This window comes from Pectinophora gossypiella, chromosome 6, assembly GCF_024362695.1.
Source record: "Pectinophora gossypiella chromosome 6, ilPecGoss1.1, whole genome shotgun sequence".
In the NCBI taxonomy this organism is placed as follows: Eukaryota; Metazoa; Arthropoda; class Insecta; order Lepidoptera; family Gelechiidae; genus Pectinophora; species Pectinophora gossypiella.
The window spans coordinates 7,579,366-7,651,454 of record NC_065409.1 but is presented as its reverse complement, the minus strand read 5'-3'; the positions used below and the strand labels follow the sequence as shown (position 1 = coordinate 7,651,454).

Sequence of the window (72,089 nt, the reverse complement as noted above, 5' to 3'; positions counted from 1 at the left end):
AACTAAACAAACGGACCATTACTGAGTTACATTGCGATAACCAGGGATTATCATCTCTGTCCTTATCACTCGTACGCGCAGTTATGGCGTCAGTTAATCAACGACAGCTGTCGTTGTGTTTCGTGGTAGGTACAGGAAAGCAGTCGGTACCGCAGCTGTCAACATTTGGACCGCCATTTTATGAACAAGTTCATTTCTGTTTGGATTGCGTTCGAAGTGATACATATTTTTTCGTCCCCGTATTTACCTACTTAGATTTTTGTTCTTATTATTCCGTTTCTGTTACTTTTATTTTTGCTTTTTGCTAGTATTGTGAGTAGTTGTTGATTTAAACACAGTATTGACAACATGATTGATAATACGATAGATAGTTTTATCATAAACACAGCTGACTCGGACTCTTCCGACGAATCATCTTTGTCTAGTACAGACGACAGCGATTAAAATTCGAACTCTATGATAATTTATTCAAATATAAATGTTTTGAACCTCTGAAACTTTGTTTACATTCTATATCTCGTCTGGTTGCCTTTAACACGTCAGTAATCTAATCATTATTTTTATTTAATTTTATTTTAAGTTATATCTGTCATTATTATTTTTTTATTCTATCTGTCATTATAATAATATTATAAAACAAAGCTCCCACGCCATTCGCTCGTCTGTTTGTTGGCGGCTAACTCAAAAGAAAAAAAATAATAATGACAGATATAACTTAAAATAAAGTTAGATGTGTTTACAGGAATTAGCACCAATGTCATGACTTACAAGAAGTGTTATATATTTTTTTCTTTGAGCTTCTATATTTGCAACTTTTTACCACGCACTTCGCATGTTGCCAGTTCGGCGCCTAATCGCGCACCGCGGAGAAATACTGTCACTCACGTCGCTATATTAACAGTAACTTTGCGTCCCACTTTTTGAGCGCTGATGTTCAATCTATGTCCGAAAAAAATCAAGACTAGTGGGAGCTTTCATCGAAAAAGCTGCCTAAGGCTGCCCCCACATTGGGCGTTGGCCGAGCGTACGCGTTTCCTGAGCGTGCTGCCGGCGTCTCGGCGCGGCGCGGACGTCGCGTCAGCGCACCGTCTGCGGGGCGCGGGCTTCGCGTTGTCCAGCGCCGCACAAGCGCTGCGTGAACGCCGCGCAGACGCCGCGCTTACGTCGCGTTCCACGGGCGTTCGGCCGCCCGTGCCCCCCGCACACATTCCCCCCCGCGCCCGCTAGCATCTCAGTCAGTCAGTCAGTCGCCCGTGGAACGCGACGTAAGCGCGGCGTCTGCGCGGCGTTCACGCAGCGCTTGTGCGGCGCTGGACAACGCGAAGCCCGCGCCCCACAGACGGCGCGCTGACGCGACGCCCGCGCCGCGCCGACGCCGGCAGCACGCTCAGGAAACGCGTACGCTCGGCCAACGCCCAATGTGGGGGCAGCCTAATGGTTTTGAGATATAACAAAATAATGTATTGTGGAATTTTATAAGTACCTACCTATGTCTATCTTTTAGGAATAACTTATCATACACATTTTATTTAATATTTATAAAATGGCTACGTTAATACGTTAGTTACCTACCTACTTTAATGAATGTTATAATTGCCCTTTTCTTCCTTTATGTTAGGTATGTTACCTCCAACAACTTTGCTTTACATTCACCTTTTGGGGCCTTTGGCGACTCAATCATAACCCTGACACTAGGGTTGATTAGGCTGGTATTCCACCCACGACAAGAAAATAAGATTCACGACATTATTTATTAATACATACTATTTTTCTTTTTAGGTTCATCAGGTACTTTTAAAGTACTGACACCGAAAAAGGTGTACAAAAATAATCGGCTTCGCGACTGCGAACTTGAAGAGCTCGTGGAGCCGCCAGCAGTAGCATACCAGTGTAACACGCCGAAGAGAAGACGGTTGTCAATTACTGAAGACACGTCAAAATGCAAAGTATTAAAAAAGAAATTAGTATTGTATCTAACAAAAACAAAATGTAATACCTTTTGAATTAAAGAAGTAGTTTAATTGAATATTTATTGTATTTTCATTCTAGTCATTAAAAAAAATCCAACTTCATTAAATTTGTTAATTTTAATAATCAAGTAGGTATCTTAATTATCATAAACTAATACTATTTGTATATAAATTGTAATGAACAATTAATTATTTATAGTTACTTTAAATGATACCACCTATCTATGTAATGGAAAGGGGATAGTAAAATAAAAAAGACACATTTCTATTGTTTAGTTATTTATTCAAAACCATACAAAAACTCAGTTGAATCAGAAAGGCTGGATCAGTGTTTTTCCCAGGAAAACCTAGGTAACTATTTGGTACTCAACTAAAACTCATTTAAACAGGCACATTATTACCAGATTCACATTCGGCTGTTTGCACATCATCACATACTTGGGCCACATTATCTTTCCACTTATTTTATATTATCTTGACTCAACCAGGGTACTCGCTACATTATGTTACCTACAAATGAAAATATAATAGTTATTAAAAGAGCACATTAATTTTGATCGACAATGATATTCAAAACAAAACATTTCTACCACCCATCAGGTATTATAGGCATTAGTTTATCTATGTATCACAGATAATATAATAACATAACATAAGCAAGATCTTGCATCCCATTGAGGTAGTCAAAGTAACATTCATCACAAGATGAACTAAGCACACGCACCTCACAAGCTTTCTGTTAGGCTAACGATAGGCCGTATTGCTACCTATAATGGTCGAGCCAACTGTGCTAGATGTGAACTGTTTAAAATAAATTAATGCAAGTCCGGTACCAGGGTTTGAACTGGTGTTCATCGTTTGAGATGCAAACAAGTGTACCATTATGACCTATTTTATATTAGAGTAATAGTGACTATATAATAATAGTAGGTATATTGCAATGTATATACACCTTGTGTGTCAAAACTCTGCTCTGCCCGCCCTGAGAAGGAGACTTAAGGAGAGTAAGTGTGAGTTAATACTCTCTTATACCAATGAGTAGATTGGTGGAATGGAGTAGTAATAGTAGGTTCTATTGTTTACATTTAGACACATGGATGACCTATTACGCATGTAATCCGATGAGTTTGAAATTTATCTACTTTATTGAACATTTAGATATTCGGGCTCAAAGAAATGGGTTAATGGGATAATAATTTAAGCATACATACCTGGCATAGTGCGATTCTCATTTATGCAGAACAGAAGTCAAGATTAAGTTTTCACTATAATACCTACAACTCCAAAGAAAATATTTTTCTTTGAAAAGTAGTGTGGCTTTTTTTATCATATTCATCACTTGGTCATGGTCAGAAAATTGTTGATATGTGGTTCTAATAGCCTTTGCATGTCATTCTTCACAATGGTTATCATCGTCTTTAGAGATCTGAAATAAGTTACAGGCTTAAATTCACAACACGCTCACTGCCTAACTAGACTTATTTATCTTTTTTCAACAAACAGTATATTATGATTTGTACCATAGATAGGTGACAGCTACACAAAAAGTATCTACTACATACATACTTATACTCACGCCTGTAATCCCGATTAGGCTGGGCAGAGCCACGAGTAAGCAGAGACCAATTTGGAAGCACTTTATACAAAGTCCTCAGGTGCTTAACCGGTGGTCCAATGTAATGATTCATCATGCTAGAAAAGACTTGTCTTTTATAAAGGTTCTCCTCAGTCGGTTTTACGAAACGCCCGGGATGATAAGGGACGATTGCGTTCTAGGTAGGACCTTAGCTATGTTTTTAATTATCTTCCAGTTTTAGTAACTAATTAGATACTTACAGGAGTTGGAGATATATTTTTGCCAATCTTCTTCTTATCGTGTGGGTTGTGAGGTGACGTACCAACCTCATCAACCCTGGTGTCAGGGTTACTATTGAGCCGCCAAAGGTTACTACTTACTGATGTAAGTAAGTAGTCGTTACATGAGTCATATTTTTGCCAATACAACATGAAGACCACCAAACATCAGAAATAATCGTATGTCAACTAACAACTGTCACCTTGACAATGTCACAGATCATTGTCACAGATTATAATACTAACATGTCAACGTTGAGAAAAAAAAATCCGTTTGCGCCATCTATTATCTTAATTTTACTCTAACTCTAAGTAATATATTGTGCTTGCAATAACTTGCACTCAGTAAGCTGAAATTTCACTAGATGTCGCTCGATTATTTACGCTTGAGCGCTAGGGCGTTTTAGCGGCATCTAGTGGTCATTTATTAGAACTAAAAATAGCCCGAAGAATTGCCCGAGTTAGAACGGCACAGTTTCGTTGTATGACGTGAGGCATCTGTACGTTAGTATTATATGATCTGTGATTACGACGAAATAATCGTAATACAACGGATGGATCTCTCCAGTTGTCAATCTGACATTAAATTTGTTTGTTTTTGGTTTGTCTAAGTACGTAGACAAGGATCATCTTACATACAGCCTTGTTTTAGGTTCATACTTTGACAAAGGCAAACATTTTTTATTAAATAAGCGTGGTTATTTGGTATTTTTATAGATACAATTTATCTAAGGCTATAGAATGTAATTTGTTACGTTTTGATGTAGGTTTATCTTACTTTTTAATAAAAATATAATAAAAAATAAAATCGATCGATCTAAACTAAAATCGATATTAATCGGTTCGTGTATAGATGCTTTATTTTGCCTGCCATCTGGTGACGAGTAAGAGTATTAGTTTGACATTTTATTAGATAGACTTCGCATAGAGTCTCATATCGACGGACAAATTATTAGTTCCGGTGTTCACCGCTAGAGTGCGTTGATATGTATTATTTAATTGTTTTGTTTTTGATATCGTATTATTATTATTTTTTCTTTTTTATATAATAAGTTAGATTAAAATTAGATAGGGATTTTAAATGTTTTATTTGCTTGTTATTGTATGTTTAGTTTATTAACGTAAACGTGTTGATGACCGCGGTTGTGATACGCGGGTAATTTAAATAGGGTTATTGTTGACCAAGGTAGGTAATTTAGCTAGGGTTAGTGTTGATCAAGGTCAATAATCGGAAGGGTCAATGGTCGGGGTCATTGATCGGTTTATTGGTCAAGGTCATTCATACTGGGTCATTGACACGGGGTCATTGATCGGTTTTATTGGTCAAGGTCATTGATACCGGGTCAAGGGCATGGGGTCATTGATCGAGGTTATTGATCGGGGTCATTGATCGGTTTTATTGGTCAAGGTCATTGATACCGGGTCATTAGTTGAGGTCATTGATAGAGGTCAAGGATAAGTGGTCGTTGACCGGATTATAGGTTAGGTTATTGACTTGACCTACTTCCATTAGTTCCAATGTTCTCTCATAGATGGCGCTAGTAGTTTTTGAAATCTATCTTTATGTTTAGATTTAATTGAATTTGATAGATTTAATTTAAATAATTTTAAATAGTTTACTTTTGTTTTGTTTATTACTCAATTATTGAGTAATTATTTATTTATTTTTGTTTTGTTATATATTTTTTTTTTTATTGTTATTATGGGAATTGTTATAAGAGATATTTATTAAATTTATTATTATATTCAGTAAAGGTTTAATTATTAAAATAATTAGTATATTATTAATTATTATGGTTATTTAATAATATTATTGATGTATAATTATGATATTTTTGTTTTTATATATAGTAATATTTTGACATCACGCTCGGGTTCTCAAAGGAGTAGGCAGTAGTATATAATATTATTTATTTTTATTTTATATCTTATATTTAGGGAAGTAATTAGGAAACATTTTAGTATACCTGTCTATTTATATGAGTGTATTTGTATATCATTTATTTTCAAATTTTGCTATTATTTCAGCATTTATTTATTTTAGTCTTAAGGGGAGTTCGGTGGTCTTTCCTGGGGGGAATCTGATAAATTGTCATTGTGTATAAGATTTAATAAAGACTTAATAAGATCTTCTTTCGGAAGTCTTACTATAGTAATATAAAAGTTAGCTTTATTTATTTCTCTAAAGCTAGGTTATTGTGGTGTTTCTTTTATTTTTTATAAATTATCACTACGATAAACTACGTAATAATTTAGGGGGCGATTGTAACAGAACGCACCACAATAATCGTCGCGGATGGAGTCATCTAGTTTATTTTCAATAAACTTTAATGTACATCAATAATGTGTTCAAATATTTGTCTAAAAGTTAGTACTTAACAGTAACTAAAAGGTTTAGCTATGGGGTGAAATATTTTTTCGACATTTATTTATTATTTTCGTCTTTTTTGAATTTATATTTTTATTATTATAATATTCTTTTGTTTTTAGACTTTAGACAGGGAAAAACCATAATTGGAACTTTGAGTAACATGTAGGCTTTGTTTCACTTTTAGGTTTCATAATTTCATAGATCTACAAACAAATGGAATTTAGTGGTCTCTGCTTGCCCTGGTGGGAGGTGGGCGTGAGTTTGTGTATGTATGTATCTACAAACCTATATGGAAGTGATAATGATATTCTAGTGATTATACCATTATGTATGTCTGTGTACAGCAGTGGGACGTATATAGGCTGTTTATGTTTATGTATACCATTATGTAAATACTTATTTCTTAATTCGAATCTAGTGTTTCTATAAGGCAACTTTTTTTATTATTTTTATAAATTTAACGCCATCTATTAGGGAATAGATTTGGATAAGTGCGTCTACTCGTACATAGATGGAGTGGGAAAAGGACTGACATTTGTGAAAAGCAGGACTTCAATTCTAGGCAGCTTGATAGCTAGAAGTCATTGTAGTACCATAGCTTGCCAATAGATGGAGCTGTACGATATCAATAAAAAATAATCAACCAGGGTATTATTAATGAAACATACTATTTTTCTCCAAAACTGCTTTATTTACTATTGATGTTCATAATTAACAATGTACCTTTGATGTGAGAAACAGTAGCGTGCTTGTAGGCTTAAATCTTTCATCTTGCTAAATCTGTCCGTCATTCACATTTGTTTTCCCATAATTTTCTTGAATATCTGCAACAGATACCAGGTTTGGAGTAAATACCTGTTCCTCCTGGATCTTTGGACGATTCTGAAAGTAATTCATAACTGAAATTAGGGGTAAATTTTATGTAAGAGCATAATCACTATCTAGTACCTACTAAGACGATGACTTGCATTTACTTATTGTTTCTACAGGTATTATTTATGACTCACAGGACTCTAATAAACTAATAAAGACACGTAAGTACAATAGGAGTAGGATTCAATCTTATTCTCAAAACAATATGAAGGGAGATCAAATCTCATCATGAAAGCCAGTTTTAACCGAAACCGTTTTGCTAATAACTTTTTATTTTATGTATCAATCCAGAAATTATTGGATGATTTCATGTCTGGTTGGTATGTAATTTACTAGTTATTATATTACTCATCAATAAAACAAGGTTGTTAGTGACTGAGCATGTGTAGGAATCTAAGGAATATTTGAAAAATTTCATCTGTTAATATCTCATTAAATCCTAAACAGATTCAAATAATTCTTGTAGTCCTGATAAGAACTATCTCTCCACACATGGAGTTAAGTAATAAAATTTTGCTTGATTGCTGTTTGATAGTTGAAATTATCATAAGAAAAATTGGAACAAATGGTTGAAACAGTGACTTTTTGCACTACGAATTTCTCTATAAAATACTTAACGAATACAAAAGGTATTTATTAATTTCTTACCTGGTGAGTGAATATTTTATAGGATACATTATAAACATCGTCAAGAAGTCTTCAATCTTACTAATTATTGTAGCTAAAACCCGTACGTTGCATCTTATTTTGTCTTCCTTCCATTATGATTCCCACTATTCTGTAGTCATATTAAACACAATCTGAAAGGTTTAATAATTATATTTAACACAAAAAGTACACTAATTGTCCAAACAATACAAACCACACTACTTGATTCAACTGTTTTGTTTAACTGTGAGAACGAATGAAGGATATGTTCAGTTTACGTCACAGGAATACATAGATTATAAAAAGGTATACGAAATTTTAGAGTTTGTTAATTAGGATTCGAGATAGGGATGTTATTTTGAAAGAATATGTACGAATTTATGGAATAAAATTATTTAAAATACAAAAATAGACATTAGGATAGTTTGAATTTTCGCGGGAGTAGCAAGCACCAAAAGGGTGTCTATGTAAAAATATATGAAGGAAGGGTTTTGAGCTGGTATATTTTACAAAATTGAAAATAATAACTATATTACGTAGTATTTCTTGTTGAAATTGATTTATAAAGCATACGAAGTTCGTACCTATCGTTTAAAATATTATTCTAATTTTTTAGAACTGTAATTCGCGAAAATTGAAAAAATCATGGAAAAAAAAGTAAAACTAAAATAATGCCAAGTGTGAATCGCATTATTTTGAGGGGTTCCGTGCCTACAATTGAAAGAACATTTAGTGAACAAAAACATAAACGTGAGTTGATCGTGAATTTTATATTGCTAGTATGTTGTCGTTGTTAAAGACAAGTCAAAACATGCATTGGTGGATCGGGTTTGTAGAGTGGGGGATCTTTTTAAATGTTTGATTTATTGTGTTTCTTTGAATTTGTAGTTGTGATGGCAATGGAGATGCATTGTTTTTGAAAGTTTCAGCTACCTAATTGTCACAGTTTAAGAGTTATAGAGGAATTTAGGTATTTTCATGGTTTTTGTCTCCAAAAACGGAACCGTTTTTGGATTGTTGACAAGGTGTTGTATTGTACGCGTTTTAGACCCTAAAATAGAACAATCCAGAAGTCACGCCACTTTTCGCGTACACAGAGAAACAGCCAATAAGGTTGAGGAGCTTGGTTTGTGTAGATTATGTAAATTACAGATGTGTGCGAGAAACGTCAGGCAAATGGTCGAGCGAGTGTTTGGCTTTTTAGAAATTCTACAAAATTGGATATATTTTTTATCTAAAATTCTGCAGTTCTGATTTGATAAATTAAATAGAATTTGATTAAATAAATAACATCATTAGTATTATAGTCTACTTAAGAATAAAAATAAAATTAAATGAATATTTTTATGTCAATAGGAAGTATGAGATTTTCAATAAATACCTCGATTGTCAATGTCGGGTAAATGTCATTTGGATGTTTTTGAGGCGCTAGTGGTAGCAATATCGCGATTGCCTGAGAGATGGGACGGAGCATAACGGGTATAAAAGGGGTTTTGCACGATTTTTTGGGGGGACTTCGTTGGGGACTTCGCTCGGAGCAAGAACAGCAGGAGGTGCTGCCGGTTTTAGAAAATTCAAGTCGGACTAGAGTTTCTGTAAGTCGGTAGGGATCCGTTCTGCTGGATTACCAGCTGTCGCGACTTTTGAGAGCTCCGTAGCTCAGGATTACAGTGCGCGATTATTATTTTGTCAAAAAAATGTAAATTTGCTCTTTAATCAGCTATTCGAACCTTCCGTGGTGTAGCTGGTCGTCTACCACGCTAGAATAGGGATTAGAATTAGCTTCCGTGCGTAGATTACGTGAAATATTTAGGGTTTTGTCCGACAAAAGTCCGCGGAGTGCGCTGTAGGGACCTTGTTAGGTTTAAAATAGGAAGTGTGGTGTACTAATTACCTTTTCTTTCAGGCATCGTTGGAAACAGGTCTGAGATCATCAGATCTCAGACGACAGGTACAATTTTACGCTAAAGATAGGGCCCGATAGGAGTAGGATGTGTCAAAAGTGGGTAGGGAAGCTTGCGAACGTAGGGACCATGTGCTGCTTGTGATTGTTTACCTTTGTTTGTGTTTTGTTATTATTTATGTTATTATATGTATTTTTTGTATGTTTATCTATTTAACTTTTTGACTGACACTTTACTGACGCGTAGGGAATGACTGCTTGCGATATATTTTGACTGGATTTTATTGTCTTATTGGTTATGTTTGGGCTGTGTGTCAATGTTTACAATGAAAATTGTACATATTGCCGCATAGACTGAACAAAAATGTTCTTCTTGTAGTTCTGTGTGTTGCGATTCACATTTCGAGGTAATATAATTATTACCTGGAGATAGGGAGATCAGTATGCAGAATGAGGTATCCTTGTTTTAGAGGTAACCTCATGGATTTAGATTTTTACCTTATATTGTGAACCTAGACTGTTGGTCCAGGTTGGATTGTAATCTTGCTGTGTTTTATTGTAGTTAGAATTCCCCTGAGGATTCTATTCGAAAACCAATCTGAAGTTACACAGGGTGAACCTTTATGGTTTACGGCCTGCTACCTCACTGTGTCAATGTAGAATAATTGTAGGAACAGTTGTTGTTACCACTGTAACATGGTTCTGGATTGTTCTATAGTGGTGCTTTGGGAGATACAGCTATCTACAGGAGTGGGGCAGTGAGATATTATTATCCATGACCTTCTTTCTGATATTGGGACAGGATGACCATCCGCCAATATGAGATGAAGCTAGATAATCAGTATCGAGCCAGCGCTGCGACTTGGATAGTCAGGTTGGATTGCCTCCTCCTGATGAGCGGTTGTGCGTGGCGATGCTTTCGAGTATGAAGACTCTAGCCGATGCCATATAATTAGTATTGTATGGTATGGGTCAACTTTGTCCTCTTGTGTTATAATGTAAATTTATTATGACCCACTCTGGACCTATCAGCTCATTGTGGCTTATTAAGCCATGTAAATAATACAATTAATTACTAATTTAAATTGAATTATAAAAGTCTGGATACCATGAGATGAAGGTAATGGTATTGGTAATGGCTTTTGAATAAACTTATATACTCTGAATCTGTGTTGTTATTTCACCTATGTGACTTAACATGACTTCTTATATACTTACTTACTTGTATTGTCCGGGCCTGCCTGGCTTGATTACACTGATATACAAACCAATTCAACACAATTTATTTGTGTTATTTTACTATTCTTTTACCTGATAACACCTTAATGTCACTGCTGCTAGTTTGTGACATACCTAACTTTACAACCTATACCTTGTCCAGAGGTTTACCTGGCCTGATTTCACTATGCAATTTGTTTGCTTACTAACATGCAATATTATTGCTATAATGCATTTATGCATAACAATTACATCCAGTTTGACTGCATATATTCTTGTGATTCATGGTTGGTGTCATATTCATGACCATCCATCTCACAATCATACTTATTCCTATGGCTGGTGTTATTGCAATGCCGCTGAAGCCATAGTAGGGACGTTAGGGACATTTTTGCTTAGTATACTCGGGGTCAATCCAGTTCGGTAGTCTCTGCTTCTGTTGATCCTCTTGCACTGTGGTGTATTGGGGGGAGGACAGTGATGAGTAGCTGCGTATTGCCTTCGGTTGCTAAGTCGCTCATTCGTTTTGTTAGGGACCTTTTGCTTAGTATATTTGGGGTCAATCCAGTTCGGTAGTCACTGCTTCTGTTGATCCTCTTGCACTGTGGTGTATTGGGGGGAGGACAGTGATGAGTAGCTGCATATTGGCTTCCGGTTGCTAAGTCGCTCACATACTTACCTTTTTGCGCCATGGCTATGGTGCTAACTATGCATCACAATGAGTTGTGTTGTTAGATTGGATGTAAATCTGTCTAACTTAAATAATTTTATTACATATGTGAAATTGGTGTTGGGAAGCTCTTCCCTTTACCTACCAACTATTTACCTAATGCTCCTGATATGTCACATATTTTATGTGCTTATCATTCCATAAAAAAAACCTATATGTTTCTTTCGGAGAGGGGCCTAAATCAGGGTAGGGCCTCATTCGCCGGTGAGCGTGGTCGGGGCTCGAAACGGCACCCTATACTATTACATTGTTGTTATGGGATTCAAATCCTTTTCCTGTGTTCCTAGATCTTTTACAATAATAAAACTTAATTCCTAATCATATTTTAAATAACTAACTTATTTCTTACCTTTTTGTAAGTCTCATTTGTTTAATTTGTTTAATTATAAGCTTTAATCAGTGTCATTAAGTTTAGGTTCGCTTGGCGTTGATTTGACTGTTTTTAAACTATAAATACTTATAATATCTCACATTCCATTGCCCTATTACTTAGATATTTACTTGACTTTCTCATATACCATAGTGACATAATTATAACCTATTTGTATTGTTATTAAGTATATATGTAGTATATTAAGTTAGTATTATTCTTTATTTACATGCCCTCAATAACATGCATTCATATCTGACTCAGCTACCTTCATATAAAAGAATTTGAGTTACTACAAAACACAACATAAGGTCCTACCTTTATACTAGACGATCACAACAATAATAATGGCCATTTTAATCACTTAATTTGACTATAACCCAGGGTCGAATCCTGGTCTTTAGTCGTGGAGTTGAGTGTGTGGGATTTATTTATATAGTATTTATGTAAGGGGGGGTGCGTTACACTATCCAGCACAGAAGGATAAAGGACCTTCTTCTATCGTGTGGTTTGTAAGGTCGACCTACCTCAGAAGCTATTTCACGGTTATTATTGAGTCGTTTTTGGCAAGAGCGGGGCTTTCTAGTTTCTATACGTAGAACTATTGCTTTTCTTTTTTCCTCCCTGTCCAGCAGAGAAGAATAAAGGATCTTCTATCATGTGGGTTGTAGGGTTGATGATGAACCTCAGACCCTGTCACGGTTATAATTAAGTCGTCACGTGCAACAGCAGAAGAAAGGATTAAGTAGTGTTTTTATATTCAAATGCGTGCGAGGCGAGCATGTGATATTGAGACTCAATAGTCTCAACAACGGCCTGCGTGATCCAGTGGCTGAGCGTTAGGCTCACGATCCGGAGGTCCCGGGATCGAATCACGGTGGGGAAATATCACAAAAATTACTTTGTCATCCCTAGTTTGGTCAGGACATTACAGGCTGATCACCTGATTGTTCAAAAGTAAGATGATCCGTGCTTCGGAGGGCACGTTAAGCTGTTGGTCCTGGTTACTACTTACTGATGTAAGTAAGTAGATGTTACATGAGTCATATAAGGGGTCTTTGGCGGCTGAATAGTAACCCAACACGAGAGAAGAAGAAGAATAGTCTGAACAAGATTTTAAAATTGAATAGAGGATATTATACAGGGTGTTAGTGACATCGTAACGAATACTGAGAGGGATGATTCAGACCATGATTCTGAGTTAATATCTAGTGGAATTTTCCGTCGCAAAATTCATGAAATTTTGAGTTTTGTTTTTAATTATTTTCAATTCCATATTGTGCTTTTAGCTGCATAGAACCCAAATTTCAATAAAAAAAACAATAATGACAAATTATCGAAAATTTTCGATGTAATGGAGACAACAGCTGCTCGAACGGGTCAACGGCCACACGCACCGAGCCGAGCGCCCCGCTCCGCGCGCCCCGCGCCGCACGCCGGCGGCGGCGGCGCGGCGGCGGCGCGGCCTACAAAGTAGGCACTACGAACCGATCCTATTTCTTTCTCTGTCTATCGTAAATTATAAATTTATTTTATTCTTATTCTTAAATGGACGGATAATCAACAGGCATAACATTTATGGAATACACGTCAATTTTAAGCAGAAATCTAAAACAACCGACAGAATTAAGTTGACAGCACACGTCAAACGGTTTGCATACCAGCGAGATACCTTTTTGATTCGACCGGGTTATTCATTCATTTACTCATAGAAATCGGGGCCATTATCTACCTAAAACAGTTGAAACAGTAAATAATTGTATTCTTTGTTGTCATTAGAATAACTAACAACCAACTAACACAACCACCACAGATTAGGTAATTAGTTACCTACTATGTCAACCATCCACCAACTTAGTATGTAAGTACCTACGCAAAACCTCGCTACACAAAAATCGAGCGAGATCGCGTCTAGAATTGGGCGGACACTCCGCCAGAGTGTTGCCTATCGATATTCTATCGATACCTAGTTAAAAAAAAACCAATAGTAGGTACCTATCGATAGATCTTTTAGATCAATACCCATTATTGTTACAAAGCAAGACCTATCGGTACTATCGCTAGTATCGATCTAAATGTACTATCACTACTTTCGATAGTTTAGACAATTTTCAAGTTCAACAATTGATAATCTACCTATCGATAGTTCGGCAACTCCGCCGCGTAGGCAATGTCGGCATGTTCAAAGAAAAAAATTGTCCGAGAGGAGTGATCTTATTTTTCTTGTTACATGTTGGTACCGAGGTACTAAGTACATACTAAGTTATTCGTGTTTTAAATCTCATTGTTAAATCATCAGTAAAGAACTAATTAAACCTATCCTGTTCTGTGTACAATATTCATGTAACGGCTACGTGCTTACATAAGTACCTAGTAGACGGGAGCAACGACTTAACGTACCTTCCGAAGCACGGATCATTTTACTTTCGGACAATCAGGTGATCAGCCTGTAACGTCCCAATCAAAGGCCTTATAAACAGATTTTTGTGATATGTCCCCACCGGAATACGAACCCGGACCCTCCGCATCCTATCGCTCAACCACTGGACCACATAGGCCAAGAAGGTTCTAAGACATAATTAAAGGATCCTGGGACGCAAGACCTCCGAGTTAGGGCTTGTTTGATCTGTCTTGATGGATACTCGGACGTGAATAGCCTCACGGATCAAGGGCAACGCGCGCCAATAAAGTAGGCATTACGAACAGATACTTTGAGTTGATAGGTATCAAGTGAAGTTTCCTGTCGCAAAATTCATAAAAAAAGTAGATTTTTTCAGTCCCATATTGTGTTTTAAGCTGCATAGAACGCACATTTAAAATAAACAAATAAAAATTACTAATTATTAAATTTTATCAATGTCATCAATAATAGATGATTAAACGAACTTCATAAGTGAAGTTCTATCATTATTATATGAGTATGCTTCATTCGAAGATATAAAGTAACAATGTAGTCCTTTCAACCTACAAGGCAATTTCGCACGTGTAAAAAATAAAAATACAATCGATCACTTCCATCGATTTCTTTAAAACCACAAAAAAAGCGCATCGATATCTCTTGTCTGAGGTCGCTGTCACATTCTCCGCTAAACGTCATTCTTTAGAGATCCGGCAAAACTTTTAAAAAGGTTGTGGGTGGGTGGGTCTTTATATCTTCGAATGAAGCATACTCATATAATAATGATAGAACTTCACTTATGAAGTTCGTTTAATCATCTATTATATTTCGATGCTTCATTCTTCAGATATAAAGTAACAATGTAGATGTTTAGAGCAAAAAGTTTTGCCCTGATACAATTATTATTTTGGGGTTTTGCTAAAATGAAACTTCATTTATAGAAAATCAACAAAAAACTATATTAATTTGTTTATGTACTTAACTAATCTTTGTTTAAGTTACTAGTAGAATCATTCGAAAGAACTGATCTAGCAAAACTACCTTCTTCCCATATAGGGCGCTGATAAAATCGAGCAAACGTTTCCGAAGTTTTTGTCCAGCCTGCTGTCTTGCGAATGAGGTCCAAGGAAATCCCTGCTGAGCTAGCAGCGGACGTGGACGCGTGTCTCGTGCTATGTGCACTAAATTCCGACACGCTCACGCCACTTGCAGCTAAAACCTGCTTGATCCATCTGCTGATGGATTGAGCAGAGGCGGTTCTATGGGGTTTTTTGAATGTAAGCAAAAGATTGTTGCAATTCATGGGCCTACGATCTTTTGTTAACTGTAAATAGTCTTCCAAAGTAGTGGCTGGACAAATACTCTTATTTTCATTATAATAAGGAAGGAATAAAACAGGTTGATTACGACCCGGGGCTGAGGTCTTAATGATGTCTGAGATAATAATCTTGACTCCGTTTGGGCTTATACAAACATTATCCAATTTTATAAGTGATAGCGTTTGCACTCTATGGGCAGTGCACAACGCCAATAGGATAACCAACTTTTTAGTAATTTTTTCCAAAGACAGACTTCTATTCGGATACCAATTTGAAATAAAGTTTAAAGCAATTTGAGGGTCCCATGTTTTATTGTATTTGGGAATAGGCGGCTTTAATTTATAAACGCCTTTTAAAAGTCGATTAATTTTAGCGTTGGTACCAATATCCCCTCCTAAGAGGAGGGAGAGTGCTGAACGATGTGTGTTCAATGAGCCAAATGCTAAACCTCTATTAAATTGCTCTGTAAGAAACAATAGTACATGAGATACCTCAGCATCATAGAAGTCAAGATTATTATCTTTACAAAATTCCCACCACGATTTATAAGTAACGTTGTACTGAACTAAGGTATTCTTAGCTAAAGAAGCAATCATTAGGTTCAAAGCAGCCTCTGGGGTTCCCCTCCTAGTGAACGCGTACCGGAGAGCCTCGCTGCAGCCAGGGTATTCCCGTGTAGCTGCTGACGACTCCTGTAGGTAGATTGAAAGAGTGTTTTAATGGGGTCTAGAAAAATTATCTCTGATGATATTATGCTCATTAGGAGAGGAAACCAAGGCTGCGAAGGCCAATAAGGAAATATCAGAATCCCTGACGCCTGATCATTCTGGACCTTCTGAAGGCATTTCAAAATTAGTGGAAATGGTGGAAAAGCATAGAAGAACCACCGTTTCCAGTTAATAGTAAAGGCATCAACCGTGAGTGCGTCCGGATCCTGTTTCCAGGAGACGTAAGTATCACACTTGGCGTTGGTGCGGGAAGCGAAAAGGTCTATCTCCGGACTTCCTAAGTTTTTAACAATATCTTGGTAAGCCTGACTTGACAGTGACCACTCTATATCGGGATTTATTTTTCGAGACTCTTCATCCGCTTCTTTATTATCTTTTGTGTTGATGTAGGAAGCAACTAACCAAATTTGCCGCTCCTCGCACCATTGCCAGATGTTTCGAGCTAAATCATTAAGATGGGGAAATTGAATTCCGCCCATCCTGTTGACATAGCTAATGGCCGTTGTATTGTCCGATCGCAACAATATAGTACACTTTGATCTCTCACGAGCAAAACATTTGAGACCTAAAAATATTGCTAAAAGCTCTAGGTAATTAATGTGAAAATTCTTCTCATTTTCAGTCCAACCACCATTTACACGCTTATGATTACTATAAGCGCCCCAACCAGTCCTGGAAGCATCTGTGAAAATTTCTAGGTCGAAATTAAGGGTGCCTATAGATTTTTTTGCGACCTGGATATTACTTGACCACCAATTCAAATCGGGTAATATCTTGTCGGATGGTTTAAATTTAATATCATAAGAACCGAAGTTCCTTAGGGCGAGAAACTTCTCTCTTTCCAGCTGTTTTGTGTATAACCATCCATAACATACCGCTGGACAAGCAGCGGTTAGAGTGCCAATCAAATGTGCAAATTCTCTGACTGAACATCTTGGTAAAGATAGATGTTTCCGTATTAGATGTGCTATATTGTTGCGTTTTTCGTCCGGTAACAAAATAGACATATCTTTAGCATCATAGATAAAACCTAGGAAACGACAGGTTTGTCTAGGTTGGAGGGAACTTTTTTCCTGGTTGATTACAAACCCCAGGCATTTCAGTAAGCGGATGGTTTCTCTAACGTTGTTTAAACACTCGGAGTAAGATGTTCCTATACATAAAATATCATCAAGGTATATAACTGAAATGAAACCACGTGACCTTAGGTAGGTTATGACTTCCCTCATAAGTTTTGTAAAAGTTCTGGGGGCTACGGAAAGGCCGTAAGGCATGGATGTAAATTCATATAGAGAAATAGTACCGTTTTCCTCCTGAAATTGGAACCTTAAAAATTTTCGGTCTGCAATAGAGATCGGGAGAAGTAAGTAAGCCTCTTTCAAATCAATGGTTGCCATGTAACCATGTTTGGGTATTAATTTTGCGGCCGTTCTGTAGTCCTCCATTTTAAAATGTAATTTTTTAATGAATTTATTTAAAGGCTTTAGATTTAAAATAAATCTCTTTGTACCATTAGCCTTAGGGGCTAGGAAAATTTTCGAAATAAATTGTTGGTCACATGGTTCACATTTAGTTATGGCCCCTAAGTCCAGTAATTTGCTAATGGCCGAGGCCATTTCTAATTGTTCTGTCCGAGTAAAGTTGTTGTAGGGAATTAAAGTTTGCCTTACATCAGTTTCGAAAGGAATAGAGAAACCATTTTTCACCCAGTTTAATATAACGGGATTATCCGTTACTGCTAGCCAACAATGGTAAAAATGTTGTAATCTACCTGCGTGACGTACCGAGGTTACTGTCGATGAGCAGCTCGCGGCTTGCTCTGACTGCTCTTCGCCTGCGTCGCAGCCTGAGGCCCTGGCCTGTGAGCCGTCGCCGAAATTCTGTGAGAACCTCCTCGCCCCCCCCTGTTCGACGACTGCTGATAGCGGGAGGGGGCTGACCAGTTTCCCTGGGGGCGTGTCCGAGTCGTCGATTGAGGTGTAGAAGGCGTAGAGGCTTTCTGAGACACTACGTTCTTTTTAATTTGCAGGCCCTGTTTCTCTATAGCTTTTGACGCCTTTATTTTCTCGGACAGTTTGCGTCCAAAGAGGGATTCGTCTCTCTCTAAATCTTGGACTATGGTCAGGAAGGCCTTGTCCAACGCTGGTGTGATAAGCTTAATCCTTGTCTGTGTGTCCATATAATGTAAATCACACAAAATTCGGCAGGCGTCCGACAAAATCTTGACTGCCTGCACCTTGTTTTCTTTGTCATCGCTGGTAAAAAGTATCGCCATAGCCCTATTAATAGCCGTGATACCGAGGCCGAGTTGTTGTTGGGCATTCTCGAGCTTCTTATCTCGGTTTCTGGCTGCCTCCGTTATCGCAGCTGATATCTCCGGATTGAGTGTGGGTGCTTTTAGTAACTTGCAGTTGTCCGGGATGAGTTGCTCTTTCAGCAACCTTTCTTTGGGCTCCTTAGGAATGCCACGGCGTAAAATTGGTAGCCATCGATCGGCGAGAGTTGGGTGTATATTTTCGCCAAAACCAGGAGTATCCTCAGCTGCGTCACCCAAAGCTGATAAAAAATCAGCATCCAGTTCGGGCACTGGTTCCTGTGCCATATCTGCTTCTTGCGAAGGGGGTTGGTCTGCAGACGGTACAGCAGCAAACACTGACTCCGTCAAGACATCATCTGGAATAGCAATTAACGCATTTTAAATATTGTGTAAAATATACGTAATTAATTAAGAACTTAAATCTTTTTTGTCATCGTGGCTCACGGTCACGAGCAAATGGTAGATAGCTTCGTGTTGACTCTCGGCCAACCCCCAGCTTAAAGTTTCCTTCGTGTTGACTCACGGCCAACCCCCCGGATTTTTAAAACGCGAATTTTCACTATATTTAATAAAAGTAATAAGACTCACTTGAATCTTCATCAGAATTTGATGAATTTTAATGAACTCGAAGAAAGAAGTCGATTTGATATGCTTTCACTTTACTTACCGGAGTTATTTTCGTCCGAAGAATCGGAATAAATTATCCGAAGGCGTTTCCGTTGTTCACCTCCTTCTAAAATCTTTATTTTCTCACGGTATCGGTCAATTTTCTTTTGTACTTTTCTTTTCGGCATGATGTTTATTTACTTTTTCTTTGAATGAATAAGTTAGAACACGCGCACTATGCCTCGCACGAAAAAAGAATGACGTTTAGCGGAGAATGTGACAGCGACCTCAGACAAGAGATATCGATGCGCTTTTTTTGTGGTTTTAAAGAAATCGATGGAAGTGATCGATTGTATTTTTATTTTTTACACGTGCGAAATTGCCTTGTAGGTTGAAAGGACTACATTGTTACTTTATATCTGAAGAATGAAGCATCGAAATATAATAATAATAACGTATCTACAACTTCAGCTATGCGCAGGTGAATAGCCGGCGCACGGGTCAAGGGCAACGCTCGCCAATAAAGTAGGCATACGAACAGATACTATTTTTTTCTCTGTCACTTGCACCATAAACATACTTCTCTCTCTCTGTCTAGTCGTCGGCTCGACTCGGCCGCGGCCGGCGCGTCGTCGGCGCGCCTTTGATGCTTTGCGCTAACGCCGCCGCGCGCTTCCGCTCACGGCTCAGTCGAATACTAAGCTTGACCCGAATCGCGTGATGTTTTTCGAGGATATTTTTTTCGTGTTTGTGAGTGTTTTGTGTTTGTTTTATTCTGTAAATGAGTAGTGTCGACTATGATGATAGATCATAGACCATTTACTGCACAAAAGTATGGAAGATTGTTGATGTTTATTAAAGAGCAAGGTGTTGTGTTTGTGAGTGCGTGTGATACCTACCTACCGCGGAGGAAACGCGATGTTGCATACCTACGTGACGTGACATGTTCTAGGGTACCTACCTAGGTACTTCATCCGAAGGAATAACAATTAAGGTAAGGCAAGAGTAGGGTTTTTATTGTTAATAAGTTAGGAACGTTTTAATAACTGGTAGGTAGGGACCGTGCGTGAAAAATCGTGGCAGTAGGTGTTCTACAAGATGTCACTTAGAAATAAATTTAAAGAAATTAATATTTTAACTATGGCATCACAATATATCTTTGAAAACTTAATATATGATGGAGGACGTAGATCGGCAGTGGCTGTGATTAGCACCATTAGCAATGCGGTAAATTGAAAACAGCTTATTCACACCAAATGTATATTTAATTCCTCAAGAATTATTACACTTGTCACACACGATAATGTCAGTCACTAAGTATTAAAAAGTGGTCACAAAAGTATTAGGAAAAAACAGAACGATAAAGCGAACCGTCATGGACGGTGGTCGAGCAGAGAGAGGGAAGAAGTGGAGGGCAGACAATTCGTCTCTAGTCCCCGAAGGCATTGCCAGTGTCAAAAAACATTAAATAATATAAGGCCTTCCATTCACAGTACAATTATTAGTTGGGAGACCATAGACACATTAACACTTCCCCTTATGGCTCACAATGTCATAAATATAACATAACAAACAATATGAAACATCAAAAAAAAATAACTCTACATTGGATGTCATGACTCTACATTTTAATCAAAGAGACTCTACATTTTCTAAAACGTGACTCTACATTTAGATTAAAGAGACTCTACATTTTACAAAAAAAAAATGTGACTCTACATTTATATGCAACAATTAATTAACAATTAAAAGTATCATTTACACAATACAAAGTCAAATTATTACATACTGCTACACACATTCATGGCATTTACAAAAGATTCATGTTTAACTTTACTTAATGGTTTCGTCAAAACATCTGCAATCATTTTATCAGTAGGTAAGTATTTTACACAAATAGAATTCTTACTAATAAGGTCCTTAACATAATGGTATCTCAAGTCAATGTGTTTTGTGCGCTTATGACAATATTCTTTAACTTGTAATAACTTTTGCGCACTCTGGTTATCATTGTAAACAGTATATTTCATTTCTTTACAGTAACTAGGTACAATTTCTGAAAGCAAATTTTGAATAAAAGAAATATCTTTACATACATCACTTATGGCAACGTATTCGGCTTCAGTAGACGACAACGCTACACATTTCTGTTTACGTGATTCCCAATTGACCGTATTATTGCCTAACATAATGACAAAACCAGTATAAGACTTTCTGTCGATTACATCATTGGCCCAGTCTGCATCAGTAAAGGCATTTAAAAACCAATCCCTACTTTTATGGAAACATAAAGAGTAATGAATTGTACCTGCCAAGTAACGCAGTATACGCTTAGCTGCTAACCAATGAGTTCTATCGAAACAGTTATTAAACTGGCTCAGCTGGCTACACGCAAATGATATATCTGGACGTGTACATACGGACAGATACATCAGGCAGCCAAGTAGCTGACGATAGTTATAAATGTCATCCTGTAAACTGATATCTTTTTCAGACTTTAACAGCTTACAGTTAACCTCCATGGGTGTAGACACGGCCTTACAATTTACCATACCAAATCGTGCAAGCAATTTACGAATATATTCACTTTGGTCAAGTTTTAAAATGCCCTTAACTTTATCCCTAGTGATATTCATACCTAGACAGCTCTGAAGTGTTCCTAAATTCTTTACATTAAATTCTTTTTCAAGAACAAAAACCAACTTATTTTTATTAGAGCTGTTAGAACTGTAAAATACATAAAAGTCATCCACATATAAAGCTATGATAACCAGATCATTATCAGTACATTTAAAATAAACACAAGGTTCACACTTTGACTGAATAAAATCATGTTTACAAAGTAGATTGTGTATTTTACAATTCCACATTCTGCTTGCCTGTTTAAGGCCATAAATACTTTTCTTTAGTAAACAAACCTTGTTAGGATATTTATCACAAAAACCTACTGGTTGTTCCATGTAAATTACTTCATTTAGATCGCCATTTAAGAATGCTGTAGCAACATCCAAATGATCTATGTTTAAATCATATTGATTAGCGACAGAAAACAGTATTCGCATAGTGGAGTGACGTACAACAGGTGAAAAAGTTTCATTATAATCTATTCCTTCACGTTGTGTAAAACCCTTGGCAACAAGACGTGCTTTAAAACGATCAAATTTACCTGAAGCATCGAATTTTACTTTATAAACCCACTTGCACTTAACAACATTTTTATTAATAGGTCTATCTACCAATTCCCATACATTGTTATTAACAAGGGCGTCGTACTCACATTTCATGGCGTTCTTCCACTCTGCACTGCAAGAAGAGCTTATAGCCTCTTCATATGAAAGTGGTTCGTCGATAAGAGGATTCCCTCTAACTAAAAGACTCATATCATAGTCATGGTATCTAATAGGGTGTACATTCCGAGTAGAGCGAGTAGGACGTCCAGAGTGCGAAGCGACGGTCACTGGACTAGTCGCGGCTACCTCCACATTAGAAGTCTCGCGCGGCTGACTCAAAGGCTCGAAGCCCATGTCGCCTGCAGACGATTCAGTGGAACAGGACTCATCCTCACTCCCCGTACAGTATTCTCCGTCTGAAATTGATATGGAACCACTATTAATTATATTTTCATTATTATTCATCTTCAATTCATTATTATTTAATCCATTTATTATATTATTAGATTCATTCATATTTGTATCACAGTACTGTTTCATATCACAGTCAAAATTATAAAAATTAATTTCCTCTCGTTCGTTCGTTTCAGAAGGTTTCAAATTGGTTTTATAAAACTTATTTTCAATAAATGCCACGTTACGCGAAATGATGACTTTAGTAGGACATAAGGGATCAGCTAGACGATAACCTTTAGAAGTATTGCTATATCCCACAAATATATATTCCTTCCCCTTAGCGTCTAGCTTGTCACGTTTATGCTCAGGTACGAGCGAAAAAGCAGTACAGCCAAAAACCCTGAGGTGGCTGAGATCTATTTTCAATCCAGACCAAATTTCCTCTGGTATTTGTCCGGACAAAGCAGCTGTGGGAGACCTATTTTTTAAATACAAAGCTGTCATGACAGCTTCTCCCCAAAAACGCTTTCCGAGACCACAATGCTGTAACATGCAACGGACTTTCTCAAAGAGTGTTCTATTAAGACGCTCAGAGATGCCATTTTGAGCAGGTGAATAAGGAACAGTAGTCTGGTGAATAATACCCTCTCGTTGCAAAAATTGAGAGAATTTTTCATTACAATATTCACCACCATTGTCAGTTCGCAGGCATTTAATAGGCAAATTAAGCTGTTTTTCAACTAAGGCTTTAAAAATAACAAAACAATCAAATACCTGATTCTTATTCTTCATTAGGTATCCGAAGCTTTTCCTCGTGAAGTCATCAGTGAATGTGACTAGGTATCTAGCTCCACCCCAGCTAGCCTCCGGCATCGGTCCACACACGTCACTGTGTATGAGCTGTAGTGGTCCTGTAGTCTTGCTTGAGCTTGCCAAAGGGAAAGGTTCGGCCGTGAGCTTCCCCTTCAGGCATGCTTCACACTGGTGTGCTTCTTCCTGAAATACGACACCACACACATGCAATCTTAACCTACACATACCTGTCATGTTTAAGTGGCCAAGCCGTTGATGCCAAACATCCGCATTGGATAAGGCACTGGCAGCAACTACAGCACTCTGTGAGTCTTGCCTATTTTGCAGGAGCAAAGAGTGCTTCCTATTGAGTAAGTTACCATCACATACACAACCTTCCAATTTATAAATGCCATTAGTGCAAGCTAATTTAACCAAATAATTATTGCCAAAAGTTTTACAACCATTATCATATAAAAAACAACCTTCATTATTAAATTGTACTTTGTAACCATACTGACATAATTTAGAGACTGATAAGAGATTTGCAGACAAATTAGGGACAAACATAACATCTTTAAAGGTTTTTACCTGTTTGTTTATAATAATGTTCATGTCACCAATGCACGTACTTATCATCTGCTGGCTATTAGCCACAGAAATGTGTTGCACATGTGTTTCTCTTGTGTTGAATAATAAGTCCTTATTGTTACACATGTGATTAGATGATCCACTATCAATGTAAACTTCAGTACTATTCTGAGCGAAGAATGCAGTAGGCTGCTGCTGAATTTCCTTCTTCTTCATGAATTTTTCTTTCTTCAACTTATAACATTTCGGCTTAATATGACCAACTTTGCCACAATGTTTGCAGATTGGTGGTGTTTGCCGTCTTGATACAAATGCAGAAGTAGAAGTACCATTACCATTTTCACCTTTTCTTTGGTATTCTTGCAGCAGTCTGGTACGCACCAACTCACTCTGAAGACTCGAAGAAATACATAAAGTTTCAAGGTTTGACACCAATGGATCATATTCCTGTGGTAAACCGCTCAAGAGGATTTCCGCAATTTCTTCGTCATCAATTACTTTATTTATGTCTGCTAGTTGGTGTACAATAGACATAACCTTTTCTATGTATTCAGACATGTTGTTGAAATGTGAAAAATCGATGCGATGTAATTGTCTGAGGAGCAATACACGGCGATATAAGCCACGGTCCTCGAAGACATCAGACAGCTTCTTCCAAGCCTGTCTTGCGGTTTTAGCCTCACGTACATATTGGTATAGTCCCGGTTTTACGCTCAAACACAAGCGAGCCAGCGCACGTTGGTCGCGCACGGCGTCTAAGCCCGTGACAGCAATGTCCTCATTTCCTTCAATCAGGTCCCATAGGCCCTCGAGTTTCAAAACCATCTTTAGTGCGAATTTCCAGCTGTGATAATTGGCAGCTCCTTCCAGCTTTTCGATACCGCCGTTTGAGCCGCTGAGCAACATAGTCGACGTGGTCGGCGTGGCCGTCTCCATTGCAGAAATATTACCGCCGTCCGCTTGCGACATGGCCAATGCGTACTCAGCAATATCTTACTTGATGCAATAGCGCTATAATCACAGGATGCAAGAAGATTATTCCCACGCTGTGCCCAAAACCTGATGGAGGACGTAGATCGGCAGTGGCTGTGATTAGCACCATTAGCAATGCGGTAAATTGAAAACAGCTTATTCACACCAAATGTATATTTAATTCCTCAAGAATTATTACACTTGTCACACACGATAATGTCAGTCACTAAGTATTAAAAAGTGGTCACAAAAGTATTAGGAAAAAACAGAACGATAAAGCGAACCGTCATGGACGGTGGTCGAGCAGAGAGAGGGAAGAAGTGGAGGGCAGACAATTCGTCTCTAGTCCCCGAAGGCATTGCCAGTGTCAAAAAACATTAAATAATATAAGGCCTTCCATTCACAGTACAATTATTAGTTGGGAGACCATAGACACATTAACAATATATGTAAAAAAACATATAGGATTATTTGCAAAAAATAGCGATCGGCACATTGTTAATACCCGGAATAAAAATAAACTTGCTTTACAAGTCAGTCGATTACATAAGATTACTAAATCTTTTAAGGGGCAATGTATACGTTTTTACAATAAGATTCCCATTGACATTCAGAATTTGCCTTTCAACTGCTTTAAGAAAGTAGTTAAACAAAAACTTTACAAAAAAGGTTATTATAAAGTTAGTGATTATTTAGAAGATATGAATGCATGGGATTAACTGTCTGAGAACTGATATTAGGCAGCTAAATTACTTAATTGTATATCAATATTTTATGTTTATTTTTATTTTTTTTATAAGAACGTCTAGGGCCCTGTGCCGAGGTTTTTTTTCTTGCAGCTTCTTTTCCCCGGCTATACAGGTTGTGAGAAGCTGCAGTAGTTTTAGGCGGATGAGACGTTCGTTATGTAAAAATTGACGATTCAAAGTGTAACTATGTTACCTACTGAATAAAGATATTTTTGAATTTGAATTTGAAATTTGAATCTACTTCAACAAACTCAACATTTTTAAACGTTGCACCACTAAGCATCTAAATACAAGAGAATGAAAACTCCTACCTAGATACAACATCGTATCACGCACGCACGCGTAACGTAGCCGTGCGTAGGTTTAACGTCTGTGTGCCGCGTTGTTCGACTTAGGGCCTGTCCACATCACCACGGCACGACGTCGTCGCCGTGGAACGGTGCGGTGCCGTGGCGCGGCACGTTGCCGTAACGTGGGAATTTACGTTGCCGTACCGTAAAAATGTACCTCACGACACCGCAAAGTTACACGTTGCCGTGCCTTGTAAACTTTCGATACATTCTTCACCAAATAAATAACAGTCTCGTTGTAGATATGGACCGCACAAAACGTATTCTGCTTCTGTTGTGTGTGTAACTTTGCGGTGTCGTGAGGTACATTTTTACGGTACGGCAACGTAAATTCCCACGTTACGGCAACGTGCCGCGCCACGGCACCGCACCGTTCCACGGCGACGACGTCGTGCCGTGGTGATGTGGACAGGCCCTTACATTGCGGCACAGTAAAAATTCAAAATCTTAATTAAACATTTGCGACAAGAAAAACACCCACCATCGTTTTTAGTACAATCAAATAGGCGTTCCATTTTTTTTTTCGTTACGATGTCCCTAACACCCTGTACTGTGAAATTGATTTCGGTAAATGCGTTCCTGTGATACGTCCCAACTTCGTGATTTTCCATTTATCGACTTTTTTCAAAGTCTCAGTTTATCACATGTCTCGCAATATCCTTTTGTCTGAGTAGGTCTTTTGTAGGACTAACTTTCTTAAGTTCTGAGGCTTAACAAATAAGTAGTGATGTCAAAAACAGGACTGACATGTACGAGCTCTTTGAAGTTTTGAAAAAAAATTGACCTTCATGTGTTCTGAGATCGAATGAAATGCCAATATAAAATTGCGATGTCTCGTAGGTAATATTTTTTTGTATTCAGTCTACGATCCTTTTTATCTTTGCTATGTAAAGATCACAGATATTTAATACTTTAAGAGGAGCGGACTAAACATAATATCATTATGTATTTAACAATTTTAGTTGTAATTGTGTTTTTATTGCAAAAGCGGTATATAAAGCGAAAGTTGATGGTAGGGCTGGCAGAAGAAGACCGAGAATGACTTACGATGACCAAATTGGAGATGTCCTTAGAAAAGGTTTAATACGATCTACTCTGACCGGCGTGCGTGTATGAAGCGATTGATGAATGTGGAGGAAGCAAGAGAAGTGTGTCAGGATCGAAGCAAATGTAATTCTATAGACTATAGTCTCTGCTTACCCCGATGGGAAATAGGCGTGAGTCTATGTATGTATGTGTATGTATGTAATTTTAGTTGTATTATTTTTCATTTCTTTTCCTGTTTTATTTTAAAGTAAAACATTGAAAAATATCGACCCTAAGTTCAGCGCATGCTGATGTATCTGTGTAACAAGTCTTTGCTGTTCGTCTTTTGCCATGACATTGGCCCCGATTCCTGCAGACAGCTCCTAATTTTACTTTAAGTTATACCTGTCATTTTCTTATCCTCCGAAAAGGAAAGGGACGGATCATTCACAACTCTTAATTTTAGGAAGAATAAGTAAATTAATGAATAACCCGGGTGAATTAAAAAGGTATCTCGCTGGTATGTAAACCGTTTGACGTGTGCTGTCAACATAATTCTGTCGGGTTATTGGCCAATGTAAAATTTTTAGACGGTTGTTTTAGATTTGTGCTTAAAATTGACGTGTGTTCCATAAATTTTATGCTTATCGATTACCCTTCGAAGAAAATGACAGATATAACTTAAAATTACATGGTATTTACAGGAATTAGCTCCAATTCCGTAGACATGTTAATTCTGCTTCTCTTAAAGTATGAAATGTCTGCCGAAGAGTTACAAAACATCCTTAAAAGGATTATTAGAGGTACAGAAAAATATTTGTCATTTTAATATTATATTGTTTCGTGGATGGTGGTGTCGTAGTGGGTTTTGAGATTGGAAGGAAACTCACAAAGTCCAAGAGAAAAAGAATTTATTCTCTAATCACGCGGTATAGCTCTCGCACAAAGCTACACGGTACACTATGTCATCGTCGCCTCACTATATCGCACTTTACGCGTCACTTGAACAATGCACGAAACACCACACTAACACTTGCACTAAACACTGCACTTCACGCTGCAAGAGACTGATTTAAACACTGTTCTTCACTTCCACTATTTCCTTACTTTCACGTTACCACTGAGGAGCTCGGTGGCGCAGCGGTTAATGCGCTCGGTCTGCGATTGTTGAAGTAAAGCAACTTTCGCAAAGGCCGGTCATAGGATGGGTGACCACAAAAAAAAAGTTTTCATCTCCTCCATGCTTCGGAAGGCACGTTAAGCCGTTGATTCCGACTGCATTAGCAGTCGTTAATAACCATCAATCCCCACTGTGCCCGAGTGGTGGTTTAAGGCCCGATCTCCCTACCCATCCATAGGGAAGGCCCGTGCCCCAGCAGTGGGGACGTTAATGGGCTGATGATGATGACGTTACCACTTCTTCTTGCTTCGATTACTTCAAAAACTATACTGGCTCTCCTTGCTCTTTCTCCTTCTCTAATGCCCTATCAGGTGGAACATCCTTGACTACGCTGCTATGCACCAGATAAGGATGCCGCTTAAAGAAAAAGAGACAGGAGAATTTTACTATAACATTTGAGAACTCTCTTGTCGCGGAGTTTATGTGGTTTGGTTCTAATAGGGTTTTACTTTGTCAAATCCATCACAATATTTTTTAAGGCATATTTGAGACCCAACATTACATCTTCTAAAATCATACCTAATGTTATACGTGAATCATAAATTAAATAAGTACCCTATCTTAACTTCCGCAGTATACGTGGTCGATTTTAATAACATTCTATGAAAAGGCTTTCAGTTCAATATAAAAGCACCTACGCATTGAGAGTTGATGCCAACTATTAATTAATAACATAGAATTATGGAACCAACTCCAAAAATAATTGATTATTGAAAATATTTAAATATTTTTAGTGTTAAATTTTGTATCAAGCCTTGGTAGCCCAATTGGTAGAACGCTGGCCTCTCACTTTGAAGTCGTAGGTTCGAATCCTAAAGCAATGATTGACGAATTTATTTTTGGATCATAAAAGCGGTGAAGGAAAAAGCTGGTTTTCCCTTCGCAGGTTGGAAGGTCAGACAGGTAAAAAGCCGGACCCTGTGAAAAACGGGATAATTAGCTAGGGAGATGATGAGTGTTAAAGTCTGTACCTTCATAAATAAAAAATCCTTTATTTTCGGAAAATCGTTGTATCATTATTATTTATCATGTAAAATTATTTTATGTTTTTTAATTTCAGCGTTTGATTTTGTTTTGTATTTTATGTTTTTTTTGTTGTTTAAAAAGCGTGAATCTAACCTTTCGTAAACTTAATTCACCTGAGCTAATTCACCTAGATGCCTATTGAGATTAAGTGCAGCAGGAAGTTAACATTTTGTTTATTGAAAAAGTAAAGCTGAATATAAACAGATATTTTATATTTTAGATTAAATTTGAATATTTTCCTACACCTTCAGTCACTTCAGCCTTCAAACAGTCGAACATACTGAAAGGCTACGTTCACACGGAGTCATTTTTCACGTATATCGTATACGAGATTTTATCGAATATCGTAGTGACAGCCAAATTTGTATAGCAATTTTTAAAATCGTTCACACGGCGTCTATACGAGAAAATCGCGTATTCGAGACATATTTTTCACCGTATACCGTAGGGTCTTACCACCGGGAATGCGAGATTATCGAAACGATTTTAACGAATGCGATACTCATTGGCGCTTGCGTTTACGTTGAGAAGTTCACACGGACAAACTGGTTTCTCGTACACGAGACGCACGCGGGGGCAGGCAGCCGCCAGTCGTGTTCGGAACGTCGTTTGCTAAGGCTAGGTTGTCTGCTCCAATGTTGATAGTAAATTGTCAAAGCTGGCTATTGACATTCGAAAATAATTAAAAAACACACGCTCATCATTTCTGAGCTCTTGAAAAAACGATGCAAATCTTCTTTCTCGGTGTAATCCCGTTTTTAATAAAGGATGGACCCAGTATTTTCTAGGGCGCCGAAACCTCCTCCTCAAATACCAATATAAAAGAATTGGAACACGGGGATCCATGTCGGTGTGCACTCAACGACTGGCGGCAGGTTGCATCGAATACGCCGCGCGCCGCGGCGGCTGTCACGTGTACGGGATGACCGTATACGAGAAAAAACCGTGGGCCTCGCACCGTGTGAACAGCCGTCCCGTATACGGTACTCCCGTAAGCGAGAAAATATCGAATCGAATAGTCGCCGTGTGAACGTAGCCTATGAACGTAGGTTTCGGCGCCCTAGAAAATACGGCAATCCGTCCTCCATCATAACAAACGACCTTAGCAAACGACGTTCCGAACATGACTGGCGGCTACCTGCCCCCGCGTGCGTCTCGTGTACGAGAAACCAGTTTGTCCGTGTGAACTTCTCAACGTAAACGCAAGCGCCAATGAGTATCGCATTCGTTAAAATCGTTTCGATAATCTCGCATTCCCGGTGGTAAGACCCTACGGTATACGGTAAAAAATATGTCTCGAATACGCGATTTTCTCGTATAGACGCCGTGTGAACGATTTTAAAAATTGCTATACAAATTTGGCTGTCACTACGATATTCGATAAAATCTCGTATACGATATACGTGAAAAATGACTCCGTGTGAACGTAGCCTAAGAGCGCTTGTAGACGTCCGTTTTTTCACCGGATAACGGACAGTCAATAAACGGCTATTTTATTTTTTTTTTTATTTTTAGGGAAATTTACAGCCAAATAACACAAAATATATACAACTCTAACTCAGCAAAAAATAATTCCACATATATGAGTCTAAATAGTTAACTACTTACATACCATACCTTGTATACATATTTATTTTTACCGGATGGATGTTACCTTGGACTACCGTCTATATGCGTTAGTTTTGAACTGGTAGTCAGAGATTACACATGTGTGAAATGTCGAATAATAAGAAAAAAAATCTCGTATTATTCTACTATTTGTACAAGAAACAAAAGGAAATACAAAAACGTAAAGGGTCATTGAAAGTGGAGCACCCGCAATTATTGCATACCTGGTCGTTTCAGTGACCCATGTATGGGTCACGGACGTATGGAGCTAGTCGGTCATGACCCGTATATGGATCACTGGACTGTCAACGTGTTAATACAATAAAAACAAAATAAACAACTGAAAATTTTACTCCCGGATAAATATAATACAAAGATTAACAACTCTTCAAAAATCAACACAGATGCCTTTCCTCTCCCAATCTCCGTATCTGGTCGGCTCTGGTCCCTTTGGGCCTCCGACCTCTCCAGTGTGAGGGTTCACGTTATTTGGCCACGGAGGCAGCGGGTCATTCTCTTTGGTGACCATCAAATTGTACCTGGAATTAAAAGGTTTTGGTATAATATAATGTTTGATAGTAAAATAAGAGAAAACAAGAAGCTTATTAGATTTATACATAAGAAAAAGTTGGGTATTCACACAAATCAATCGCATTTTACTTTTCGACTTATTTTGCGAATTTTATTTATGAATTAAGTAATAATGTGTTAGGGTTCGTAATGTGAATCTGTGTCACGACTTTATTATTTTTCATTTGGAACTGGCAATTTATTTCATTTGTTTTTATTTTGATTTCTTCTTTTTCGAACGGGAACGTTTTCCCGCCTTTTTAAAAAGGCGCTGACGGCAATTTTGTTCGGTTGCGGTAATCTGTTTATGAAGAGTCGGAGAGTTAACATTGTTTATGAATGAAAATAATAACATTATACTTGGCGGGAAGTGAACGTTACTTTGCCTAATTTTCGAACAAAACGTCAAACGATAAAAATGAAGTAATGTGACCAATGAGGGATTTTCCAAGCTAAGTAACCAAAAACAATATAGATGGTGTTCAGTTTAAACGTGATAACTACCTATTTTCTCATAAATCGGGTACATAATTATTAGTATAGAGCTTATATAAAAATAATTGTTGTTTAATATTTGGATCACATTATGGACAGAATTATGTTGCTACCTACATTGCTTCTCTTTATTTTGATCAGAATAATAATGGGTAGAAGATGTATTTGTGCCTGGGTGTAATCAAAAGGGTTATCATATATACCGGAAAACAAAGATAAAAGATTCATATTATATATTACGTAGTTTAAACGAAGAAAAAACTTAACAGCGCCATCTATCGTCTTTTTGGGGAACGCCCATTGGAAAGTCCCTCAATAACGACAGGCTTAAAAGGCTACTAGGCCAGAGCCGTTAAACCCTTTAAAAAAAAACAGTACCTGTTAAAATCAGTAGCCACCATATCCTCCTTCATCTTTTTCTTGAACTCTGCCATTCGTTCAGAATCAACTCTGATGGGGCCCTTAGGTGCTTGGAAGGTTTCCTCATCAAACTCTGGGTCTTCTTTAGTATCCATCGCTGCGTGTGTAGGTGAACACGAGATACTGCGACATATTAAGGCACCGATGTATGGATGGTTGTAGGCCAGTTTAATAGCGTTCACAGTTGTCATACGCATCATGGTTTTGTGGAAACGATAATAATTATTCGTGAATAAGGCAAAATCTTAAAAAATACAAATTCACAGATAGTTCCAAAACTGCTGTCAAAACTGTGACGTAATGCAGATGTGACATTTATTTTTAATCGAATTTGGAATGCTTAATATTTGTCAATTTGGTAGCCAGTTTATTTGCGAAGGTTGAAAAAAGTTTTCATTGCTTTACCAAATTTTGCTTATGACCAAAGAGAATAGAATTCACTACGTTTTACTTGCGAGTTACTGGTATCCTTTACTTTCTATTATTCATAATTCGTTGACGGCTACTTTCCAACTAATCAAATCAATGACGTTTTTCTAAACGTCAAAACACGACATCGAAAAACGTGATGAAATGACTGACTTATTATTACGGTTTTCTTGATTAAAAATCATACATAAGTTACGTAAATAGAAAAAAGAATATGTTTTTCGTTACTTTTAGATCTGAATTTATTTAGTAATCAGAATTTCATAATTTATCTTTTAACCTAGTACATGACCCAATTGTTTAGATGTGGCCATTTTAACCCCCCAGGTCGCAGTGATACCTGCTTTGCCACAAAAAAGGTACAAAATGACACAGGCAAAAAATGAAAATATAAGACACGAAGGTACAAATGAACATAATATTACTGCTCGAGCAGCAATTTTTATTTTTAGGGCTCTTTTTAAGGTCAGACCTGAGTGGATTGCGGTTATTGTGGTAAGTAGATACTTACCTACTGTAAAGTATAAAGTACTTTAAAGTAGGTACCGCAATAATCAAGTTCCACTCAGAAAACCTCCCTGGCAACGGTATAACAGAATACAAATTTAACTGAGTAAGTAAGTAACTGACTCCGTGTATGCCTGATAGCCATTTTCGGAGAATGAGTGGCTTACATTGCAGTGTCCCTGGTTCGAATCTCGACTCGGCCTCTAAACCACTGAATTCGACTTAATGAGTATGAATTTATGTTTAGATCATAGATAAATTGATATCACATCACGATTGATATCATTCTTCTTCTTCTTATCGTGTCGATGGCAAACTAAATAGTATCGGCCCAAAACTTGGCAACAAGTATGGCGCTATCTGCAGCGCTCATCAGATCCTCCTGCGTGCAGGTGTTCGGGCACGCAGGACACGATGTAAGACGTTCCATCGCTTGGGGAACAGTGCCGCACTTGCACTTTAAGTTCGAGCCATCCGAGAAACCCCACCTGAACAAATTGCCCACCTGAGTCCGAAGTCTATTTAGAGACATCCAGGTAAGCCAAGGCAAATCAAGACCTGGCGGAGGTCTCTCGGACGGATATTGATATCACATCACCAGCCCATTAACGACCCCACTGCTGGGGCACGGGCCTTCCCTATGGATGGACAGGGAGATCGGGCCTTAAACCACCACGCGGGCCCAGTGCGGATTGGTGGTTATTAACGACTGCTAATGCAGCCGGGACCAACGGCTTAACGTGCCTTCCGAAGCACGGAGGAGCTCGAGATTAAAACTTTTTTTTTGTGGTCACCCATCCTATGACCGGTCTTTGCGAAAGTTGCTTAACTTCAACAATCGTAGACCGAGCGCGTTAACCGCTGCGCCACCGAGCTCCGATATTGATATAATTAATTGTTATTATCATTGATTGATATCACGTGGTTTCCAGGATTTGAACCAGGTTACTGGCAATAAGGTCGCCCCCTAATACCACATGAGATTTAAACATAGCTTCGAAGAGTCGCTGTATATACGCAGAGCTGTGTAGTACAGTCATAAGCAATATCATGTACCCACTTTAGAACCCTGTCGCACTATCATATTTGACATTTAATGAGACTTACGGTTTAATTTGTCAAAAAAGTTAATGTGACATGGTCTCAAAGTGTATACTTTAGTACTCGTGACCGTACCACTACTAGTCAGCTCTGTTTATATCCTATGTAATAGGGAGCGAGCTTTTACCATTCAATTTACTTACTAAGTTTTGTTATAAGTGTTTGGCACTTAATTAAATTCTCCAAAAAAGGAAAAATGAAATAAAAAAATACTTGTTTATCCAAACAAACATTCTATTCACATTCAAAGCGCACGCAACAATAAAAAAGAACAACTCTATTAACAAAAGTTTTCAGTAAAGGACTGAGAACTTTCCATCGGTTGGCCAGTCGTTACGGAAGCAAAAAGTGCTTAAAGTTTATTTAACTTACCCCAATATAAGGGTAGGAGATGAAATGTCTATTAAAGTATTTACTGGACCAGAACAGACGTGATCGGGAAAGTAATATTTGCAAAAAGTAGGGATGTAAAACTCACTCCAAAGTTGTATTCGTGAGAGATGGAGAGAGGCACAAATATTACGTCTTTATTCCCGAAGTTTTTTAAGTCCCATGTAATAGGGGGCCAGATTACGGGGTACAATGTAGAACCCTTGCCCAAGCATATGGGTGAAGACCTCAACGGTTGCAGAGGCGGAGATGGGAGCCATTGGCACTGCAGGACGGGAGGGGCAAGTCGCTAAGACTGTAAGGCTGCCCCCACATTGGGCGTTGGCCGAGCGTACGCGTTTCCTGAGCGTGCTGCCGGCGTCGGCGCGGCGCGGGCGTCGCGTCAGCGCGCCGTCTGTGGGGCGCGGGCGTCGCGCCATCGAACGCCATGCAAGCGCTGCGCAAGCGCCGCGCCGACGTCGCGTCTTAAGCCCTCGGCCGAACGCGCCGTGCCCCTGGCACTCATTGCCCCCGTCGTCGCCCGCTATGTGTGCGGGGGGCACGGGCGGCCGAACGCCCGTGGAACGCGACGTAAGCGCGGCGTCTGCGCGGCGTTCACGCAGCGCTTGTGCGGCGCTGGACAACGCGAAGCCCGCGCCCCGCAGACGGTGCGCTGACGCGACGTCCGCGCCGCGCCGACGCCGGCAGCACGCTCAGGAAACGCGTACGCTCGGCCAACGCCCAATGTGGGGGCAGCCTAAGCTGGAACCTGAGAAAGGGCAGTAGTAACTGTCAGTACTATTCATAGGCGCATGACAGGAGTCCCAGTACGGCTTTGAAAAAGACTAGTTGGCGCCATCGCACTCGCATCAGATAGAGCACTGCGGGGTGGAAGGCAAGAGGAAAACCACTGCTTTAAAAATGTAGCATGGAGAACACCGACAAGAGCACACGAGAGAATGAACTTGCTACACATTGGAGTCGGGGACGGTGCAATACTGGTGCATCAACGTTTAGTATCTGTGTAAAACGAGGTTTTTGTGTGACACGACCTATTTAGAAAAGAATTTTAATGTATGCCATTTATTACAACAATATATTTTTTTTTTTGCAGTAATGGAACATACAACATGAGAAAATAAATGGTAAATAGGCGACCTTATTGCAAAGCCACAAATCAATACGACTTAAAGTATATGAAGCAATAATGTATTTTACCTAAGTCACATTTAAGTGCTTCTTGCCTATTACATATTCATCACCACCTTATAATTCTGATATCAATTTCAACGAGACCAAAGCAAGCAATACTCAAATATTAATTTCATACCAACATTCTTACATTTTCAATTTGCATTTTGAGTAACTATATGAAATATGAAGACTTTACGAGGCCTACTTTAGGCTGCCCACACACGACAGACTTTTCGTAGGACCGATAGTCGGGCCAATTTTCCCTCCGATTCTTATAAGTTTATAACCGATTTTGTGACTGACTCAACGCACAGTTATTTTTGTCTGTGGCTATCGAGGAAAATAGCACGTCATGCAGGGATAACATGTACAACATGATAAAATTATCGATCGATTCAATACATTTTGTCGAAATCGATAAGTTTGTTCGACATGACTTATTTAGGTTCACATATTAGCACCAATCGACACGTTGCCCGGAGAGGATATGGAGCATACTCCACCACGCTGCTCCATTGTGGGTGGGTAAAGGGTTTAGCGTGCCTTCCGAAGCACCAACATCTTACTTTTTCGGACAATCAGGTGATTCATACCTGCAATATCCTTACCAAACAAAGGACAGTCTCACAAAGTGATTTCGACAATGTCCTCAACGGGAATCGAACCCGGACCTCCAGATTGCTCACTCCAACCACTATACCACGGAGATCACGGTCCAACATAAAATCAGTTACCGATTATCGGAAGTGGGCGGGCAGCCTTATCAAGGACTTTTCCTTACAGCACGAATATTTTAGCCTACGTGTAACCTTCTAAGATAGTTTATTTATTTACTTTTGCATAAACGTAGGTTTAGTACGCTATAAATTCCCGAGTTAGTAGTAGGTAAACTTGTACGCTTGTATGAAAAATTGACAGTTGTTAGACTATAAACCTTTTTACAGGCTTTATAAAGGACGGGCCGTTTTATGAATACTAAAGCATGAATATGATCCAAGTCATTTGCTGTTATTTGGGTATTCTTTTTAGTGATTTGTATAAAAAAAGCTCGTAGCAGCCTCTGTTTTCTAGCGGTAGAGCGGGCAGTTCACGATCTGGTGTTGGTTCGATTCCCGATGGAAAGTCGAAATAACTTTGTGAGACTGTCCTTTGTATGGTAAGGATATGGCGGGCTTGATTTCAGGCGTGCTTCGGAAATCACCTTAAGCCGTTGGTCCCGGATAACAGCCGTAAAACACCTCCTTCAACCCACAGTGGAGCACCATGGTGGAGTATGGTCCATACCCCATCCTTTTGTTTTGTTAAGTGGAGGCCTGTGTGACTGATTGGGACGTCTATGGGCTTTTTATGTTTATTTATGTCTGTCTTTTACCTTTTTAAGCCCAAACAGCTGGACCGATTTGGATGAAAATTGGCGCAGATAGTCTGAAACGTGAAACGGAACGAACACAAGGGTAAGTACTTTAATTACATTTAGAGAGAGTTCATTGTTAGGTGTTACTGCATGAATTATCGTAGGTACCTATGCTTACCTTCAATATAATATTGATCTAATTGTATATTATACTTAAGTATACCTAAGAACATCACCATCTCCGTAGTTATCTCATATTCACGGGACCGGCTTACCTGAACCTGAAGATTTGACAGGTCCGGTTTTTTACAGAAGCGACTACCTGTCTGAACTTCCAACCTGCGAAAGGAAAACCAGCCCAATACAGTTTAGTAGTCACGTACCTCCGAAACGAATGCGTTTTCGATCAATGGATCGGGAATGTGGGTTTCCTCACATTGTTTAAAAATGAAACAGCATGGGTAATGTTTATTCTGCTACTCCAACATATAAAATTAATAGTAAAACGATGCTTAGGAGAGTATCCGGTTTATGGACTCATAAAATTATCAACTTATTAAAAACCGGATGCATTCAGTTTGCAACGTAATAATTATAAAAAAAAAAATACCGGCACATAATACTTAAGTCTGTAGTCTCTGCAACATTGAGTCGTGGCAAATTTTTGGTGATAATTATTTTCCTTTTTTAAGCAATGTTAACACATTTCTTTGACTACCGCTTATTGTGCATGAATATATTCTTCTTCTAATCCTTTTATCCTCTGTTGGGATGTAGGGCGTGAACAGATTTCCGCTCCTCGAAAGCATTTGCAGCCTCTGTAGCTTGCTCCTATGACATGCCGACAGTTTTCAACTCTCGGTCAACTGAGCGTCGCCAGGTCTTTTCGGCCGCCCCTTTTTGCGTTTTCCACGCGCACACCAATATACACGATATAAATATTAGACGCGTATTTTTTAAAGTACATTTATCTTCACATTTAGTCTCGTCTGTCGGATGCCTAACCTGTGGACTAAGATCACCACAGAATGGTTTCCAAGTAGAGACAGACGCAGGCGTGGCAGACCGAGGCGGAGATGGCGCGACGACTTGGATGGTTTCCTGGAAGACTGGCCTGAGGAAGCACTGGAGAGAGAATCCTGGAAGAAATGCCGGGAAGCCTTTGCCCAGCAGAAGACATTGAGCTTGTTTATATTCAAATTCAGAATTCCGCATTCGGGGACTGAGCCCTTAAGGGAAATCACGCTAAAAGGGGGAAAAGCCTTAGTATCTACTTACCTGCATATTTGAAGACTCGTAATTGATGAGTAAGCATTATTTTTTAAGTATCTGGCTTTAAAAATTTTCTCATGTATTTTATGAGTAACGAGGTAATATGAAGAAAAATGTAGAAAATGTACCGATGAGTTGAAAAAGGGATGTTAAGGTGCTTCGGACATGTGGATAATAAATATACTTACGAAAAAGATTTATGATGTGTAAGGGGTACAGTTGGAAGAGGAGGGCCTAGGCGTACATTTTTCTAAATCGAGGATCATGAATTTAAAGCAGATGTAAATAGGTGTTTTTACAAACAGCGAACACATCACAATAAAACACAAACACGCAACAAAAAAAAAAACAGTATTCGTTACGATGTCACTAACCTCATGTATGTGTGCCGAAGAGATTTCTATACGGGCTTAATTTCTTTTTCTGGCCATGCCAAAAAACCAACAAAGAGATTATCCAGCATTATGGACCATAAAATAGGCTACTTGGAAACTTTGACAAATTGGGTATGTAGGCTATGTTGGTTGTATTGATTGACTACGTGCTACTTACGTAGGTACTTTTTACAAAATTTCTAAATTCAAAATTTCAATGGAAGTTGTATAGAAATACAGACGTGGGAGTGATGCTATCAATAAAAGCGGTCTAATGTCATAAATCCGAAAATAAGTTAAAAATAAAAATGAGATTGCCTTTTGATCATCTTAGATTGGCTTCTATTTCTAGAGAAGCATTTTATGATTTATTTTTAACCCATTGAAAGACCTTGTTATAAGCAAAGCGTTTTCTTTATATCCGGGAAGATAAGCAAGTGAACGAAATTATATGTTTTAGTTCGCTTCCACTGCATCATGGAAGCAAATATGTGATATCTTAAGATCTAGATCTTATTTTATCGTGTGGTGGAGTACCAACCTCATCATCCCTGGTATCAGGGTTACTATTGAGCCGCCAAAGGTCCTGAAATGGCTCATGTAACGACTATTTACTTACATCAGTAAGTAGTAATTAACCGGCACCAACGGCTTAATGTGCCTTTCGAAGCACGGATCATCTTACTTTCGGACAATCTGGTGATCAGCCAGTAATGTCCTAACCAAACTAGGAAAACGTCCCCACTGCTGGGGCACGGGCCTTCCCTATGGATGAATAGGGAGATCGGGCCTTAAACCACCACGCGGGCCCAGTGCGGATTGATGGTTATTAACGACTGCTAATGCAGCCGGGACCAACGGATTAACGTGCCTTCCGAAGCACGGAGGAGCTCGAGATGAAAACTTTTTTTTTGTGGTCACCCATCCTATGACCGGCCTTTGCGAAAGTTGCTTAACTTCAACAATAGCACACCGAGCGCGTTTACCGCTGCGCCACCGAGCTCCTCAAACTAGGGACCACAAAGTAATATTTCGGGAATCGAACCCGGGGCCTCCGGATCGTGAGCCCAACGCTCAACCACTGGACCACGGAGGTCGTTTAAGCTCTAAATTTAGTTAAGTAGTTTAAATGTTATAATATTATTATCTTCAAATCCAGTCTCATTTTCCTGCTTTAACTGTGAGTAACAGATCGTCTTTATCTTATTAAATCTCAGTGAAATGGACAATAAGTAGGAACTTCACACAAACTTATACAATGCATTCAAATCACTCATGTTTTATCTATCTGACATCTATTACAATAGTTTAAGGTGCAAATTGTGGTAAAGCTATGTCCGGAAACTACGGTGTAAGTTTGTGCTGATAATAATTGCATCAGTCAATACAATTGCGCGCTCCAGTAGTGCGAATGATCATTGAATAGGATTGTTTGTGTGTAGTTGTAAGCTGGACATTTAGTTTCCAAACGGACTCCATCGGTCTTATCGGTAGCCTAATGGATTGAGCGTTGGGTCCGCGTTTGACATTGTTGAAATACAGGAGGCATTCCTTTAATTTTTTGGTTAGGACATTGCGAGTTAAAACGACTTGCATCCGTCCGATCATGACCTATGCAGGGGTAGTTTTCGCTCACGCGAGTCCCTCTCAAATTCACCGTCTACAGGTAATACAAAATCGTTTCATGCGGAAAGCCACGGGAGCTCCGTGGTTCCTTCGCAATGAAAATCTGCACATTGACCTAGGTCTGCCAACCATTGCCCAATGGCTCAAATTAGCTTCCAAACGTTTTTTCGATTCTGCTCCGCACCACCCAAATCCCCTGGTAGTTGCGGCTTCCGAGTACATTCCGCTTAGGGACGGTACTGAAAAGTATCGGCGTCCGAAGGACGTAATATACGATCCCGACGACCCGATCACTCTAGCCATAGAGGCAGCCAATCAGCTCGCGACACCAAACACTTCAGGTCCCCGATACCGACCCCGCCGGCGTGGTCGACGATTTCCCCCATTCAGCGCTTATCGCTATCGACCCACTAGGGTCGATTAATTCTTTCAAATATTTTTCCTCTCAGACGACGCCCTGAGCCGAGGTTCGCGCCCAACTGGGCACCCTCAGGCCTGTTGTCTTAAACGTTGTACCGGGTGAGAGCCTTCAGCGCTCCCCATTTGTCCGGCCTAGTAGTTAATGCCATCTGCGGCAAATCTACAATAAGTCACGTCAAAAAAAAAATAAAAAAAATTGCGAGTTAAATCACCTGATTGTCGGAAAGTATGATGATTCTGTGCTACGGATGGCCCGTTAAACAGTCGGTCCGGTTATACAGGGTGTTAGTGACATCGTAACGAATACTCAGGGGGATGATTCAGACCATGATTCAAAGTTGATATCAAGTGGAATTTCCTGTCGGAAAATTCAAGACAATTTTAGTGTTTTTTTTTTAATTATTTTCAATTCTATACTTTTGCGATGGAAAATTCCACTTGATATTTACTCAGAATAATCAGTTGAGTCATCCCCCTTAGTATTCGTTACGATGTCAATTACACCCCGTACGGTCACGAGCATTAATATATAATATACACTTTGGTACCATGTCACATTAACTTTTTTGACAAATTGAACTGTAAGTCGCACTAAATGTCAAATATGTTAGTGCGACAGAGTCCTAAAGTGGGTACATTATATTGCTCATGACTGTACAAGTACATCCGGTAGCCATACAAGTGGGTGTGGCTGTTTTAAAATTATTTTCCGTTCCATATTTTTGCGATGGAAAGTTTAACTTGATATCAACTCAAGATCATGGTCTGAATCATCCTTCAAAGTTTTCTTTACGATGTTACTAATACCCTGTATAAAATAATAAAGTACTTATTGATTTTCTCCCGAACAATTATTATTACAGCAACTCTGACTCTGGTGTTGACGAGGTCGATCAGTGGTCTCATAACCCACACGCGAAAAGAAGATTACAACATCTGTCACTTTGCATCATGGAACATTAAAAGTCCTTTATTTAATAATATCATACAAGCTGACCTATACCTTAACCTTAACCTTAACCTTACAGTATATTGTACTTAAAGGTAATTTATTGTCTGTGACAAGCGTCTTCTCAAACAGACCATGTTTTCCTCGACAAAGACGTATAAACTCCCACTGAATTTACATTCCAGCGATAACGGAGCACAATTAGACAATCATTTGTGATATTCATACGAGTAGTCCTTTGAGACGTTTCTATTATACTCGGTATGCATGTAAACATACATACATATTAAATATTATAAAGATATCTGTGTTCGAGTAATGTTCCCTCTCTGAGGCTATTCTTATCTCCTTTCAGGGTTGCTAGACTGAAAAACTGAAAAGCTTTTTCGTTTATTTAAGACTAGTGACTCGGTCTTGATTTACCATTCCACTCGAAGAACTGCAAATCAGAAATTGGATTGTTTTACTAAGTAGGGATCCCTATTAGGTATATACAATGTAATGAAATATATATATATACATAAGGGTTTTGTACACTTTGAGTGCCGAGGTCTTGCTAATGAAACCCGAAAATCACTTTCAAGACTGTATTGGCCAAGCAGGGTAGGCAGAGCGTACAAAAATTATGTAGGAGCGTGCGGCGATCGCGAATCGTGCCAGTGTCGGTGCTCGACTGATGACGTTTTTATCCCCACGCCTGCGCTGCTTCACTCCCCGCACACTCCTTCACACATAACTATAACTAAGTACCTACAAAGAAATGATTCAAAACATACAGATATCGAAACGCGTCGCTAACAGGTATGTTATCAAAATGAAATTATAAAGATATTTAATTATTTAATGAGTCTCCAGATTACTCGTCCAAATCGTCCCTCTCGTCCAAAAATAGACATTCTCTCGCCGTAAAGAGACTCGCCGTGGCGAGGGTCGCCGTTCGGAGAGTCGCTGTCAACGCGGCAATTCTTGTGTATTGTTTTGGACGGTAATTAGTGAAGTACTTGATTTCAAAATGAAAAGCGTCGAGGTCTCTGTTTTGTATTTCACGAAAATATGCCTAATTGCCTACCTCAATTTCCTTTTATTCCCCTCAACCCAGAGGTTCAATGTAGGTTGGTGGCGATAAACGCAACATGCAAAAAATCTGAAACTAAGTAATCGCGCGCTGACTGGCTGTCTCTTTCCTAGATAAGGATATCTAGTCATTTTGTAGGTGTGATCCATCATCACCCGCATCTCTCTCTAACAGGTCAGGTGAGATGGTTATCAAACACCTACCTATCTAGAATGTCGAATAAATTGTTAATAGGCTAGTTTCCAACTAGTCAAATCAGTTACTTTTTATTAAACGTCAAAACACGAAATTACTATGGAATTTGTATGAAAAGTCCCACTGTGACGTCATGGAATAACGTGATAAAATGTCGGACTTATTATTACGTTTTTTAAATTACTTAATAAATAAGGTAAATAGATAAAAGAAAATGTTTTTCGTTAGTTTTATATCGTCTTTATTTTTTAGTAATCAGAATATCATAAATTATCTTGAACCTAGTACACGATCCGATTATTCCTGTCGAAATAGACAGAATTTTAAATCACCAGAAATCACCACCAGCGCGAATTATATCGAGGGCTTCAGCCAATAAACGCAACGATGCTATCTACGGTAGATAGACGTCGTACGGTTGCTATTGGTTAAAGCCCTTGATTTAATTCGCGGAGCGTGCGGTGCGAATTCCGTGTAGAGCCTGCAGACGCACATTTGGTATTAAAGTCGTATTATCGACAACCGTACTGCATTTTATTAGCCGCCGTTTGAGCTCTCTCTCTCTTTAGGGTTAGTTCTTTATGCCCCAAGTTCTATTTCGCCCCTAGTTCTTTTTGCTCCTGTTCATTACGAACCCGCTCTTTATTTTTGTCTGATGCAGTGTCTTTGTTTTTGGTTGGGCGGGTGTAAAACAAAATATTAATGGACTGTATATGCGGTTACGATAAATTCGAAATTCAACTGGTATGTCACGCTGGGTGGACTAGTGCAAACTGCTGCGGATATGGAACAAATGAAATACAGTTTGCAAGGGTAAGGAAAGGCACAGTACCTGGTGGCGGCGCGTCTGACCTCAGCCGGCGGGTTCATAAAACACTGATTGATGATGATACACTTCGATCAAGCACACAAACAACACAGTGCGGCGAGGTAAACCTTATAGCAGCGAATTTGTCGAATTAATCACCAGGACATGTCCTTTTACGCGAAATTTGAATTTTATTTTACCAGCGCGTGCGTGTTGACAAGGGATTTTTCGCCATCTTCTTTTTCTTGACTAGCGCCTCCAAGCGACGAAACGCGGAACTATCGCGTTATCTTCCTTCTCGTTCGCGCAGAGACGATAGGTATGTGCGGGAAAAGGATGGGAACAGGAAGTGGCGCGAACATACCAATCAAAATTCAAACATATAATAATTATGGCGCAACCATTTCCCCCCGGCTTGAAGGGTTCCCTTCAAAAAAAAAAAATATGAACCTAAACCAAATAAACTAAACTAACCTTAACCTAAACGCGAAACCGAAGCTATAACTACTGATTAGGTAAGGGGCAAAGACGTACCACTGGGCGTAAATACGAACCCGTAGCAGTCTTGACACGAACGACACGCGTTATATTGTCATTACCGGGAAATACCTCTTGAACAATACCAAGAGGCCAGTGAAGCGGAGGAGAATTCTCAGTGGTAAGTATCACGACGGTACCAACAGTAATCGGATTAACAGGAGTATTCCACTTTTCGCGGGACTGCAACGTATGCAGGTAATCCGTTCTCCAACGTTTCCAAAACGATTGAACGAGTTTATCTAACAACTTGTGGCGCGACAGAAGCTGAAGTCTATCTTCATCGATAGCGTTCGCGGGCAAGTATTTTAGAGGAGTAAGATTTAAAAAGTGGGCCGGAGTTAACGCAATCGGCTCTGAGGGGTCGCTAGAGAGCATTCGACATAGAGGACGCGTATTCATCACCGCCTCAACTTGCGTGAGAACAGTGGTTAACTCTTCGAAAGACAAAACCTGTTCACCGACGACACGGAACAAGTGCGTTTTGAGACTTTTTATATTAGCCTCCCAATTTCCCCCAAAATGGCTCGCTGCCGGAGTATTAAGCGACCAAGTAATACGATTTTCGGCCAAAACATGAGCGAATTCAGCGTTAAAAATTTTAGAACCTAATACTCCGTGAAGTTCCGAGATTATGCGTTTGGCACCCACATAATTAGTACCGTTATCAGAATACATTCGACTTACGGGTCCGCGACGAGATAAAAAGCGTTTGAACGCTGACATAAAACTAGCGGTGCTCAAATCACCAGCCAACTCGATGTGCACGGCACGAGTTGTCATGCACACGAAAAGGCACACGTAAGCCTTTGTGGATCGAATTCCACGTCCACGCGAAACAGTGACCTTGAAAGGACCTGCGTAGTCAGTACCCGTATGTACGAAAGGTTTAGCGGATTGAACGACACGACAAGATTTGTGATCGGACATTTCCGGGAAAGTAGGTTTAGGACGAAGTCGAAAACAAGGGATACATTTATGCACCCTGTTACGTATCAAATTACGTGCAGATAATATCCAATAGTTTTGGCGTAAAATCGACATAAGCAGATCTGGTCCTGCGTGGCAATTCACCTTGTGATGATAGTCAACCAACAAATTAAGAATGTGATCCCTTTTCGGGAGAACAATCGGGTGTTTCTGATCAAAACTCAAATCTGAATATATCAGACGACCACCGACTCGAATCAAACCTTCGTGCAAGAACGGCTTGAGGCGTTGAAAAGTGCGAGAACAGGGTTTGCCAGCTCGCAGGTTGGCGATTTCGTTCGAGAAATGTAAAGCCTGTAGTTCACGAAGAACTAGATGTTCAGCAAAATTCAAATCTGCGGCGGACACGTATTCACGTGACGGTAATTTTTTCATGAATCTACACATGTAAACGACGCAACGCAGAAGCTTCGACCAAGACGAAACGCGATTAGCGAGAACGATAATAGGAGATTCCTCTGGCGGAGCTGATACTATCAAAGTATGTTTCTTCTCTTCCGGTGGCTGTGACATGGTCGACGGATTGAAAGCTACGACAGGCCAATCGGAAGGGCGTAAATTGGTCCAGGAAGGTCCATGGAACCAAAGCGGATGATCAATTATTTGCGACGGAGTAAGTCCCCGCGATAAACAGTCAGCAGGATTGCTTGAACCGGGAATATGATAAAAGTTTTGCGGTGACAACAAAGACTGAATTTTGGAAACTCTATTAGCCACGAATGTAGTCCACCTGTGGGGCGAAGAGTGAATCCAACAAAGAGCTACGGTTGAATCCGAGAATGCAAAAATATTGTCGATTGGATGACGGTTGTTGCAAGCATCGACAATGGTATCGATGAGAGTAGCTAGCACTAGGGCAGCGCAAAGCTCGAGCCTAGCCAAGGAAACGACCTTACTAGGTGACACCTTTGATTTGGCGCTAATGAGATTGACAGTGATATTATCACCGTTTTGAACGTGAAAATAGACAACTGCCCCGTAAGCCTTTTCGCTGGCATCAGCGAAACCAATAATGTTCACAACACTATCCCGTGTAATACCCACATGGCGCGGTATTTTAATCTGCTCAAGAATGGGCAGTTCCTCTCGGAAGCGAATCCACAGTTTAGCAATACTGTCAGGAGGGGTGTCATCCCAATCGCAATCACTAAGCCAAAGTTCCTTTATAAGAAGCTTGGCATACAAAACCACAGGAGCAACGAAGCCCATCAAATCCCATATTCTTGCTACGCAAGACAATATGGTGCGTTTGGTACATCTTTCTGCGGGAGTACAAATTTTAAGACTAAACACGTCAGTAGTAGGTGACCAACACAAACCGAGAATCTTATGTACGTCACTTTCATCGAATTCCTTAACGGAAGAAAGACGGTGCGATAGCGGAATGGAATCTAGAACTCTTTGCGAGTTACTAGTCCATTTGACGAGATCGAATTGGCCAGCCTTCATAAGTCCTATAACTTCTGAAGTGGTGTCTACGGCTTCATCTTCATTATCGACACAATAGACGAAGTCGTCCATATACAAGCCGGTCTCTACGGTTTCCTTCGCCTTGGGAAAGGAATCGCCGTCATCAGCTGTGAGCTGTTTGATAGTGCGTAAAGCATGAAAGGGGCTTGACTTCAAACCAAAACAAACACGATTAAACTGATAGATCTTAAGAGGTTCTTCAGGCGTGAAACGATACAAAATGCGCTGAAATCTGTGATCACAATCACGAATGCCAATGCACAAAAACATTTGTCTGATATCAGCGGAGAGCGCTATACGAAATAGCCGAAAATTTATTAAAATCTTGTACAAGTTCCCTTGCAAGTTTGTACCACCGTACAATATATCATTGAGGGACACAGACGTACTAGTCTTAGCGCTAGCATCTAGCACGACGCGAAGTTTGGAAGTAACCTTATCTTCCCGAATGACCCCATGATGCGGAATAAAATAAGACGGTGCGTCATTACCGTTATCTGTTTCAGGCGGTGCTTCTGATATGTAACCCTTATCCAGGTATTCATAAATCACATCGTCGTAAGCTTTCCTTAACTTTGGTAGGGATTGCATCTTGCGCTCCAGGCACATAAAGCGCCTTTCAGCCATGAGACGCGAGTCACCGAGCGAAGAAACATCACCCTTGAAGGGGAGCGCGACAACATATCGACCGTCTTTCTCACGGACGGTGGTGCGAGTATAGATTTCTTCACATTCCCTATCGTCAGGACTGAGAATAGGGGGTACGTTGACCTCCTCCATTTCCCAGAATTTACGAACGACGTATTCCATCGAATCAGCGGCGCAACAGTACGAAACGGTAGCGTAATTTTCAATTAAAGCGGGTGCGAAACCAACGATGACATAACCGAGTACGGTTTCCAGGGCGCACGGGGTAGTATGACCGTGTTGACCTTGAACCTTGTTGGGCAACAAAAGATGCGGGAAAATTGAAGCCCCGATCAACATCTCAATCTCTCCAGGGACTGCGTAAGTATCATCAGCCAAAGGTAGGTTTCTTAAGTAAGAAAGTGCGGAAACATCAACTGCGACAGTAGGCAGGCGTTCAGTTACTTTATCCACCACCAAGGACTCCATAACGAAACTGACGTTTCGATCAAAGCGTGAAGAAAACGAAATATTCACGGAACCCTGGATCGACTTACTAGAGCCTCCAATTCCCTTTACAACGGAACATGCAGCTCGCTTAGCATCCAGTTGTAAACGGTTACAACAATCACGCGTAATAAAATTACTTTGGGAAGCGCTATCCAATAAAACCCGAACATTATGTTCATTCCCATAAGCATCGACAACTATAACACGAGCGGTAGCAAGCAACACGGTAGTAGGTACACGCGCAGCACTGTTACCCGACAATGAGCAAAGCGCGACGTCTTCAGCGCGCGTATCCGCAGGCGCGGGAAAAGATACATCGACGGCGGCGGGGGCGCGAGCGGGCGCGGCGGGGGCGCAAGCGGGCGCATCGGGCGCGGACGCATGCGAGTTCCGCGACACGGCGGGAGGAACGATAACCGCGAGCGAAGAAGGTGCGCTCACCGTGGATGCGGCATTTCTATTTTCAAAATGAAGCATAGTATGATGCTTGCTATGACACTTGTGGCATTGCGTGGGCGAATTACATGCGGAAGCGTGATGATTTTTGCTAAGGCAGTTGATACAACAATTGATAGCTTTAACGAATTTAAAACGATCAAAAGGCGTTAATTTTTGAAAACCAGGACATTTAAATAAATGGTCGTGGTGCGTTTTGCATAAAGAGCACTCAGACTGCGTTTGCGGTTGTGAGGGAGCGGATGCGGTATTTACGTACGTATGTGTGGACTTAGCCTTCGATGGAACATCCATTCGACGATCGAAAGTTTTCTTATTAACTTCTTGTTTTACCGGTACGGTGCGTTGTAATATTTTAATATGATCGCGAACAAATGTCACTAAATCTTTAAACGATGGAATGTCGGAGCCACGATTGTCCAACTCGAAACTGCGTGCGGTTTCCGGGTCTAACTTCTTCAAAGCGATGTACAAAAACAAAAAATCGTCAAGATTATCGAGCTTGAGATTTTGCAAAGCGGACACTGATGTAGCGAATTTATCAAGAAACTGTTCCAAATTATGAGAACTCGCGTTTGCTAGCGGTTTCAAATCGAATATTTGGTCTAAGTACGAAGTAGCAAGAAGCCGCTTGTCCTCATACTTCTCTATCAGCGTATTGAAAATAAGCGAATAATTTTCGGCGCATGGTGTTATGCCAGCGCATGCGGATTGAGCCTTGCCCGTCAATTTACCGATTAAATAGTACAATTTCTCCGAATCGGTCAGCGAGTCATTACTATGAACCGTGTGTTTAAAACTGGCGTAAAACAACGGCCATGATTTAATATCACCATTAAACTCGGGTAGCTGAATGGGCGGTAACCTAGGCCTGTCGGTTCTAGGCTGCACAATGACAGGTTTTGCGTCAGAAGTTACTTTCGGCACTAAAGAACGAGCGATGCGCTTAACGCGACTAAATAAATCATCAAATGCGTTTAGAGCTTGATACGATAAAATGAATTTAGGATTTAACGATAATTCCAATGAATTTATATTGTCCAGCACACTTTCGAAATCAGTACGTAATTTATCAACTGTTTCAATGTCACACAAAAACAATTCCCTAATGTTTTCATTTGAAACATTTTCACCGCGTTCAGATATAGCTTGTATACGAGAAAATAACGAATCCCTCTTAGCGTATAAAATTTTCAATTTATTCTCAGAGGCCTCCATATCGAGACTTTAACAGAACAATAAAGAAAGCGACAATAACAAAAATAAACTTTATTGCGTTATAATAATAACGTACCTATAATAATGCGTTATAACGATGGAGAACAGATAAGTACCTACGCAGGTTACGTCTGTGCGGAGCAGAAAAAACGACGAAAAATAACTAAACAGATGTACCTACGTGGACCCGACACTGTATTCTACAATCGGTAATAAATGCCTACACGGACTTGCGTTGCGGGGAAAACACTAATTTTGTTTTAAACAAGACGACACGATAAAATCGGTTAAATATTCATTACCGCGCGAGTATAGCGAAATAACATTGCGAGCGATAGACAACGAGCAATATGCTAGATAACTACAATTACGTCCGAATGCGTAAGCAGTTATGTGAATAGCACGAAAAACGAAATAATTCCGAGCGAGAAATTAATACCTACGAAATATTCATAACCAAATTATGCTTGCGTTTAGCGAAAATACAACGATTATGTATTGTTTACGAGTAATTAACAAAGTACATATTATTTAGAGTAGTTTGTACTGTGGTTTTGTTAGAATTTAATATTCTAACGCGAAAACAAATGGCGAAACTAACAAGATTCTAATACGAATGCGTTTTGTATTTGGAAATTACGAATACTAAGGAATTTAATTACAGATTTGTAAACTAAATAGTATTTAGGTGAAATTTATATCAAATAACTAATTGATTACAAACTGGGTCGTAAGAAACAATGGTTGTAATCCGGGTCGTAAGGACCAAAATGGTTGGGCGGGTGTAAAACAAAATATTAATGGACTGTATATGCGGTTACGATAAATTCGAAATTCAACTGGTATGTCACGCTGGGTGGACTAGTGCAAACTGCTGCGGATATGGAACAAATGAAATACAGTTTGCAAGGGTAAGGAAAGGCACAGTACCTGGTGGCGGCGCGTCTGACCTCAGCCGGCGGGTTCATAAAACACTGATTGATGATGATACACTTCGATCAAGCACACAAACAACACAGTGCGGCGAGGTAAACCTTATAGCAGCGAATTTGTCGAATTAATCACCAGGACATGTCCTTTTACGCGAAATTTGAATTTTATTTTACCAGCGCGTGCGTGTTGACAAGGGATTTTTCGCCATCTTCTTTTTCTTGACTAGCGCCTCCAAGCGACGAAACGCGGAACTATCGCGTTATCTTCCTTCTCGTTCGCGCAGAGACGATAGGTATGTGCGGGAAAAGGATGGGAACAGGAAGTGGCGCGAACATACCAATCAAAATTCAAACATATAATAATTATGGCGCAACCAGATATAAATGCATGGGATTAACTGTCTGGGAACTAATATTAGGCAGTCAAATTACTAATAATAATAATGTTTTTTTTTTTAAAAGAACGTCTAGTGCCGAGGTTTTTATTCCATCTTCTTTTCCCCGACTATACAGGTTGTGAGAAGCTGCATTAGTTTTAGGCGGATGAGACGTTCCCTATGTAAAAATGACGATTCAAAGTGTAACTTTGTTACCTGCTGAATAAAGATATTTTTCAGTTTGATGGACCCTGGAGTTTCCCATTTGTTAATAACACTTGATTGCCATCAATATTTTTTATAGCCAACTGCATAAAAACGAATCCATACCTACTACGTAAACCCCTAACCGCATCGGTATAGCTACGCATTATACTGCGACATCGTACAAATTTTAATTTACTTTAATGAGTCCCTAGCGATTTAACCACTAACACAAAGAGAACATTTTCGACAATATCTGCCCATTTTACCACCTCGACCTTCCACGGTCAGGTATTTAAAACACGCTTTTCAGAGGTCACAAACCTTTGCTTACTTTGTAAATGTTTCAGAAATTTAAGGTACTACCATTAATTTTCACGATTATAATGTAATGAAGTATTATTGTTACTTCGTTTGTTTGAGGATGACTTCGAACGAAGACGGTTAAGTATTACAAATATTTTATGGTATGTTCTTTTTCTTGCGTTAAAAACATAGCTTCGTTATCTTATTACTTACATCAAAGTACCTAGGTATTCAAGATGTTTAGTAACGTTTGAAACTAAACGTAACATTCGATCTCGTTCGATAGATTGTTTACCGTTACAGTTCTAGCCAAAACTGACAGGCAGTTGAGCGATTTTATAATTGTTTTTGTTTATGATTGCTGACATAAATGTTGCCTACAGCAATGTGAGTGGTAATATGCGTACCTTTATCTATAATCGAGTTACGTAGCGCCCATAGACATTTCCGTAGTTCAGGATTAATTGTCTGCAAAGCTTGCGCGTAATAAAAACACAATAAATATTAACGAGCTTTGGGCCTAATAATAAATCTTAATTCCCAGCGATCAACCGCTACACCGCAAGGTATTAGCCCGTGACGTCATAGCGTGCTTATTCTGGCTTCGATGTTTAATCGGTGCGAGTGTGCGATGCGATAAGCCTACTTCATATAGTTTACGACATCCGAAAATTGTACTACGTAGGTATACCCGATATTTCCAAGAAAACACTTTTATAAACCTGCTATATCAATCACATTTTGACACGTTATTCAGCAATGTGATAAACAGGAAAATACGAATAAACCTACCAAGTTAAGTGAATATATTGAGTATCCTTGTATCCTAACAGTGCATGACAGACAGGTCAAACAGTTTTTATAAACGTTACTATCGCTAGAGATCTTGAATAACAAAGTTAGCAATTGGATGCCGCTATACCTACAAGATACCGGAGCAACTTGGAACCTCACAAACCGGAAATTAATGAGAAATTAGCTCAGAATAGGGGGTTCCCAAGAGTGGCCAGCGCGGCGGGCGCGGAGTCTGCTATGACGTCAATCCGCCCACTGCCAATTAATTGTGAGTGAAAAACGACATCAATTTGATGCGATTAGCCAAGACTACGTCAGGACCTCAACTGACTGGATATTCGTCCTTGCGCGCTCCGCAAGGTCCTGTGCCCTCTGTAGTCTTTGTGGACAGGGTCGTTGCCAGAATAATCGTTACAGTTGGTTAAACAAATCCACTTTAAACGTTTCTTACCTGCAAATGCGTTTGACGACTTCATGGAAAATTTTAGTTAGCACAAAAACGTTATACTTAAGTACCTAATATTAAAGTTAAGCTTGTATAGTGTCTCCTTGAAATTCAGTTTTTATTTGAGTGCATTAAGTGTATGCAAAGTGCACCGTATGTGTGCATAAATAATGTCTGTTAAGAGCTGATGCTAGTAAAATTAGTTTACTTACATTACAAAGCAGCTGGTTACAAGGTAGGGTTTTCATTACTTTAGTTAAAGATACAGTAGAATTGCAATTTCCAACGCAATTTTCCCGGCTGCTGTCGTTTTTCCATATCATTATAACTCTTTAGAGTTGATTTTAAATTGAAATTATGAGGCATGTCTGTGACATAAACCTCTAACTTGGAGCTCCGTAGCAGGTAATAAAGCGGTTTGGAATTGAAACGCAACACATAAGAATAATACTGCTAGATTTACCTTACCTCTGGGTTTTATTTTAGTCTAAATAGTTGTAAGCCGCTAAGGAGTGAGGGAGACCACGTGCGGACTGTCTGTCTCACTCGCACTTACGTAGTAACACGGCATACGGGAAGAATGAGATTTTTATACGGAGTGTCTGGGGTGAGCTTAAAGAGAACTTCCAGCCACACTCAGAGCTGTTAACCAGCTCATCACACATGATAGATAAGGACAAAGGGGATCGTCGTGGAGATCCTTGGGGGAGGCCTATGCCCAACAGTGGGCGTCGTACGGCTGATGATGATGACATAAGTATGAGGTGAATATTTTGTAATGAGATTCTACCTTAGATATAATTATACTCGTATATAGCCTATTTATGTTTGTTACTTAAATGCCCACAACGAGTAAAGGTCTACCTTCTCTCTATCTTGAAAGTCGACAAGCTGGTTTGGCGTTCCTTAACTAGTAGTACTGCTAAAGTGACTAGTAACTATCTAATTATGAAGTTAGATTACATGAAATCCCTTCAGCGTTGTTTACACAAGAATCAATACAAATATCTACACGATATAGGAAGCCTCTTTATTATAATTCCTGTTCAATGATTAGTGAAATCAAGTTAATTGATTAACTGGAGCGTTGACGAAGGTAATTTATTAGTCAAACAGTCAATGGGCCCTGTTCTGTTTGTTCCCTGTTCCCGCTGTACAATCCGCAGTCAATTAATTCGGGTTACAGTGATTTGTGTGAAGACTTCTTTTTGTGTGGCTTAATTACTACTGTGCTGGCGTTCATAGCGTTGTTGTAAGTTGGATGTGGCGTTGACTAAAGGATTACACGTACTTTCCATCTTGAACATGAGACTATTTATTATCTATCACGTGTGATGAGCTGGTTAGCAGTTTCTAGTGTGGCTGCAAGTTCTCTTTAAGCTCACTCCAGACGCTCCCTACAAAAATCTCATTCTTCCCGTACGCCCTGTTACTACGTAAGTGCGAGTGAGACAGACAGTCCGCACGGGTCTCCCTCACTCCTTACAACCATTTAGACTAAAGTAAAACCCAGAGGTAAGGTAAATCTAGCAGTATTATTCTTTAATATTTCTAGTTGGTCCCGGTTACTACTTACATATTACATGAGCCATGTCAGGGGCCTGTGGCGGCTCAGTAATAACCCTGACACCAGGGTTGATGAGGTTGGTATTCCACCTCACAACCCACACGATAAGAAGAAGATACTTTCTAGTTGACTTGTGACTCTGGCCACTCATATAGTACTTAAGATCTGCATGTAAGTTCTACATATTGACTATAGGCGGATGTGAAGTGAATAAAATAAATAGACTCATTTAGTATTGCCTACTTGGACAGATAGAGCTACTTTAGTTGTTGTGTCTTAAAATAAATGCGCTGTACCGATGCGCTTCATGTAGTTTCAAATTACAGCGCGGCGAATCCATCATCTATAACACATCCCCGTTAGGAAGCAGCCGGTAATTTCTATTTTGCTGTCAAATAAAATAATAGTATCCATTATCTATACTTATAATAAATCTGTAGAGAGGTCAATTCTGTACATTAAATATTTTTTCAAAATAACTATCAGGGAGTGATAAGTGGTCCATACTGATGCCAAAAATGCAATCAGTAAAATTTTTGTCTGTCTGTCTGTCTGTCTGTCTGTCTGTCTGTCTGTATGTTCCTTATAGAAACAAAAACTACTGGACGGATTTTAATGAAACTTGGTACAATTATTCTTCACACTCCTGGACAGGTTATAGTATACTTTTCATCACGCTACAATCAATAGGAGCAGAGTAGTGAAGGGAAATTCTTTTGTATGAAAAATCTAAACCACTCAAGTTAGACGTTTGAAATTTGGCATGCAGATACCTTAAGTACCGTAGAGGTGCACTAAGAAAGGAATTCCCGAAATTCCTACGAGAACGGGAATTAGCAAGAAAATCCTTTTGTATGAAAAATCTAAACCACTCAAGTTAGACGTTTGAAATTTGTCATGCAGGTACCTTAGGTACCGTAGAGGTGCATTAAGAAAGGAATTCCCGAAATTCCCACGAGAACGGGAATTAGCGGGAAAATCCTTTTGTATGAAAAATCTAAACCATTCAAGTTAGATGTTTGAAATTTGTCATGCAGGTACCTTAGATACCGTAGAGGTGTACTAAGAAAGGAATTCCCGAAATTCCCACGGGAACGGGAATTAGCGGGAAAATCCTTTTGTATGAAAAATCTAAACCACTCAAGTTAGACGTTTGAAATTTGGCATGCAGGTACCTTAGATACCGTAGAGGTGTACTAAGAAAGGAATTTCCGAAATTCTTACGAAAACGGGAATTAGCGGGAAAATCCTTTTGTATGAAAAATCTAAACCACTCAAGTTAGACGTTTGAAATTTGGCATGCAGATACCTTAAGTACCGTAGAGGTGCACTAAGAAAGGAATTCCCGAAATTCCCACGAGAACGGGAATTAGCAAGAAAATCCTTTTGTATGAAAAATCTAAACCACTCAAGTTAGACGTTTGAAATTTGTCATGCAGGTACCTTAGGTACCGTAGAGGTGCATTAAGAAAGGAATTCCCGAAATTCCCACGAGAACGGGAATTAGCGGGAAAATCCTTTTGTATGAAAAATCTAAACCATTCAAGTTAGATGTTTGAAATTTGTCATGCAGGTACCTTAGATACCGTAGAGGTGTACTAAGAAAGTAATTCCCGAAAATCCCACGGGAACGGGAATTAGCGGGAAAATCCTTTTGTATGAAAAATCTAAACCACTCAAGTTAGACAATTGAAATTTGGCATGCAGGTACCTTAGATACCGTAGAGGTGCACTAAGAAAGGAATTCCCGAAAATCCTTTTGTATGAAAAATCTAAACCACTCAAGTTAGACGTTTGAAATTTGGCATGCAGGTACTTTAGTAAACTTAAAGCTTAGTTGCAACAGGATATTACAAAATTCCCACGGGAACGGTAGTTAGCGGGAAAAAACATTTGTATGAAAAAATCAAATCTAAATAAAAGGAGAAACTGACTGACTCAGTGACTGACATATCAACGCATAGCCTGAACGGCTAAACGTAGGCATTTGAAATTTGGAAGGGACATAGCTTAGGTACCGTAGAGGTGCACTAAGAAAGGAATTCCCGGAATTCCCACGGGAACGGAAATTAGCGGGAAAATCTTTTTGTATGAAAAATCTAAACCGCTTAAGTTAGACGCTTGAAATTTGGCATGCAGGTACCTTAGTTAACTTAAAGCTTAGTTGCAACAGGATATTGCAAAATTACCACGGAAACGGGAGTTAGTAGGAAAAAAACATTTGTATGAAAAAATCGAAACCGCGTAAGATAGATATTTTCAATTCAATTCAATTAAATTATTTATTGCATTCCATGTAGTACAATGGGGTGTTACATAGGCATAGGAACTAAAACATGGACCCTGTAGGGCACAGCAACGTTGAAGGGAAGAGAGGAAGTGTGTATTAAAATTAAAACTCAATGAACAATCAATTAAAAAAAAACAATTCAATCAATTGATTCAATCTAGCATGCATGCATACCTTAGTAAATATAAAGTTTATTTTTGGCTGTATTTTGAAAAATGGGAGTTATTGGGAAAAAAAAAATGTACTTATGAAAAAATCTAAACTGCATAAGTATGCACTCCCACACACACAAAGATCTCTCTCTTATATAACACGCCACGCGGACGAAGTCGCGGGCAAAAGCTAGTTTAATAATAATGATGATGATGATCTCTCCGACCGATTTCGGCCATGGCGACCACTTCGACTCCTAATAATAATAATATTATCTGCAATAGTCCTACACGAACCGGAGATTGTCTTTGGATGCACTCCCATAGTGCATACGGGGATAATCGCCGGTCATAAGGGAGCTCTACGTGTTGGCTTCGGCCTCACGCACGCCTTTCCAAAAGTCCGGGACTCCATAGGCCCGAGGTATGGAAACAACATACGGAATAATAATAATAATAAATTAATAGTACACATTTAACAATAGGTGAGTAAACTATGTTAAGCCTGCTTATCTTAAAATAATAATAAGCGGCATCATAAGCGTTCTGGAAGGTGCTTTTTGTAAACAAATTAGTACCTTAATATACTTAGTGTAAGAAATAACATGATTTAGTTATACCTACTTATAATTGTAGGAAATTCGCCGACAGCTTTCGGTATATCTCTTGATATGATACATAGGTATGGATAATGCGTAACGGTAAGTATGATACATTCTATTGACCGTGGATGGACTTGATAGCTGTACTCCCAATGTCTTATTCTGGTGCGTATGCTCACACGCAGTATGAAGAGGTCTCGAGCTTGTGTGAGCAGTAACATTAAATGTTATAGTCCACAGATTTAACATGAGCGGAGGCAAGATGCTGTGACGTCAACGCAGGTCGATGACCGCGCTGCATTCAGCTTTACTATGCATTCACAGAAGTGAAATCTCGTCTTGCGAATCATTTATTATAATTGTAATATTACAGTTATTTTGTCTCAACAAATCCTTTATTCAAGCTGATTTGCTTAAAGACAATATAGGTAGTTAAATATGTAAAAATGTACCTATAAAAATGACTATAAAAGTTTGTAATAATTATAATTATTGTTGGTAAACATTGTAATTTAACAAAGCTTCGTTCCGGCGGCTAAGTTTACAACGCAACGCTATGTATTTATAGGTTATTTCTTAACAAGAGCCTTGGTGGAACCAACAAGTCCGACGACCGAGTCCAGCGGCCATGGGAAATTATAACTGGTTACAAAACAAGATCAAATGTTTACAACATCGTTTCACAGTACGTAGAGAAACGGAAGTGCTCACAATGCATTCGAATACATGTAGTAGGTACTTACTTACGTTATAATACATTTTAATGCCTTCTTGTCTTACAAACAAAACAAATATGGCGTCAGTGCTATCATCATCAGTATCGATCGACATGTCATAGAGTTGGGAATAAATATTTAAATGAACTTATCAATGTCAGTTTAGATTTATTCATTTTTATGTCGGTCAGAATCGGTATTAATGAAAGAAAAACCATCATAGTCACCTTCTAGTCGACTTCAAAGACTTGTCCAGAATGATGAGGTACGAACTATTAAAAACTTTATGTGTGTCGACAACCTAGAACGGGCAATTGATTATCTACTATCAATACTTACTACAATAATAGGGTGCCTATGTGTAGTGCCGGATCAAACATCTGATCTATTAACGCAATTAATTTAATTCCGAAAGCGGACGCGACCGGCTAAGTGAGTTCCAATTAGGCGATTCAATTAAACAGGGCCGCAAACATTTATCAAGCAAGATTAATTGGCCGGGGGATACCTCCCTACCTGAGAAGTTCATGACGAAATCAAACAATGATTTATGTTTGTTATTCTGCTTTTTGTTTCATTACAGACGTTGTTGTTTGTTTTTACCTAGTAGGTACTTAAACTCAGTTATAAGTAAATGAAATATTTTGTAATTCAAGTGTATTTTAAGAAACACTATTGTTATAATTGAAGTACTCTCGTAAGTAACAGTAAAGTTCATAATGTTCATTATAACGAAATGAAGGTAACAAAATGTACCTACTTTGTAACACCCACAGCGCACAGTCTATTTTTAAACGACTTCTAATCTAACGTAACGTAATTTTCCGTTTGCCCCTTGTCAATTCAATGGCAATTTCGTTTTCTACGCTCATTCCCACCGAAGTTTTTCTTTCAAGCGTTAAATTGATGGCTCCTTTAATGTTAACTTATCTGACGAAAGGACATAAAAATAAGTCGGAAAATGGTAGATTAGTTCGAATGGTTCCATGGACGCGAAATCCCTCCCTAATCGTGTAAGTTCGAGAAAGCTCTTAAATCCACGGGTGGTAAGGCCACTCTATAAATTCCTTCTTACGATCGGCTTAACTTGGGAAAATTGAAACAAACAACCAAACTAGAAACAGTCCTAATCCAATGTAGTGTTACTGTGTAGTGTAGGTGTAGGTAGAGCAACACTGTAACCTCTATTATATGTAGCTACGTATAACTACGCATAGTTAATCAGATTACCTTGCATATTGTACGGCCCAAAGGTCGAAGGGAAATGAAATGAAGACACAAACATAGCTAGCTGCGCAACGTTTTCAGCAAGAAACAACGTTGCTAAAGATGCAAAGGTGAGCAAATTGTACTAGTACAGTTTTACAAAATTTCTCAAGTTTTACAAGTCGAGCGTAATGGAGTAATAAAAACTTCAATTTTCTTAATTAAGTATGTAAATAGCCTGAGCCGTTGTTATTTATACGAGGCTTTGGGTACAAAGGCGCATTTTGTACATAATTAGAAGATTTTAGTAGGTGGTCGGGCGGGTTATATGAGGTGGAATTTGGAAGCCGAAACGCGTTGGGGCGGCGCCAGTTGCTTGAATATTTCAGCGGCCGGCACATTACACCGCCAGATGAATATCTTGCTGCTAAAAACCAGCGGCGTATACTCCACCCGACAGAATATTTAACTAAACGAGCGAAACATTACCGCATAGGGCGCATACTTCACTCAGGCTTTTGTCAAAACTTTAAGTACATCTATTCTCTACGGCAAACCGCCCTGGAAAGTCGTTTATCAATTTTATTATGATATTGTAGAGTTATACATGGACATAATCACTTGGAATTTTCCAGATTTAGGCAAGACGATATCTTAATACTTAGATTTGGATAAGACACTACTAATAACAAATGATGAAGGTTTATAATTCCCTGTACTGTATAGTATAAAAGGTAACATTTATTAGCTAGCGAATACCCCATTATGACGAATTCATTGTAGGCAAGTTGGTTACCTGTCTGTCACCGTTTTGTTACTTAGACAAAATACTTCATTACGGATTCTCAGAATAATTTTATTTACTAAAGCAAACATAAAAGTGTCGATGACCAAAACAATTTTCGAAAGTTAGAAACATGATAATATATATGTACGCTTATACTTTAATATATCTCTTAATCGCATTATCACAAAATAATTTGCGAACAAGCTTCATTTGTTTCGGGAACCGAGACACGTGTCATTAAATAAGGATTAAGTTAATTGATAGCTGTGACATGAACGTAGACAAAACGATGGATGTTATTTTAATTTGAAGATAAATTAAATTCGTAAATCCATAGAATAAATAAAGATTTAATCTGCTTAGTTTTAATCCGTGATCGCTCTCCAGAGAAGCCGGCCGTTACATTTTAATGCGGCAGGTTAGAATCCAGCGGGAGACATTAATTTTCGGATTTAGGTGTCTATAGAGTGGAGAATTTGATATTACGTGCTCAATGGCGAAAATAGGTATTAAGCTTAAACTAGCCCGACAACACGGCACATCAAATAATAGATACAGCATAAAATGGTGGTTCTACGAATCAATAGTATTGCTGTAAACGCAAAAATACCCTAGAATCTATTGTCTGTTAGATTTAGAATTGTTTTTGTAGATAAATTACATCGATGTGGCCTTTTTAACCCCCTTGATATAGTATTGTGCAATGCTGCTAATGCGTCGTGCCACCATTTTAGTGACTGTGTTACATATGGATTGACCTCTTCGGGCCAATATTTTTCACCTTCAACAAAAAAAAAACTAGGTATTAAATAACTCCATAATATTAAATCATTATTCTATCCTTCAATATTAAATAACAAGAACAGTCTAAACCCACCTTTTACTTTTATGACGAGTGAGTCCTCAACCCACCTAGTGGTTTCCACATAAAAGTGACTCAGAGAAAAACGCGATGCAAGGTCTGAGTTACAAGAATGAGTAACAACGTCTTAAAGATTCGATAGGTTGAATAGGTTATAGAACAGAATATGTAAAGAAGGTAAACCACCGATTAAGCACATTAAATATTAACTATGCACACTTAATTAAAAACATCCACAAATTGTTCATAATACCTAACGAAAGAACTAGGTATTATGCGCGAAATTTATATAAAATTCTTATTCGAGGTAATTATCAAAGATAAAATTGTCGAAGGTTAAGTATACAATGATTTTTATTCTACATCATACGAATATGGCTACGGTAGGTACGTATAAATAAATAAGAAATAATAACTATGTAGTAAATTTCAAAAAAATGTGTGAACGATTTATTTGTAAAAACATCTATTTATTTTAAGTATAATTAGCTGACAATGGCCCCGATTCCTGCAGACACCGCCTAATTTTATTTTAAGTTATATCTGTCATTTTCTTATCCGCCGAAAAGGAAAGGGATAGATGATTGTCAACAAGTTAATTTTAAAAGGAATGAATAACTCGTGCGAATAAAATAGGCATCTCGCTGGTACGCAATCCGTTTGACGTGCTGTCTACTTAATTCTGTCGGGTTTTTGGCCGATGTAAAAATTTTAGACAGTTGTTTTAGATTTCTGCTTAAAATTGACGTGTATTCCATAAATTTTATGCCTGGCGATTACCCGTCCCTTTCTTTTTCAACGAATAAGAAAACGACAGGTATAGGTAACTTAAAATAAGATGGCATCTGGAGGAATTAGCACCAATGGCCCCGATTCCTGCAAACACCGCCTAATTTTATTTTAAGTTATATCCGTCATTTTCATATCCGTCGAAAAGGAAAGGGACGGATGATTCACAGCTCTTAATTTTAGGAAGAATGAGTAAATGAATGTGTCGGGTTATTGACTGATGTAAAATTTTTAGACGGTTGGTTTAGATTTGTGCTTAAAATTGACGTGTGTTCCATAAATTTTATGCTTGTCAATTACCCGTCCCTTTCCTTTTCGGCGGATAAGAAAATGACAGATATAACTTAAAATAAAATTAGATGGTATTTACAGGAATTAGCACCAATGAGTTACTAATTTCTTTCACAACACAGTTGAGTCGACTGTAGACGGCTATATGGCTTATCACGTAGGTCTAACAGAAAGCTCGGTGAAGCGTGTGTACTTAGTTCATCTTGCGATGGATGTACCTCTAACTAGCCCTATTAGGAATATAGTGTAGTATTTTATTCATCGTTATTGCTTCTAAACTAGTACAAAATGAGAATATAAGATGGCAGCAACGCAAAATGAATTATATATTTGCACACAGAGCGCTCTAATGAGCTTATAAAATTACCATACTCCACAACGCTGTACACCGAGCTTGTTATAAAACGGGAACAGAAAAATGATAAAGCAACTCGGATTCATATCACAGAGGTCTTTTATTTTTATACGGATAAGGTTGCGTATCTGGTGGGTCTATAAAATAATAATATTACTTTGTGCTTTAAGTAAGTATTACGTAGGAGCATAAATTGCGACATCGGGGCAATAACGGCATCCTGAGGGCGTTGGTGGACCAGTGGGACTCGCCTTTTCTTAAGGTGTGGATAGGCCGCCATACCGCATAGAACCACTTCGTTTTTATTTATTGATTTTTAATTTTAAATTGTTTATTTTGTAATTTGAATTTGATTTTTACTAATTTAATTGTTTGTGGTATCTTTTTTAAATGTATGGATTTTTAAATCTGAAATAAACGATATATTATTATTATTAATAATAAGGGCTGTTTTTATTTTGGAAAATAATTTATTTTCTTACTTGTGTTATGTTGTTGTTGTCACTGGTTCTGTGGTACACCGGCTTGCTTCTCAATCGAGTAGTACCGATTTGAACCCCGGTACCGGACTTCCACCAATGAGTTTTTTATTTATCTTAAATGCAGTTATCACTAACACAGAGTTGGTTCGACCATTATAGAGGGTGATATGGCTCACCTATCACGTTGGTCTAACAGAAAGCTCGGTGAGGTGTGGGTTTAGTTTATCTTGTGATGGGTGTAACTCTACAAACCCCAATTGGGATATAGTCGTGAGCTTATGTTTAGATACAGGGTGATCCCTAGTGCAGGGCTCGCTGTTAAAATGTTTAAATTGTACCTTGTTTGAGTAATAAAGATTTTTTTTTTTAGTTAAATAAGTTTATATTCCGACCCTCAGCGCTCATTTTCTTAATTCCAATCACTGGACTCGAGTGGACAATGAAAAAATAAAAATAAAACTAATTATTATTTAAATTAAGTACTGTTTTAATTCCCGTGAAATAATAATCAAAAAACAAGTTAACTGTACCATTTCATTCCAAAGAATGCAACTATTAAGGTCAAAACATTTTTACAGATCAAATAAACAAAATATTGGTGAAAATGGAATTCCAAGTGACCTCGGGCGTCCCACGTCGCGTGAAGGCCTTATTTCCATAACTGCATGACACAGATAGACTAGCCACAACAACCGGATCCCCTGTGTTTCGACATCTTTGTCCCGTAAAATGAGTTTCCAAATATCACGTAAGTAAGTCATCAACATATGTATGTATATACAGGGTAATAGTGACATCGTAACGTATACTGAGGGGATGTTTCAGATGATGATTCTGAGTTAATATCAAGTGGAATTTTCCATCGAAATTCATGTTATTTTGAGATTACTTTAAATCCTATACTTTTAAAAACATAAGATTTGCGACGGAAAATTCCAGAATCATGGTCTGAACTATACTCTTAGTATTCGGTACAATATCAGTAACACTCTGTATAGCATGCAAGATATAGCTGGCGAGTTGGCGAGTGAATGTATACTATACACCTCTACACCTCTATACACCTCTGCCTATCCCTTCGGGGATACAGGCGTGATCCTATGTTATATTCAAATTATAAAAGAGAAGAATCATGGAATATCAGGGGTTTGTTTTCACAAATTCTATAAATAAGATATAGGCTCAATCCTGCCCCGGGTGGATTATGAATAATACATGTTCTAGCATCGGGATCGTCCATACAGTACAGATACTGTAACTTTATATACTTACATACTTAGTTTAAACATATCAAAACTATATTTAGGTACTTATTATTCTTGATTTAGCGGTTTGTCAACAAGCACTTCCTACGACTTAAAACTACGTAGCTATTGATTCTATACCCCCTTTAGAGTGTGAGAAACATACAATCGTCAACTTTACCCCTTTTCCTGAGAGCTCTACCAAATTAGTCCCCGTCCACAAACTACGTTTTAAAATGGCAGTCATTATGCTAGAACACTCGAGTTTCTTCCTAATCATACTGCCACTTAGACGGGAACAGACGTAGATTGATTAAAATTGCCTTTCGAGTTTATACACAAAATTCTTCGTTAAAAAAATACGCCTAGGAAAATACTTTTATTACTTATTCGTAAGTACTTAACTTAAAAGCTCAGCTCCGCTTTGGTAAAAGTGTTTTTATTTATGATTTATAGTGTAAGCAGTTAGAATATTCGTCGACTGAATTGTTCCCGGTAAGTAAGTATTTGCAGATAAAATCGATACACTAGATGACCTCAATATTAGAACAATCGTTTTATACCAAGTTAATTTTGCGCCACTGGGTCGCCGCGGGTTACTAAAAGTCAATTGATACACCTGTATTTCACAGGTTATTGTTACCGGGTGAGAGCCTTCAGCGCTCCCCATTTGTCCGGCCAAGTAGTTAATGCCATCTGCGGCAAATCTACAATAAGTCACGTCAAAAAAAAAAAAAAAAAAAAAACAGGTTATTGAATTTATCTCTTTTGTACCTTTTGCTATTTTAATAAATTGAACTTGTGCAATCAATTTATACCTTAATTTGGTGTTCATTTAAATGCATGCAATAATAATTCTGTCAAGGGATACTTGATGCCTATTTTTATAGCAACCTTGGTTTCAATATACTTTATTATTGTAACCAGGTTTAGCATTAATTTCATTGGCTATAAAAAAATGTGTTTAAACATAAATGAACGGTCAAGGAGCAATTATTTTAATTTAAATAACTTTCAATAATGTATTCAACGCCAGAAACTTATAGATTTCTATTTGGTGCATGAACTATTGTATTACTTATCGATTTTCTATTCTAGAAATATTTATTCAACAGTGTGTTAGGTACGGTAAGTATATAATATTAATATATTTTTTTAATTTTACTATTTTACTTATGTACGTACTTACCTACGTAATCATAGGTACCTTACAGAAGACACAAAGCTAATAAATGAAACTTCAACAAACAAAAGAAAGAAAAGCAGATAAATTTTATAAGAGATCAGCGGACTTTTAACATTATTTATAGAACCGGTATGAAAGTGGAAACTATGTGAAAATTAGCACGTGTCGTCCCGTGTAGCGTGTGTGGTGCTCACTGATGCCTTCGCTTCACGGCTTTGTCAGAGACACCTACAACCGCCTTTTGTCTCGACACGATGTTGTTTTAGTCTCAGTTATTCCAGCTTTATACAACATAATGTTAATTTTTCAGCTTCTGACGCAGAAAGTGAATCACATGTTGCGTTAGAAAACATTGCATAAGTAAAAAATAATGAGTTTCCAAGGGCTTGTTCGGTTTTTTAAATAAGTATATTGAATCACTCATTTACCTTAGGCCAAATGACTTTCATTCACCAAGCTTTTTTTATAAGTAAGTACCTAGTCTACAGAAATAAATTGAATATAATGTCTTTTTTTGATGATTGCTTTCTTGTTTCTTGGCCTGACAAAATATTGGGCTAAGGAATATTCATTACCTTAGCTTCTTATTTCTATGCATAGTCAGGCGTGAAAAAATAAACGCCTTTTTACTGTCTGGAATGTTCCCACTTTGGGAACAGCACTGGACGTGACGAACGTGTATTTACGTACAAAAATGGTTAATGGCCATGAGCTTTAAATTGCACCATATTTTTTATTACAAGTACTTACTTACCTACAAGGTTTAGCTTTTTATAATTGTATTATTTATATTCCAATCTACTAATTCTGTTAAATGCTTTATTAAGTATTTACAAGGTCATATTTACGTGGAGGTTAATATTGAAACAGCTATATCAGTTTTGTAATTCACAAAGGGCGAGGGTAAAGGTCATCGTGGTTTATATTTTGTTTACATTATAATAACTAATCAAAAAGTATTGACTAACTCTACAACTGTAGAATATTTATTGATAGAACACATATATCCGCAGGCTGTAATAGCACCACTAGCAGGCTGAGGCTGGAGTAGCGTCGAACAGGAAACAGTGGATTCACATCAAACGTATCTTTTATTCTTAGAACGAACAATAGTACACTTGGCTATATTATATTATGTCAGTAGTTTTATTTTATATAATCCAAACAACAGCACAAACAAATAAACCGTCATGGATGGTGGTCGAGCAGAGAGAGAAAAAGCAGCCAATTTGTCTTTGGTCAGTGAAAGCATTACCAGCGTTAAAAAAATAATAATATAAAGTCTGCCATATACTGGCGCTGATGCCAACACACACCATCTACTTTTATTCTTACTTATTATACCAGTCATTTTCTTGTCAATTTTAAAATGAATGAGTGAATAAGTGAAAATCAGGAGGAATCAGGGCCACTGTCATAATTAAATTATGAGAACATAGACACATTAACATAGGATGTCTTTATATATAGATATGTGTAAATAGGTCCATAGTCTCTGCTTACCCCGGCGAAAAATAGACGTGAGTTTGAGTATATATTGAGAATATAATGTACCAATGCATTATAAAATTTGATAGAAGCCCGAACGGCGAACGCATGGTAAATGTTAGGCTGAAATGAATCCTAAGCAGGAACTTTTTTATCATAAATTCATTTAGTGGTTCTCGAGATTAGCCTGAATGAGTATATTATACATGATATACTTCCTTATAAAGTATGTATGGTTAATAAACAGCAAATTTTCTTTTCGTCTCTGGCGATCACACATGCGTGACGTAGAAACCTGAAAAATCCGCATAGTAATTACGCCTATACTAGGTATACATACCTCTCATTTTTGTCTCCTTGGCAGCCAGCAACATTCTCTAGATGGGATTAAGCTCCTAATGGAACTCCCAGAGAATTAACCGTTCATTGTTCTTGTGAATCCTTGTGTAATTTATTATGTTTCAGTGCAAAAACTGCGACAGTTTCACCACAGTCGGCGATTACAAGCGTTCTCTGAATTCCATTGTTAATATCCTTTACAACAATTATTTCGTAATTCGTAATAGACAATGTAAGTTACCCAGTTCTTTTATATTTAAGATTAATGCATTGCATTCTATAATATTCGGGCTAATCTCGAGAACCATTAAATCTCGGTAGTATAAAATAAATTCAACGTTTGATGCACAATTTACTTATTTATGTTCCAAAAACTTTTAACTTCTTAAGAAGTATATCACGTCCACAGCTTATGTTGCTACATCTAAAAATTTAAATGTTACAAAATCAGCGAACAAATCAGGTAGGAAATGTGTTCCATCGAATGGTAACAAGAGCTGTTCCCGTCCTGCCACTGCCTTCAGGAGACATTTGAGATGGTGTTGGCCTCCCACGGGCTGCCTACGCCACCACCAGACACTTTACGGGATCGTAAATGAGTAAAGAATTTACCTCCCCTACTAAAGTCTAGTTTGATTAGACATTAATGGTCATAAAATCGCGTTATCATCATGAAGTTATGTTTTGCTTGACATAACGAATTAATTGAACTATGAGACTGATTTTTGTAATTTACATCGTTCCGTAATGACGACGTACATAGAATCTTTGAAACAACATGACAGTGTAAGTATATTATTATCTACGCTCAGGTTATAATAATAATTTCAACAAGTTAAAAAAAACATTTCCTACCATGCAGGGTTGGATGGATAAGAATTATTTTATAGATAGTCCTGCTTTTTATTTATAATAGGTAGATACTTACAATAAAGAATTTAATAGATAACATTCTACTAGGGCGTTCACGTGTAGCTATATTTAGCTTAGGTACCTACTAATATTTTGATTTCAAAATTCTTCTTAATTCTATAGAATAATGTCGATTCTCTAATAAGTAATTATATCCGACAAAATTAACATAATCCAATGAGAAAACTTTAAAGAAAAATCCGGAATACTTTGACATGATAAATCGTTTTCAATATCGGTTTGTAATGCGCAAATCCGGGACGCGGACTGCCCGCCTCTGGCGTGTAAATAATACGAGTGCTGGATTACACCCGCGCGGATACCATCCACGCGGAGCGCGAGATATCCTATAACAAATATAATCCCGATTCCCGTTTACCTACTTGGTTGGTAGAGAGTACCAACAATCAATAATTCACTCTCATGTTCGATGATCGCGTGGGCGGCGCATTTTCAATTTCTACATGGCAACAGTCACGAAGATTAGCGAACACTCGATCAGCTCGACGTACGCAGGCATAATGCTATTAATATACCTACTTAAGATAATGAAATATCAAAATTAGTCGATAGTCGTTTTAAATTAATGTAGTGGAACAAGACCGTCCGTGCATTCTCTTATCTGTCTGCTTATCGTCATAGGCAATTAAGTACGTACCTGTATGACAGAAGATTAACTATGTTCTTCTACACAAGATTTTAAATGACAGGAGCGAAATTGTTCACGCGGTGCTGTGAAGTTTAGTTTACAGTTTACTGATTTTTAGCTCCTAAACAGACATCTTCATTCATTTATTAATGTACTGCGCTTGGGCTTGCTCAAGTCGTGATTCAAAGGATGTAAATTAGCTGGCTCGTTACTACAACGGTCTACAGTGATTCAGCGAGGAACTACAAGTATTTATGTAAATCGCAGTATGATAACACACACAGAATGCTAATAGCCTACACAAGCAGTAAACGGAACTCCAAATGAGTGCGGTAACGAGGACGCACTGCCGCCGGCAGATTTTTCCACGGGAAGGAATATCCAATTTCTTACTAATTATGAAAGCAATGAATGACTTCTTTTATTAACACAACCGCAATGAGCGAGTCTCTAGGTTAAGCTATATTTTATAATCTAATTTAACGCCAATGAGAGGAGACACAGGGATAGGGCTCACCACCTGTCACGTTGCTCTGACAAAAAGCTCGGTGAGGTGTAGGTCGTGTGGAAACTACTTAAGTAGGAATATACTTGTGATTTAGTGTTATATTCAGAAGAGACACCGTGTCCGGTAGCGGAACGTAGACTGGTTTATCTTTCTTTTTTAAAAAAATAAAGCAGCCAACTTATTAAGATTGTAATACTCGTATATCGTAGTATCGTACCAGCTAATAGGATAGGAAGATACGACGCAGATTACCGATGCTCGAAATTGATATCAATTTCCCTCGATCGCGCAAGAGTCTCACATTTGACCGGTTTTCCTAATTACGAGTTATGTATGATTAGTGCGTTCCGAATCCGTGACCTGAAAAGCAACGTACAGTGTATAGTGTGGTAGTGTTGCGCTCGATCGCTTTCCAAGAGTAGGTACGCAAGTATGTAATGCAGCTGTTGCCCGCACTTAGTCCGCTGATTGTCAGTAATTTGCAGGTGGATCGATACCTTGAAGGTCAAACTACAGTGGTACTTCAATTAGCTGAAGTAGGTACCAGTAGCAATTAGTTAGACTGCGAAACGTCTGGCATTTTAATAGACATCCTCGATAACAGACTCTACTATGTTCGTTCCTGTTCATGTTCTGGAGAAGAAAATTACGCGCGTGTAACTCGAGGACGCGAAGTTTTCTAGTGCTTACCGACCAAATTAACCCTTTCAATGCCAAACATTTCGTTTTTGTTCTCACGGCGCGGCGCCACAGTCTATTAATTTGGCGTAATTGGGCATATGTTTTTAAATATTAATCTGTGACGTAAGTATATAAATATAATATAACGATATATATATAGATTATAACGAATGATTTTTTATGACATGCATTTCACATAATACAGATATAACGTACTTATGCCATATCTACTATCTATCTAATATAAATCTTTTTATCGATGTAAATACTTTCGTTCCTACTTATCATGTTATCTTATGTATAATTTGATATTTGCATAAGTAGAAAACTACTATCATACATAGTTGTATGTATTGTCACGTCGATATTTTCAGGCCCCGCGCGGCATTCCAAATATTTGATCTTTCGTGTGGATTGAAACCTACGGCAGTTCGGCAGTTGATCAACTCAACGTTATACCCATTGTATCGATTTACCAAAGCTTAAATTCTCTAACTTCTATAAGTACTAAAATGCTGTTTGACTTTTAATTACTTACGTATTTTTCTTCTTCAATTCCTGTTTAACTTGTTGTGTTATGTCTATTGCTACTACATCATAAATACTACTGCTACTACTATTTTTACTATTATCTTCCTAATTAAATATCTTGAAAACAATTCAGTTTTTTTTTATTTAGGTTAGCAAGTGATACACTTCGCTACAGTATCTACTTGATAAATAAATAAGCAGCGGCCTACCGGGTTCTTCAGTGCAGTATATCATTCCAGTAAATAATGTATATGCTGCGCACGAGCGGTTTGATTGATACACGGCCGGCGGATTTAGATTAATGTTTTTCGTCCCTGGTGGAAACCAACTCATTCCGTAGACCTATGTCCGTTAACACAGATAGGCTGCGTATTAAATTGTACCTATTGCAATCTCGATAGGTACGTAGCCTATCAATCAATACAGATGTACTGAGCAAGTGTGAGGCTCTTTTGTTTTGCAGATACTATAAGAGTAGAAGTGAAAGTGATGTGTCAGGATCTTACTTACTAAGTGGTGTTCGGTAGTTTATGCCTACAATAATAAAAATCGTCATCATCTCCCTAGCAGTATCCCATATTTCACAGGGTTCGCTTACCTAACCTGAAGATTTGACAGGCCCGGTTTTTTACAGAAGCGACTGCCTGTCTGACCTTCCAAACCGTGAAGGGAAAACCAGCCCAATACAGGTTAGGCCACATACCTCCGAAAATGCATTTCTCGGGAACTTGGGTTTCCTCACGATATTTTCCTTCACCGCTGAGCACGTGATAATCATTTATGAATTCGAAAAAAAATCGGCAATCATTGGTTTAGGCCTGTGCTGGATTCGAACCTGTGACCTCAAAGTGAGAGGCAAGCGTTCTACCAACTGTACAATAATAAAAATAATAATGTAAATAATATATGTAGGTAAAATGTGAACAATGGTGTCCCCGATGGCGGCTGCTTGGTCTCAATTTGATAGAGAACATAATCTATCACCAGCAATAAGTTTGATGGCGACGTCAGCGAAGTAGAATGCCCCGGGGCAAACTTAGTGAAGTAATCATGTTCCAACTACGAACAAAGTTGGCCGAGACCGATCCGACATCTAGGCCCACAATGCTCACAAACGCGTCCTCTGAGAGCCGTCTCTCCCTCGATATTGCCCTCCTGAGACGTCGGAGACCTTCATCAAACCCCTTATTGTTGTTACAAATTGCGTTACTTATCGAAAATATTCAGCCTTGCCTAAAGAAAAAGCCACAAGAATTGTGACA

General features: G+C 38.6%; 3 protein-coding genes across 4 annotated transcripts; all 3 read right to left on the bottom strand.

Annotated features, from left to right (window-relative positions):
• Positions 1-15,309: 15,309 nt before the first annotated feature.
• LOC126367441 (uncharacterized) lies at positions 15,310-19,701 on the bottom strand. 2 transcript variants are annotated; one of them, XM_050010952.1, is made up of 3 exons: positions 19,367-19,701; positions 18,154-19,055; positions 15,310-16,346 (listed from the first exon to the last, which is right to left on the bottom strand). In XM_050010952.1, the coding sequence occupies exons 1-2, from the start codon at positions 19,491-19,493 to the stop codon at positions 18,172-18,174; spliced, it is 1,011 nt and encodes a 336-aa protein (XP_049866909.1). In that variant the 5' UTR covers positions 19,494-19,701; the 3' UTR covers positions 15,310-16,346; positions 18,154-18,171. The 2 variants fall into 2 exon arrangements, with proteins under 2 accessions (XP_049866909.1, XP_049866910.1); XM_050010953.1 differs by having other exon boundaries at positions 18,167-19,055.
• Positions 19,702-31,553: 11,852 nt separating this feature from the next.
• On the bottom strand, positions 31,554-32,850 carry LOC126367644 (succinate dehydrogenase assembly factor 4, mitochondrial-like). The gene is made up of 2 exons (XM_050011269.1): positions 32,609-32,850; positions 31,554-31,704 (listed from the first exon to the last, which is right to left on the bottom strand). The coding sequence occupies exons 1-2, from the start codon at positions 32,848-32,850 to the stop codon at positions 31,554-31,556; spliced, it is 393 nt and encodes a 130-aa protein (XP_049867226.1).
• An 11,093-nt stretch (positions 32,851-43,943) lies between these two features.
• Positions 43,944-48,571, bottom strand: LOC126367643 (uncharacterized). The gene is made up of 2 exons (XM_050011268.1): positions 46,054-48,571; positions 43,944-43,996 (listed from the first exon to the last, which is right to left on the bottom strand). Exons 1-2 carry the CDS (start codon positions 48,434-48,436, stop codon positions 43,944-43,946), a joined length of 2,436 nt encoding a protein of 811 aa, XP_049867225.1. The 5' UTR covers positions 48,437-48,571.
• Between the last annotated feature and the right edge of the window lie 23,518 nt (positions 48,572-72,089).

What these genes read in the sequence shown, in the direction of transcription:
- LOC126367644 (XM_050011269.1), bottom strand. Translation starts at nt 32,850, where the DNA reads ATGATGCGTATGACAACTGTGAACGCTATTAAACTGGCCTACAACCAT. An exon ending in GTGGCTACTGATTTTAACAG is followed by an intron (nt 31,705 to 32,608) that starts GTACTGTTTTTT and finishes TTTTAATTCCAG; the next exon opens with GTACAATTTGATGGTCACCA.
- LOC126367441 (XM_050010952.1), bottom strand. Translation starts at nt 19,493, where the DNA reads ATGCCGAAAAGAAAAGTACAAAAGAAAATTGACCGATACCGTGAGAAA. An exon ending in TTCGGACGAAAATAACTCCG is followed by an intron (nt 19,056 to 19,366) that starts GTAAGTAAAGTG and finishes TTGCTATTCCAG; the next exon opens with ATGATGTCTTGACGGAGTCA.
- LOC126367643 (XM_050011268.1), bottom strand. Translation starts at nt 48,436, where the DNA reads ATGGAGTCCTTGGTGGTGGATAAAGTAACTGAACGCCTGCCTACTGTC. An exon ending in CAAGCCGTTCTTGCACGAAG is followed by an intron (nt 43,997 to 46,053) that starts GTTTGATTCGAG and finishes GTGCGTCTGCAG; the next exon opens with GCTCTACACGGAATTCGCAC.